Source organism: Equus caballus, chromosome 6 (genome assembly GCF_041296265.1).
Source record: "Equus caballus isolate H_3958 breed thoroughbred chromosome 6, TB-T2T, whole genome shotgun sequence".
Classification (NCBI taxonomy): domain Eukaryota; kingdom Metazoa; phylum Chordata; class Mammalia; order Perissodactyla; family Equidae; genus Equus; species Equus caballus.
Genome location: NC_091689.1, coordinates 38,403,946 through 38,476,034, shown reverse-complemented (window position 1 = coordinate 38,476,034; position 72,089 = coordinate 38,403,946). Strand labels below are relative to the sequence as shown.

The 72,089-nt window shown below is 36.2% G+C and overlaps 2 pseudogenes; both read right to left on the bottom strand.

The window, feature by feature from the left end:
* Positions 1-17,501: 17,501 nt before the first annotated feature.
* Positions 17,502-20,600, bottom strand: LOC138924610 (olfactory receptor 2T8-like; annotated as a pseudogene).
* A 20,186-nt stretch (positions 20,601-40,786) lies between these two features.
* LOC138924611 (olfactory receptor 2L5-like) lies at positions 40,787-44,278 on the bottom strand (annotated as a pseudogene).
* Between the last annotated feature and the right edge of the window lie 27,811 nt (positions 44,279-72,089).

Below are 72,089 nucleotides of genomic sequence, written 5' to 3'. Positions count from 1 at the left end.
AGTTTTAGTGGGATTTTCTTTGGTACAAAAATGAGGGTAAGTGTAAAGAGAACAATTATGTTTGCACTTTTGTAGATGTCATATTTCAGTCCTGTTAATTGTCCTTGAGGTTTTGTTGCGTACATGTGCACTGGACTTCCCTGGGCTAAGGTAGTGCCTTTGGTCACACTAATTGTTCACAGTAACCTCGTTCAAAAACATAATCTCACTCCACACAAAATAGTCACCATTAGATCAATGTCTATGGATATACAATCTTCAGCAGACCCTTTGTTGTCTTATGCTGGTACGACACAAGCTACTGTGACTCTCTAGTGTCCTATACTCAAGCGTATGATCAAGAGGTTAAAGAAGCTTTTCTGGATTCCAACTTAAAGGATCTTATGGTCACAGTCTAGAGCCTGTAGACTGGGTATTCTGGAAGCATCATCAGAGGAAGAAAGCTCTCAAGCCCCACTGGAAAGGACCTTACCAAGTCCTCCTAACCACTGACACTGATACAGAACTAGAAAGCATTCCAATTTGATGATGCATCTCACAGCTAAAGAAGGCTCCACCAAAAATATAGTCATCAGATGCTGGTGCAGATGCTAAACAAATTCCGGAGGACTCCAAATCTAATTGTACAGGAGGAGAAGCAACTGACATCTGAGACAGACAGCTCTTCCCAAATGGTTGGACCAGGACTGTACGCCTTTTACTCAATGTGTCTCTTACCTTATTTTTCTTTTTCTCTTTGTTAGAAAAATAATATTCTTCTCTGCATCTCCCAATCTATTCACAAAGGGGGAAATATTTCTGACTGTTGGGTTTGTCCTCAGGAGCCCCATTCTGTACATAAGTCTAGAGATTCTTTAGTACATTTAATTACCAATCTCTCTGCCATTCCTCTCCTAATTCTTTGTCCTAAGTGTCTAGAATTCTTTGCCTGACCAATCAAATCCTTGGTTTAGTCAATTTCATTATAATGACTCCATGATATGTACTCCCTTAGGGTCTAGTTTCTCTTTTTCTTGCAGAAAAGCCTGTGTAAATCACATTGTTTAAATTTCTACCAAACTAGAGGTCATTATGCAACTGGATTGTTGGTTATACTTTTTTCATTATGTGACCAATCAAAAACTCTGTATTGGGCATCAGCGTGGAGTTTACTTCACAGACTAAAATGTAAAATTAGTTACACACATAGTCAAGGGTGTTCAGTGCCTGTTGGTAGAAACCCAAGCACAGCTACCAGATTGAAAAAAACCTATTTCCTAGGATAGGCACTGTCATGGATAAATATATGATCATAAATTTCTCTAAATCCCTGACAGATATTGCTCTATCTGTCACTAAAGAAATAGCTGCCAAAGAAAAGTCTGTGGATCCTCTTGCACAACTTGTATTAGGTAATAGAATTGTTCGTGCTTATCTCCCAGCTGAACAGGATGGCTTTTTCCTGCAGTAAATGCCTCTATTCCTTGGTATCTCTTCCTTGGCAAACACCTGTATTGAAATAAAAACTGAACTAGACAAAATCTGAACACAAACCGAATTGTTAAATGTTGTGCTCACTGGCACTCCATGGTTTTCGATCACTTTAACTGGCTACCCTCAGGAATGGCCTGGTTTGGGTCTATTCTCCAGTTTCAACTTAGTGTTTTATTTATTATAATAGAAATTCTCACTGTTGTAAAACTGTCTCCTGTGCATAACTCAATATTATAAGAATACCACTTGGATAATAATCACTCAATGCATTTATATGACTGCTAACACTTATGAGCTTGCATCTGAGAAAATTCAAGGAAATATAGACAGTATTTGCCCTTAAAGAAATATGATGGTATCTGCTCTGGTGCTGTTTTTGCCCAAGTAGGCCTTAAAGCTCTTAAGGAAATTGTGTTTCTCCTTGTGTGGTACATGACATACTGGGAATGAGCCTTCCTTAAAATGAAGGACGGAGGATGCTTTGATGACTGATCAGCAATGTTTTTTAACAGTTGATCAGCAATGCTTTCCAATAGTCAAACAGCAATGCTTTCCAATAGTTGATCAGTGATTCTTTCAAAGAAAGATCTCAATCAAAAGGGGAAAATGTCAAAATCGACTATAATGGAGCCATTTTAATATGGAGTTGGAGCTGCCTTTCAAGAGAAACAGCCTTGCTGTCTTAAACATTAGACTGGGCCAAACTCTCAGACTGTGTCAAAATGGCAGTTGTTTTACAAGCAATTGTTTGAGAAGCCAGCAGGAGAACAGACATCCAGACCACAAAAACTGAAGACTGTGGGCTGACCCTGATCCAGTGACTGCTCCAGGCTCTTTGCTCCAAAAATTCAAACTTTTTTCATCTTGCAAAACTGAAACTCTGGGACATCAGCATCACGGCAGAGTGAGCTTGTCTGGTAATCTCGCCCCTCCTCCGCACAACGAAAAGACTTTCATACTACAACAGAAGGCATCCAAACACAACACAAAAGAACTTTGGGGGACACACACAGCCATACAATGGAGGGCAGAGAAGCTGGAACTCCCCTCAAAGGAGGTGGAACAGAGTAAGAGAAAACTTTTCTCCCTCTCCAAAAGACTAGGATTGGGAACCATGGGCAGCCTCCAAGAGGGAAGGAACTGGGGAGGGGACACTCATTTGCAGGAACACCAAAGATCCCCAGGGTCCTCATGGCCAAGGGGAAAGCCCCTACTGAGGTGAATGCTAAAGCAGGGATGACCTCATCAAGCCAACACCACAGGAGAGGAGACAGCAAGGGTAGAGGGAGAAACTCCTGAGAGCAAGTGGAAGAAACTGCCTCTCCCTCCACCCGCCCAGGCCTGACTCCAGTGCTTGGGATCTCAGCAAAATGCAGAGGACTCAGAATATGTGGCTCTTGACCCCCACCCAGTGGTGATAGGAGGTAACTGTGACCAAATAATACCATGATGCAGTAAAACAGAGCCACACTCTCTAGCAGTATCAAAAGTTATATTAATCTCCACAAAAGAGAGAAAATGACAAGTAGGCAGAAATCAGTCCTGAAGACAAAGAAATATGTAATCTAAATGAGAGAGAACTCAAAGTAGCTGTCACCAAAAAACTCTACAAGTTAAAAGAGAATGTAGAGAAATAATTCAGTGTGTGCAGGAGCTGCTTCACAAAAGAGATTGAAACTATCAAGAAGAATCAATAAGAAATAATGGAGATGAAAGACACAATGGAAGAGATAAAACAAAATATGGATTCCCTGAATGCTCCGGTGGACATCACAGAGGAACGAATCAGCATAATTGTGGATAGACATGTTGAAATGCTCCAAACAGAGGAGGAGAGAAAACTAAGACTTAAAAGAAATGAAGAAAGTCTCTGAGAAATGTCCATCTCAATTAGGAAATGCAACATAAGAATTACAGGTATTCAAGAGGGAGAAAAAAAAAGAGAATGGAGCAGAAAACTTGTTCAATGAAATAATAGCAGAGAACATCCCAAACCTAGGGAAGGAGATGGAAATCCATGTGAAAGAGGCTTCCAGATCTCCTAAATATGTCAATGTAAAAAGACCTACTGCAAGGCATATTGTAGTGAAACTGGCAAAAGAGAATGACAAAGAAAAAATGCTAAAGGCAGCAAGATAGAAAAAATAACCTACAAAGGAACTCCTATCAGGCTTTCAGTGGATTTCTCTGCAGAAACCTTACAGGTTAGGACAGCCTGGAATGACAATTTCAAATCTTTGGAGGACAAAAACTTTCAGCTAAGAATACTCTATCCAGCAAAAATATCCTTCAGATATCATGGAGAAATAAAAAACATTCACAGATAAACAGAAAGCTAACAGAGATCATAGCCATGAGACTCCCTCTACAAGTAATCCTCAAGAAGGTCCTCATATCTGAAAAAAAGGGAGAAAAGGCTTACAAAACACAGGGTAAGGAGATAAATAGGTAGACGAAATCAGAAAATTGTAGTTATACATCAGAACAGGATGGCAAACACTCAAGTATAAGATTAAAGATAAAGAGAAGGAAAACACCAAAAACAAAGATAATCTTGTCACTTTAATCACAAACTCACAACACAAGATGGAATAAGATGTGAGAAAAACAACTTAGGAGGGGAAAAGGAAAGGGATTGAATCAGTTTAGTCTAATGAAATAAGAGGCCATCAGAAAATGGAGTATCTTATCTATGAGGTTTTGAATACAAAATTCATGGTAACAATGAAACAAAAAAGCAGAATGTAGACACAAATAATAAATCAGAAGAAAACAAACAAACAAAAAAACCCACAACATAAAAAACTACACAACTCAATTGGTAGACCAAAATACACAGGACAAGAAACAAAGGAAATGCAGGAGATCTGATAAATGAGTGACAAAATGGCAGCATTAAGCCCTCATATATCGATAATCACCCTAAATGTAAACGGATTGAATTCTCCAATAAAAAGACAGAGTGGTGAGATGGATTAAAGAACATGACCCAACAATATGCTGCCTCCAGGAAACACATCTAAGCTCCAATGACAAACACAGGTTCAGACTGGAGGGATGGAACATGATATTCCAAGCTAATGGCAAGCAAAAGAAAGCAGGTGTTGCCATACTTAAATCAGACAAAGTAGACTTCAAGATAAGGCAGGTAAAGAGAGACAAAACAGGGCAGTATATAAGGACTAAAGTGACACTTCACCAAGGCGACATGACACATAAATATCTATGGCCCATAAATAGGTGCACCTAAGTACATAAAGCAACTATTAACAAACATAAAAGAAGGTATTAACAATAACACAATAATAGTAGAGGACCTCAACACTCCACTCATATCAACGGATAGATCACCCAGACAGAAAATCAACAAGGAAACAGTGGAATTAAAGGAAAAGCTATACCAGTTGGATTTAATAGACATATATAGAACACTCCATCCAAAAACAGCAGAATACATATTCTTCTCAACTGCGCATGGAACATGCTCAAGGAGAGACCATATGTTGGGAAACAAAGACAAGCCTCAATAAACTTAAGAAGATTGAAATAATAACAAGCATCTTTTCCGATCACAATGCTATAAAGCTAGAAATTAATTACAAGAAAAAGTCTGAGAAAGGGACAAAGATGTGGAGACTAAACAACAGGCTATTGAACAACCAATGTATCATTCAAGAAATTAAAGGAAAAATCAAAAAATATCTGGAGACAAATGTAAATGAAAACATACTATACCAACTCATATGGCATGCAGCAAAAGCCATATTAAAAGGGAAATTCATCACACTACAGGCTTGCTTTAACAAACAAGAAAAAATCTCAACTAAGTAATCTCAAAGTAATACTAACTGAATCAGAAAAAAGAAGAACTAACAAAGCCCAAAGTCAGCAGACAGAGAGAAATAGAGAAATAATAAAAATCAGAGCAGAAATAAATGCTATTGAAACAAAGAAGGCAGTAGAAAGGATCAATGAAACAAAGAACTGGTTCTTTGAGAAGATAAACAAAATTGACAAACCCCTAGCCAGACTTACAAAGAAAAAAAAGAGAGAAAGCTCAGATAAATAAAATTAGAAATGAAAGAGGAGAAATAACAACGGATATCACAGAAACACAACAGATTATAAGATAATAATATGAAAAGCTATATGCCAACAAAATGGAGAACATAGAGGAAATGGATAAATTCTTCGACTCTTACAACCTCCCAAAGCAGAACCAGGAAGAAATAGATAATCTGAATAGACGAATCACAAGGAAAGAGATTGAACCTGTAATCAAAAGCATCCCAAAGAATAAAAGCCCGGGATGAGAAGCTTCCCTGGGGAATTCTACGAAACATTCAGAGAGGATTTAATACCTATCCTTCTCAAGCTATTCCAAATAATTAGGGAGGATAGAACACTTCCTAATATATTCCACGAGGCCAACATCACTGTGATACCAAAGCCTGACAAGGACAACACAAAAAAGGAAAACTACAGGCCAATATCACTGATGAACATCGATGCAAAAATCCTCAACAAAATATTGGCAACCCGAATTCAGCGACACATCAAAAGGATCATACATCACAATCAAGTGGGATTCATACCAGGGACACAGGGATGGTCCAACATCCGCAAATCAATCAATGTGCTACACCATGTCAACACTGAGGAATAAAAACCACATGATCATTTCAATAGATGCAGAGAAAGCATTTGACAAGATCCAACAGCCACTTATGATAAAAATCTCTTAAGAAAATGGGGATAGAAGGAAATTACCTCAATAGAATAAAGGTCATTTATGACAAACACATAGCCAACATCATAGTCAATGGGCAAAAACTGGACACCATCCCCCTAAGAACAGGAAGAAGGCAAGGATGCCCACTATCACCACTCTTATTCACCATAGTACTGGAGGTTTTGGCCAGAGCAATTAGGCAAGAGAAAGGAATAAAAGGAATCCAAACAGGGAGTGAAGAATCGAAACTCTTGCTGTTTACAGGTGACATGATCTTATACATAGAAAACCCTAAAGGATCCATCGGGAAACTAATAGAAATAATTAACAACTACAGTAAAGTTGCGGGGTACAAAACTTACAAAACTTGTTTGCATTTCTATACTCTAATAACGAACTTACGGAAAGAGAAATCAAGAATATAATTCCATTTATAATTGCAACAAAAAGAATAAAGTATCTAGGAATAAATTAAACCAAGGAGGTGAAGGGCTTATGCAATGAAAACTATAAGACATTATTGAAGATATAGATGATGACATAAAGAGATGGAAAGAGATTCCATGCACATGAATTGGTGGAATAAACATAATGAAAATTCCATATTACCCAAAGCATTCTACAGATTCAATGAAACCCAATCAGAATCTCAATGACATTTTTCATAGAAACAGAACAAAGAATCCTAAAATTCATATGGGGCAAGCAAAGACCCTGAATTGCTAAAGTAAACCTGAGAACGAAATCAAAGCTGGAGGCATCATAATCCCTGATTCAAAATGTACTACAAAGCCATAGTGATCAAAACAACTTGGTATCGGTACAAAAACTGGCACACAGATTAAGGGAACAGAACTGAAAGCCCAGAAATAAAACTGCACATATATGGACAGCTAATCTTTGACAGAGTTGCCAAGAACATTCAATGGAGAAAAGATAGTTTCTTCAATAAATGGTGTTGGGAAAACTGGACAGCCACTTGCAAAAGAATGAAAGTAGACCATTACCTCATGCCATACACAAAAATAAACTCAAAATGAATCAAAGAGTTGAAGATAAGTCCTGAAACCGTAAAACTCCTGTAAGATAATATAGGCAGTACACTCTTTGACATCAAACTTAAAAGGATCTTTCAAATACTATGTCTTCTCAGACAAGGGAAATAAAAGAAAAAGTAAACAAGTGGGACTTCATCAGACTAAAGAGCTTCCTCAAGGCAAAAGAAACTAGGATCAAAACTAAAAGACAATCCATCAAGTAGGAGAAAACATTTGCAAATCATATATCCAACAAGGGGTTAATCTTTGTAATATATAAGGAACTCAGACAACTGAACAACAACAACAAAAAACAGTCTGATCAAAAAAGGGGCAGAGGATACGAACAGACATTTTTTCCAAAGAAAATATACAGATGGCAAATAAACACATGAAAAGACGTTCGATGGAAAAAGGACAGACTCTTCAATAAATGGTGTTGGGAAAACTGGACAGTTACATGCAAAAGAATAAAAGTAGACCATTACCTTACACTATGCACAAAAATCAACTCAAAATGGATTAAAGACTTGAATGCAAGACCGGAAACCATGAAACCATGATAATTCTAGAAGAAAACATAAGCAGTACCCTCTTTGACATCGGTCTTAGCAGTATATTTTCAAGAACCATGTCTGACCAGGCAAGGGAAACAAAAGAAAAAATGGACAAATTGACATCAAACTAAAAAGCTTCTGCACAGCAAAGGAAAGCATCAACAAAATGAAAAGACAACCTAACAATTGGGAAAAGATATTTTCAAACCATATATTAAATAAGGGGTTAATATCCAAAATATACAAATAACTCATACAGCTCAACAACAACGAAAAGCCAATAACCCAATTAAAAAATGGGCAAAGGATCTGAACAGAGATTTCTCCAAAGAAGATCTACGGATGGCCAACAGGCATATGAAAAGATGCTCAACATCATTAGCTACCAGGGAAATGCAAATCAAAACTACAATGAGGTATCACCTCACTCCAGTCAGAATGGCTATAGTTAACAAGACAGGAAACAACAAGTGTTGGAGAGGATGTGGAGAGAAGGGAACCCTCGCACACTGCTGGTGGGAGTGCCAACTGGTGCAGCCACTATGGAAAGCAATATATATCCTCAGAAAATTAAGAACAGATCTACCATATGATCCAGCTATCCCACTGCTGGGTATTTATCCAAAGAAGTTGAAAATGCAAAGGTATAAAGATACTTGCACCCCTATGTTCATTGCAGCATTATACACAATAGCCAAGACTTGGAAGCAACCTAGGTGCCCATCAAGGGACAAATGGATAAAGAAGATGTGGTATTTATACACAATGGAATACTACTCAGCCGTAAGACATGATGAAATCCAGCCATTTGTGACAACATGGATGGTCCTTGAGGGTATTCTGCTGATTGAAATTAGTCAGAGGGAGACAGTCAAATCAAAGTATGATCTCACTCGTAAGTAGAAGATAAAAACAATGACAAACAAACACATAGCAATGGCAATTGGATTGGTGGTTACCATAGGGGAAGGGAGGGGAGGGCAAAAGAGGTGATTAGGCTCACATGTGGGGGGGGTGAACTATAATTAGTTTTTCGATGGTGAACATGATGTAATCTACACAGAATTTGAAATGTATTACGTTGTACATCTGAAAGCTATATAATGTTATAATCCAATGTTACTGCAAGTAAAAAAATTAAAAATTTTTTTACAAAGATGTTTGACAACACTAATCATCAGGGAAATACAAATCAAAACTAAACTAAGATAACATCTTACACCTGTTAAAATAGCTATAATCACTAAGACTAAAAATAGCAAATGTTAGAGAAGGTGTGGAGAAATGGGAACCCTCACACACTGCTGGTGGGAATGCAACTGGTGCAGTCACTATGGAAAACAGTATGGAGAGTCCTCAAAATGCTAATAATAGAAATACCTTATGACCCGGCTGTCTCACCTCTGGTATCTACCCAAACAACTTGAAACCAACAATCCAAGGTAACGTATATATCCCTATGTTCATTGCAGCACTATTCACCATAGCCAAGACATGAAAACAATACAAGTGCCTATTGACTGATGATTGGATAAAGAAGATGTGGTATATATATACAATGGGATACTACTCAGCCATAAAAAAGACAAAATCATCGCAATTGCAACAGCATGGATGGACCTGGAGGGAATTATTCTAAGCCAAATAAGCCAGACTGAGAAAGACAAACAGCCTATGATTTCACACGTACGTGGAATATAAACAAACGCATGGACAAAGCAAATGATTCAGTGTTTACCAGGGGAAGGGGGTGGGCAGTGAGCACAGGGGTTGAAGGGGAGCACTTATGCTGTGGTAGACAAGAAATAATGTACAACTGAAATTTCACAATGATGCAAAGTATTATGAACTCAATTAAAAATAAATTTTAGAAAAACTGAGAATTGTGGACTCTTGGAAGATAGAATTAATAGTTAATGTTAAGCGCAGGCTAGCTCTCTGTCTCCAACTCCAATTAAAATTCTTTGTAATACAACTTCACTTCTTCGCCTTTAAATGCCCCAGGCTTTTACTCCTTAGAGGGTGTCAATCTACAAAAACAGAAACCAGTTTATGAGGTAAAGTGTTTATTTGGGAGCAAAGAATTGCAATTCGGGGAGCACTGATTCAGTGAGAAACCCAAGTAACGTTCTCATTACAGCAGAAGGACTCAGGGCTTTTATGGGAAAAAGGGAGGAAGATGAGGTGAGTTGTATCAAAGACGAGTTTATTGGTGCTAGATGAGGTAAGGCTCGGTTTGTTCTTTATAGATTGCTTTGAGATTTGATCATCAGGCAAAAGGCTAGATTGGAACTTCATTCATTGTTTATCAATGCAGTCATCAGGAAAGCCCAATTTTATCAGTCCTTACAAACAGGATCTTCTTGTTCTTACTGCCTTCTTGGAATGTTGGCAGTTTGATTTAGTTTGGAAGATAAAACAAGACATGCACAACAATTTCTTTAAAATGGCCATGCTGGCTCTATTCTAATGTGGCTCCACTCATGTCATCTTTCATATAGGGTATTATTTGGGTTTCTACCTGAATCTATGCTTCCAAAATTGTAATTATTTGATTCCAAGTAAACACTTTGTCTCTTAAACTAGTTTCTGTTTTTGCAGATTGACATTACTTTTTGATTACCTCAATATTTCAAAGTGTTTGAAACTCATTGTCAGTCTTTTTCTGTTTCTTTTCTCCTTTCTCTCTGATCCTATCCTGAGATAATTACATTCAACTTTCTATTTGGAGTTTTGCATTTTCTCCACCACACCCTTCCTCATAATGAACTCTATGCTGAAAATATTTTGCTATTAAGTAATTATTTATGTGTGTACAGCTATTCTGGGAGAAAGCGACATGTGAACTCTCGGGTACTTAGGGATAGCTCAAGAAAGATCTTTTGTTAGATCTTTCTAAATGGGTGGTTTCAGATTTTTTTAATCATTTGATTTAAAGAGCTAAATTGGAAAATCACTACATGAAGTGGTAAAGGAATATTTCTTTGGGTTATAAGTAAATTGTTCTGAGTCTTTTGTCTTGCTGAGAAGTCTTAGAAAATACAAATATTCAATGAGTTTGCAGAATTTGCAAAAAACTTTTAAAAAACATATCAAGCAGAATATAATTAGACAAACAACCTTAAATAAAAATAAATATAAAGCATGGTGTAACTGGAAACTTAAAATTCGCTCAAAATAAAAACTTAAAAGAAATCTGCCTGGCTGTTTATTAGACCAAAATAGCAGACAAAGGAAAAGCCAACTGCAAATATAACCAGGAATAATGTCACCTAAGTACAAGTTACAGTTATAAAGTGTCATGATGAGTCCCTTATTTGAGTGGCATTTTCTTACTGACTGAGATTCTTCTCTGAAATTTTAGATTTTCAAAGACTCCTTTTTTGTTTGAGGAAGATTAGTCCTGAGCTAACATCTGCTGCCAGTCCTCCTCTTTTTTGCTGAGGAAGACTGGCCCTGAGCTAACATCCGTGCCCATCTTCCTCTATTTTATGTGTGGGATGCTTATCATGGCTTGATGAGATCTGAACCTGTGAACCACAGGCAGCTGAAGCGGAAAGTGGGAAATTAACCAGTGTGCCACCTGGCTGGCCTCAAAAGACTGCTGTTTTTAATTATGTAGGTAAGAACGAGGTATGCCTCCCTTCCGGGAGCACCTAATTTACATGGACGTAGACATGCAGTCTCACTTTTCAACACAGATTCAGAAATTCAGATAAGAAGACTTTGGACACAAAATGTCTCATGTAATCTCACTTTGTAGTTCCAGGGAAAAGCACCCTCGTATCTAATGTACAGCCCAGATATAACGTTGACCATTTACACGGAGTCTTGCTTTCCATTGAGCCTCTAAAAACCCACCATTCTTTAAATTTTACCTAAACTCCACCCTTTCCTCAAATATAGAACACTCTTATTTTATTTAATGAGACACTCTGTCATTTCTGTCGCTTGTAGCCCTTGTTATTGCAGTAATTTGGTAAAGCTGACTTTACTGGAATAGATGTGTCCCTAGTGGTCTTTAGCTGAGTTAGGACAGAACTAAAAGAAGCGTTAAAACACATGCAGTTTTTTTCTCTTACACAGTGCATACTGAGTGGCAGCAGCTGGGAGTTTTCTGGTCCAAAATCCCAATGGTAACTGCTGGAAGATGCTCATGGGCTTTTGCAATAAGCTCCAGGCTACACGAGTATGGGTGGCAGTCACTTTCAAAATTATATTTGAGCGGGTGCCATAGGGCCCAAAGGCATTGAGGGAGCCATGATCTTTTATAATTCAGACATGGCCTACTTTTGTTCAATTCCTCACTCAAATATAGCTTTCTTTCTGGTAGTGTTACAGGTGGGAGCTAGTAATATTCCCAGATGTGCAATATGTGTTCTCCAAAATCTTAGCAGAAGGAAGAAAATGACACATATCATAGCATAAATAAATGAAATAGAGACCAAGAAATAAAGAAAAAAAGTCAATAGCACTAAAGTTGGTTTCTTGAGGAGATAAAATTGACAAACTTTTAGCTACTCTAAGAAAAAGTCTCACATTAGTAAAATCAGAAATTTAAGAGTAGTCATCACAACTGAAGAAACAAAAATACTTAGGATCATAAGACACTTCTATGAATAATTATTATGCCAAAAATTCAGATAACCTTAAAGAAATGGATGAATACCTAGACACACAAAACCTGCTAAGAATGAATTAGGAAGAAATAGGAAATCTGAACAGATCAATAAGTAGCAAGGTGGTTGAATCAGTAAACAAAAACCTCCCAGCACAGAAAAGTCCGGGATAGCTCGCTTCATTGGTGAACTCCACCAAACATTTAAAGAGTTAACATCAATCCTTCTCAAGCTCTTCCAAAAGCTTGAAGGAGAGGGGACACTCCCAACATCATTTAAAAAGGCCAGGTTTACCTTGATACCAAAGCCAGATAATGACACAATAGACCAGTATCTTTGATGAATATAGATGTAAAAAGTCTCAAGAAAGTATTAGCAAACTGAACTCAAGAACACATTGAAAGGATCAGTTACTGTGATCAACGGGGGTTTATCCCTGGGTTGCCAAGTCTCCAGAAACCTATCTTGAAATCATAGAACTTTACAATCTAAATGACAAAGAAATCCAAAACAGTTGGAAAATAACTAACAAGATGGTGATAGCGAACTCTTACTTATCAACATTACTTTAATGATAAATAGATTAAATTCTCCACTAAAAAAACATAAAATGTGGGGTCGCCCTGGTGGCATTAAGCTCCTGTGCTCTGCTTGGGTGGCCCGGAGTTTGCCATTTCGGATCCCAGGTGTGGACCTATGCACCACCTATCAAGCCATGCTGTGGCAGGAGTGCCACATATGAAGTAGAGGAAGATGGGGACAGATGTTAGCTCGTGGCTAATCTTCCTCAAAAAAACTCAAAACATAAAATGCCTGAATATATAAAGAAAACAAGATTTAACGATATGCTATGTACAAGAGACACAGTTTAACTTTAAGGATACACAGAGACTGAAAGGGTAGGGATGCAAAAAGATATTTCAAGTAAATGGTAAGCAAAATAGAACAAGTGTAGATATACTCACATCAGACCAATCAGATATTAAGCTAAACATTGCCAAAGAGATAAATAAGGTTATTGTATAATGATAAAGAAGTGAATTCATCAAGAAGATATGAGCATCTACATATAGAAATATATAAAGCAAACACTAACAAAACTAAATGGAGAAATAATCAGCAATATAATAATAGTAGAGGATTTTAATATCCCACTCTCATCAATGGAGAGACATGCTGATATAAAATCAATAAGCAAAGACTTGAACAACAGTCTAGAAAAATGTTCTAAAATATTTACACAGAACATTTCATCCAACTACAGCAGAATATACATTTTTCACATATGTACTCAGAAAATTCTCCAGAGTAAATCAAATACACCAAAAAACAAATCTCCTCAAAGTCAAGAAGATAGACATTATATTAAGTATCTTTTCCAACCACAATAGTACGAACCTAGAAATCAATAAAAGCAGGAAAATAAGAAAATTTACAAAAGTATGGAAATTAAACAACACATTCTTGAATAACTAAAAAAATCAAAGAAGAAGTGAAAATGGAAATCACAAAAAGTATCTTGGTGAAAAATGCAAACACAGCTCACCAAAATTTATGGATTGCAGCAAAAGCAATACCAAGAGGCAAGTTTAAAAATATAAACACAAACATAAGAAAAGATATCAAATGAACAACATAACATTACTACTCAAGGAACTAGAAAAAGAAGCAAAAACTAAGCCCAAAGTTAGCAGAAGGAAGGACGTATTAAAAAAATAGAGCAGAAGTTAATGAAATAGAAAATAGGAAAACAATTTAAAATATGAACAAAAGTAAGAGTTTTTTTTAAACGATTAGCAGAAGTGACAAAACTTTAGCAAAATTAACAAGAAAAAAACGGAGGACCCCAATAAATATAATTAGAAGAGAAGACATTACAAATGATGCCATTAAAATACAAAGATGAGGGGCTGGCCCCGTGGCCGAGTGGTTAAGTGTGCTGCAGGCGGCCCAGGGTTTCGTTGGTTCGAATCCTGGGTGTGGACATGGCACTGCTCATCAAACCACGCTGAGGCAGCGTCCCATATGCCACAACTAGAAGGACCCACAACGAAGAATATACAACTATGTACTGTGGGGCTTTGGGGAGAAAAAGGAAAAAATAAAATCTTTAAAAAAATACACAGATCAAAAGAAACTATTGTAAACAATTATACTCCAACAAATTGGACAGCATAGAAGAAATGGATAAAGTCCTAGAAATATATACCTACCAAGACAGAATCATAAAGAAACAGAAGATGTGAGCAGACTTATAACGACTAAGGAGGTAGAAGCTGTGATCAAACAGCCCAGCAAAGAAAAGGCCAAGATCAGATTGTGTCACTGGTGAATTCTACCTCACAAGTAAAGATGAATTAACATCAATCCCTCTAGAAACTTTCCAAAAATTTGTAAAAGAAAGAAAACTCTCGAATTTATTTTACTCAGCTAGCACTACTATGACACTAAAGCCAGATAAGTACACTAAAATGTAAGTTCAGGCCAATGACTTTGACAAAAATAGTTGCAAAAATTCTCAGCAAAATACTACCAAGCTGAACTCGGTAGCACACTTAAAGGATCACACATCACTACGAGGTGGCACTTGTCTCTGGGATACAAAAATGGCTCAACATACGCAAATCAATAAGTGTGATACACCGCATTTGTAAAATAAAGGGTAAAAATCTTATTCTTCTTTCAATGATGCAGAAAAATTACTTGAAAAAATTTAACCTTCTTTTATAATAAAAGCTCTCAACTAATTGTGTAAAGAAATAATGTACTTGAACATAATAAAGTTCATATATGTAAGGTCCGTGATTAACATCATCCCAATAATGAAAGTTTGAGAGCTTTTCATCTAAATCATGAACAAGTGAAAGATACACATCTTCATCACTCTAATTCAACACAGTATTGGAAGTCCTAGCCAGAGCAGTTCACTGAGAAAAAGAAATAAAGGCACCAAAATCAGAAAGTTAAAGTAAATTTTTTTTCTGTTTGGAGGTAACATAATTTTATGTATGAAAATCTTAAAGACTCAAACAAGAAATTCTTAGCATAAATTAATTCAGTAAAGCTGTTGGGTGCAAAATCAACAACTTAAATAAGTCAATTTTATTTCTTTGCACTAACACCAAAATATATGAAAAAGGTATTTAAAAAACCAATTTTATTTATAATACCATCAAGAAAATACTAGAATATAGTATACTAAATACTAAATTCAAGCAAAGTGGGGAGTCTATACACTATAAACTATAAGAAAAATTTGAAGACACAAACAAATGGAAACATATCCCATAATGATGGATCAGTGAGTCAATATTAAAATGTCAATACTTATCCAAAGCCATCTATATATTCAATGCAATCATTATGAAAATTCCAATAGCATTTTTCACAGAAATAGAAAAAATATCTCACAATTTGTATGGGGATCACAAAAGATGCTGAATATTCAAAGCAATCTTGAGAAAAAATAACATAGCTGGAAGCAACGGAAATCATTTTTTGATTTTACACAATCTTACAAATCCATGCTAATCAAAACTAGATGGTACTGATATAAAAATAAACATATACAACAATGGAACAGAATTGAGAGCCAAGATACAGACTCATGCATATATGGTCCAGTAATATTTGACAAAGGAGCCAAGAATGCTTGATGAGAAAAGGATTGTCTCTTCAAGAAACAGTATTTGAACTACTGGATATTCACACACAATTAAATAAAATTGGACACCTATCTTACACCACTCACAAAAATTAACTGGAAATGGATGAAATAATTTAATGGAACACCTGAAACCATAAAACTCTCAGACGACAAGGTCTTAGAAGACCTCAATGTAGGTTTTGACATTGATATTTTTGGACATGACACGAAAAGTACAAGCAAAAATAGCAAAAATCAACAAATAGGATGGCATTAAACTAAAAGCCTTCTTTACAATAAAATAATCAACAAAATGAAAAGGCAACATACTAAACATATAAAATATTTTCAAATATGTGATGAGAGGTTAATAGCAAAAATGCATACGGAACTCCTACAACTTAATAGTGAAAATACAAATAACCTGGTTGAAAAAATGGACAAAGGACCTGGATAGACATTATTCCAATAAAGACTTACAAATGACCAAAAAATACACGAGCAGATGCTTAATGTCACTAATCATCAGAGAAATGCATATCAAAACCACAATGGGGTCACCTCACATCAATCATGAAAAAGACCAGAGATAACAATGTTGCTGAGGGTGTGAATAAAAGGGAGACTTGCGCACTGTTGTTGGTAATGTAAATTGGTACAGCTACTATGGAAAACTGTATGGAGATTCCTCAAATAATTAAAAATAGAACTAGCATGAGATCCAACAACCCAACTTATGGGTATATATCCAAATAAAATGAAATCAGAATCTCAAAGAGATATCTGTACATCCATGTTTATTGTAGCATTATTCACAATAGCAAACACCTGCAAACAACTTGTTTCATATGTATATATGTATTAAGTATATGTGTGTGTGTACACACACACACACAATGGAATATTACTAAGCCACAATAAAGAAGGAAACCCAGGCATTTGTGACACACTGATTGACTTTGTAGGTACTATGCTAAATGGAAAATCAGAGTAAGAAAAATACCATATGATCTCGCTTACATGCGGAATCTCAAAAAGCAATATGGATGAATCTCCAAAATACAGTATTGAGTGCAAGAAGCATGGCGTAATTGATGATATGTTCAAATAATGATTAGCTTCTTGGAGTTTTTGATTAGGAAAAAGCAAAAGGAAGACTCCAAGAGTACTAGAAGTATGAAATATTCTAAATCTTGATCTTTGTTGTAGTTACATAAGCATATACATATGTAAAATTTGTAAGCTGTATGCTTGAGATTTGTATTAACTGCATTAACCAAAAACTGTATCAGCTGTAAGTGAATTATGCCTTGAAGATGGTATGTTCAAGGTAACTCCCCACTTCAGATTTTCTTACAGTTCCTGCTTTTGTACATGTGGCCTCCGCATGATGTTCCTCTGTTTTCAGACATCGATAAAAAACACATCAGTAGTGCCTTTTGAAAATTTTCTACAGAAACATTTATTTAAAAACTAAGGGTATAAACTCTGAAAAGCAATCAAAAAAATAAAGAGACAGACATAGAATTTCCAAAACTATTTTGAAATTTTCTTTTCAATTTTGATTTCATATTTAATTTCATTATGATCAGATAACAGGTCTATATTATTTCTCTGAATTGTATTGTTATTTTTACAGGCATCTGGTCAACTTTTATTAATGTCTGTGTTTGCTTGGAGATAATGCCATTCTGTTATTTTCTTTTGTTTGCTTGAGTCTCTTCCTATAGGTCAGGCTGAACAGTTGTCTTGTTGAAATATTTTATTCTTACCAAATTTTACGGGCTTATATGATTTTCAAATCCATATGTTTTAAAATCTATTTTTCTGATGGCAAATGAATCTGGCACAAATAATGACGTTTTCATGACTGCGTTTATTTGTGTCAATTTTGTTCATTGTAAGAAAACAAAAAATATTGATGGCATAATTGACAGAATATTAGCAATTATGTTCCTTTTTTTCATCCTAACACTGGGTGAGGAGAATGATAAACAAGGCAAGCAAACTCTTAGTCTTGAGCAGAGGGCTACTCTCTTCCGACATCTTCAATTCCTTCTCAAAGTGTAGAGTTTCCTGAATAATCTCTCTAGACATGGACCCAGGATCTACATGCATCTGTTAAGGTACCACCACAAATATGCACACGGTATTGGTACTTGCATCACAACACGAAGCTGGAAATTTCCTATGTCGCTCTAAAATTTTCATGTTGGAATTGAGGTGGACTTGAAATGCCATTTTAACTCTCAGAAACTCATATTGCAGATTTATTTTCCCTGGAAGTTCTTTCTGGATTCATTTTTCTATGTATGTTTAAAATTTCATTTATTTCTTAAATTTGTTACAAACATACAAAATTTAGCCTCCATAATAAAATTCTCTAAGCCAACTTATTATGCAGTTTCTGCTTGTAATTTGGCTCTGATGACCACATCTTTCTACCGTGTCTGTCTGTATCTTATCTGGCTTGCGTCTTCCTCCAACAGATAGAGAAATAGTCTTATTTATTCTCTTTTCAAAGCCCCCAACCCTGGAGGAGTGCCCATATTTTGCATGAGAAATAATTCTAGTTATCTGGACATTTGCAGATGTGAGGTGATCCATATAACTTATAAGAAACAGGCGGCTGACTTACTCAGGTTTGCTCACTCATTATCATCAAGTGTTCTATTAAGACTAAGCATGTTTATGTATGTGAATTCATATCCATGGACCCCATGTCCATCATAAATCAACATAACATTTAAGCATCATGGACAAAATTAATTCCAAGAAAGAATTTAGTCGTGGTGTACTTTAAAACAGATTGGCCACTGCAATTACAACTAGAGCCCGGGGAAAGATATACATTACTTAAACAAAAAGTTACATGAATTAAAATGGTTTGCCTTCAAGCTCCAGATAAAACAGATTGTGAAAGACTGCTTACGAAAACAGTGAAAATATAACATGTACAGAGCAAAAACATAGAACAGAGTGTTTAAAATAAATTCCTGGACAGAAATAAATATACCAGCTTAAAGGACAAGCTTGGGAGTCACATTTTAACATTTATTTGCTGTGTGATATTGAGAACAATATTAGTTTCCCATGCCTCCATTTTCTCACTTAGAAGATGGGTGTCAAAGTACTTATATAGCTGTTAATAGGATGAAAAATAATGTATAAAAATTGCTTGGTGTGGAGCATAGCAAATAGTAAGTGCTCAAGAAATAGCCTCTCTTAGTACGGTAGTCTCACGTAATTCTTAACTACTTCCTATTATACTGATCAAAGAATTTAACTTTCTCTTCAAGCATTATTAAAGGAGAGAGAATTGCCATATGTTTAAATGTTAACAACTTCAGGAAATTAGACTCTTTGAATAATTTGAAGAATGAGACTAAGTTTGCTGTCATTTTAAATTTACACATTTCCCCAGCCACCTTTCTCAGGGCCCCCTTGACCTCGCTGTTCCTCAGATTGTAGATGAGGGGGTTCAGCACAGGGGTGAAGATAGTGTAGAATGCTGACACGACCTTATCAAGGTCAGCTGACCTGTAGGATTTGGGTCTCATGTAGGTGAAAATGGCAGCTCCATTAAAGAGTCCCACCACAGCCAAATGTGAGGAGCAGGTGACAAAAGCATTCTTGCAGGCTTCTCTAGAACGCATCTGGAGAACAGCTGCGATGATAAAACTGTAGGAGGTCAGGATGAGGGAAAAGGGGACCAGAAGCATTAACACACAGCAGATGTACATTACATTTTCGAAGACTGATATGTCAGCACGAGCCAAGCTCAGCAGCATGGGGGCCTCACAGAAGAAATGATTGATCTCACATAAGCCACAAAATGGGAAGCTCAGGGTAGCAGCAGCCTGCATGAGCCCATCAGCTGCCCCCAGGAACCAAGACACCAAAGTCATTCTCAGGCATAATTGCTGGCTCATGAGGACAGGATATCTCAGTGGATGGCAAACAGCCATGTAGCGGTCATAGGACATGGCTCTAAAAGGAAACTCTCCCCACCACCCAGTGTGAGTGAAAAAAGATCCGCAGCCCACAACCAGCAGGGGAGATGGACTTCTTGCCAGTCAAGTAGTCAGCAGCCATTTTGGGCACGATGGTGGCAATCAGCATCACATCAATGAGGGAGAATTGGCTCAGTAGGAAGTACATGGGTGTGTGGAGCCAGGGGTCCCAGTAAATCAGGAGAAGCATGAATACATTGCCCATAAGAGAAGCAATGGCCATCGTCAGCACCACCATGAATAGAAAGAGGTGGGGTCTTGTATGTTTAAAGAGTCCTAGAAGAATGAAGTCTGATGTTGTGTTTCTCTTCTCCACGATTTCTTCTGGTGTGATTCTGCAAATGGAAAAATAGAGAAGGAAGGGACTTTCATCATCTACAAACCTTAGTTTGGCTTCATAACTTCTGCACATGTGCTGGATATGGAATCCAAGGTCCTGACTCAAAGCCCTACATCCCAGTTAAGATGGTTCTGCTTGACCTATTATTCCACTTCTCTGTAACTCAGCCTTTTAATGTTTTAAATAACGTTAGTCTATGTATTTCACACAATGATATATTGTTTGGTTGGTATAATAGATCAAAATGAATCAAAAGTAGAAAAAAACTGTCAAGATTATAAAATTGTAAATAATTTGGCTTTTATTATATTATTTAATAATTATTACTATTGTGCTTTCCTTATGTGTACTGAAACCAAAATTAACCATTTTAGAAAATAAACACTTATTTAAACATTTACTATTTATATTTCTTTGAGTCTTAGATGAATTCTTTTCAAATTTTGGAAATTTTAACATACTCAAATTAGTTACTTTTTTAATAAACAAAAAATTACAGCTGTTTCACTGCAGGTTACAAGGGCCACAGAAGGGAACAGATGAGTATAACAAAGGTTCCCCACTGAAGGAACATAATATCCCCAATAATTGATGAAAATGTTACTTCCTCTCGTTAAATAACTGTTTTTATTTACCTGATTTTAAAGCTTGGCTCTTCTAGTTCATCACTCTCTGCTCTGAAACCTTCAGTCTGTTTCCATCACACTTGTAATAAAATGCACATTTCTTTCCGCAGCTTCCTAGGACTTGGAGCCATGCCCTACGCATTGTTTCACGACACAATGTACCATCATGGAGACTTGCAATGATCAGGTGAGTATGAAAGGCAAGCATGAGAGGATCTTTGATGTCAGTAAATGCTTGGAGAGCATAGCAATAACTATAACAACGTACTCGTGATTAAAAAGGTTATTAAAAAGAAAAGGAAGCAGTTTTAAAACAACCTTATTACATGAGGCATAATTATCAGTCACAGGTGAAGTATAAATATATCTGAGAGGAAAAATATTTTTAAAATGCTTAAATTATATATTTGGCCTGTCTTCTGAGGACAGTTGCTTAATATTTAGCAAAACAGATCTATTTTCTTAGGAGACACAAACAAAATGACTGAGCCCACAGAAATGAGCACGGCCTTATGAGGAAGGGTTCACAGGTTGAGAGCTATTATGCACTGAACATAAGTAAGATTTTTTAGTGTTTGACATTTTTTAAGCTCCATATTAAGAACAAAACTTGTAAATTCATAAAGAGCAGAAGAGCATATAGGTGCATGGAGCCAATTCTCCTCTTTTCTTAGCAGAAAAATGCACAAATTTGCCACTTCTGTTTATGGACGGGTTTGCAGACCTCTTTATTTCTGACATGGACAGTCCAAAAATATTTCATCCGAAGCCTTAGAGACACAGTAATCTCTGAGCCTGTTTTCTGGAATTGTCTGGTAATTGATTGGTAATTGATTACTACAGAGACAGAGATAGTGATGATGCTTTATAACCCGAAGGGTTTGATTTTGTGAATACTCTAATGCTATAAAAATTAGGTGGCAGACAGAGCCCATGTCTTGCAGAGCCGTCTAACACATAGGCAGTCTCTTTAAGAGACCTGTGGAAAGTCAGTTCTAATGGCTCGTTAAATTGCTACCTCCACCACGTGAACATTTACGTTTGAATGGACACAACAACACAAAGGAACACCAGCACCTTTGCGATGGCTTGTTTAACCACTGATACCAGACACATAAGCAGTCTACCTAATCTAGGCCTTGCCAAGCCTTGGTGATTTGCACTACCTCCTATCTAGTTCATTCAGCTCCTTGTTTTATATATTATTTAAGATATCTTTCTCCTCTTATTGCCACAGACCCTGATTCCTTGCCTGCAGGCTCTCTCAACCTCCATTATAACTTTAAACCACCCTCAGACTGATCTTATTGATGTGGGGATGTATGGATAAAGAACTCTGGGCTCAAGATACAGAACTCCTGGTTTGAGAATCATTTCGTTTACTTTCTATATACGTGATGAGGAGTCAGTTACTTAACCTTGCTGCATTTATATGTTTTAAATTACAAAGCTTCTTAACAGATTACTAAAATAATTAAGATATTTTGTGCATGAATGAATTTTGAAGTAATTTCCCAAGTCATTTTGCACATTGAAAGAAAATTATTAATTTCAATTTTATTTGTTGGTCTATATCATTAGTTGCTATTTTTTCCCACATAAACAATAGCTAGAAAGCCATAGCACAAAATGTCAATTTGATCATTTCACTGAATGCTCTGGAAATGTGAGGATGAAATAGATAGATGATAGAGAGATACACACATGGTCACACACACACGTGTGTCTCTAATTAATAACAGTAAATTTGGAACCATGACTCTTTAAAATGAAAATGTAGTAAATAAATAAGTAACTCTGTGATATCTTCCTCTATTGTGAAAAATTGTGATGTATGGTATTTTAGTAAATTAGGCTTTTCAACATACTATAATAGATAATTTAATAGGAAGGTCAATATAAATATATTACTTAATTTCTTGTACATAACTAATGCAGCTTGATCTTTTTCACTAAATATCATACATAGAATTTTTAATAAAGAATTTATTGGCTTTATGGCTATATAAATGAATTCACTTGCTAAGTGAAACATTTAGCCTTTAACTAAAAGTCCATATTAACTCAGCAAATTATGAGAATATTATAAGTATTTCTTCTTTACATCAATTGTGGACCAAATTAACGTTAGGCTATTAAATAAGGTGACTGAAATTGAGTGAAGTCTTTTTTTTAAATGTACTTATATATTTTCGTGAAGTGAGAGAAATACTTCCCCTCCAGGAATAGGTTATGGATAGTTTTCCAGGTGTACACGATCACATCCTTCAGAGAAAGAAAAGGAAACTGTTCTTCATTATTCTTAAAGTAATAAAATAGTTTGCCGCCAGAATTTTTCTTATTTATTCTAGGCCCTTTATTTAGAGAATGTTTGAGGAATTCTGTGTCCATTAATCCCAAAATCACGCCCTTTCTGAAGCTCGTAGGGAAATTGATTACAGTCTCCTTCTCCACATTGCACTGACTTGTAAGCTCTAGTAGAGATCATCGTCATAAACTGTTGGAGTTTCCTTCCACAATCTCCTTTTCTCTTCCTTCTGCCATTCTGCCCTCAACAAAGAAAGTGCCTCTATGTCCAGAAGATATTGATATAACATGGTTAATTTCTTGAAACAGCCACACAGTTCATTGAAACAATCCACTATTTTATGAGCTCAGTAATTTGAATGAAATGATTGCTTATTCAAGAAGATCTATTAGCCTACTGGTTTTGGGTGGACCAGCCCACAATTTACGTCTTCAGAATATATGTGGACAATGGGGAGACTTTTATTTTGTATCATTTGTGAATAAAGTCTTACAACGGTTACTCTGCAACTCAAAATTCAGATGTGGAATACTAAACACTTGATAAATACGAATCACTTGAAATTACTAATATAAAGGAAAAATAATTCTCAAATTAGACTCACCACTATAGTAGAGTTGTAATCCGTGAGACATCCATATGGTGCTGGGTGTTTTTAATAGGTTCACTACAAATGCGCGTTTACATCAGTGTTGAGGGCACTGCTTTCTCCTCCTGGCCTCAGGCCGTACTTATTTCGAAGTCCTAAGTGACCACTTAAAGTTTCCTACACTTATAAAATACCTTCCCCGGGGCAAAGACACTTTCGAAGACAAGTCACCTTTGGTAGGGGAACACAGATTTAACGGTTTCTCAAGAGTAAGTGATGCAATGAACTAATTTAACACCCGGGTTTTCCTAAAGGCAAAATAACCCCGAATGGGAAGGTGAAGAGATGAGGCACTCTAAGGATAACAGCGAATGCAAGGCCTTTTCAAAGGCAAAACAGAAGTTCCACTCCTTGAACTGAACAAATGTGACTTAATTGCCTGAAATATAGATTGTTCATTTTACTGACTGATGATAATGATGGATTTTATTCATTAATCAAATATGCTCAGCATTTTACATATGTTTCAAACATTTTATTTAATCTTTAAAACAGCCGTTTGATCTATGAACTTCTGCATTCTACCAGAATGCAAACAATGTTAATATTTTTAAGCACCATACCTATATTTAATTGTCCTGAGGTAGCAGAATGGAGGAATTTTGTTTAAGTCACCTCAGTGTGTGGTTCTCAAACTTTAGGGAGCATTTGAATCACTCAGAGGGATGGTTAGTTACACGTTGAGAAATATGTCCTTAAATAAGTCATGTAAAGTTGAATTTTGACTCTATCCTTAACTGGTCTTCAGTGCTTTGATTGCCTCTAAACTCATTGATTTCCAATTTTTTAAACCCTTTTTCTATTCCTTATGTATTTCATGATCTTGGATTAGCATTATAAGTGAGCTTCCTCTTCCTCTTCTATAAAATATGCCTAATAACCTTGCTTACTTTGTAACATTATTAGAAGGATTAAATAAAATATTTGTAAATTATTTGGAAGCATATCTGGCTCTTGGTAAATCCGGTATAAACGTTCATTTTTATCATCACCATGATTGTTTCCAATGGGGGAAAAAGTGTCTTGAAAGCAGGGCTTATGTTGATTCTGGCCCAAGTGTTATGAAAAATTATCTAAAAAAGTAAATAAGCAAAGGGAGAGCAGTCTGTCCTTTCAGTGTTATACTTGGTCATTGTTTAACAGGACTGCTCAAAGATTATTTAGTTCTCTGGGTGAATGCAACTGTGTTTGGCTTACTATTTATTAATAATCAGGGCCAAGAATCTGTGAACTTGCATATTAGTGTATATATTTGGTTCCAGTACAGATGCAAATAATTTATGTCTGGTAATAAAGTAAGAAATCAACCAGTGCTACTTAGCCAAAAAACAAAAACTCAAGCAGTGAGAAGGTTTTTTCCTCCTGACACCAAATGTGTGGTGTCTTCCAATACCTCTTTTCCAACACTCTGACATCAACCACAGAGCCTACAATTTAATCAAATCTGACACTACCTGGAGTCAGTGCAGACTCCACAGGCTTGAGGGCTCAGTCCCATAGACTGCCTCCTTCAGGTGCTCGTCACAATTGTCAGGTTTTGATGCTTCTGTCCAACTTGGCTACAAAGAGCTCCTAGGACCCTCTCCTCAGGTTCTGTAATTTTCTAGAATGACTCACAACAGTCAGAACAATGATATTATAATGATTACAGCTTATTATAAAGGATAAAAATGGACAACCAGATAAAGGGGTTCATGGGTGAGCTTCGGAAGGCTCTTGAGTGCAGGAGCTTCTATCCTCGTGGAGTTGGGTTGCACCATCCTCCCAATCAGTGTTTGTGCACAGAAGCTCTCTGAACACTGTCATTTAGGAGTTTTATGGAGGTTTAATTACCTACTCATGATTGTAACCATTGGTGATTAACTAAATTTACAGTCTTTCTCTCTTCCCTGGAGGTTGGGGAATGGGACCAAAAGTTCCAAACTTCTAATCATGGCTTGGTCTTCTGGCAACCAGGTCCCATAGTCAAGCTATATAGGGGCCACCAAGAGTCTTCTCAGAACAAAAAGGAGCCCTATCACATTTACCACTCTGGAAGTTCCAAGGTTTTTAGGAGTTCTGTGCCAAGAACCTAGGACAAAGATCAATTATTCTTATGTTATAAAACAACAAGAAAAAGTGAAAATAACAAATAGCATTTTTTTTTTCAGTGTGGCCTTCTCAGAGGTCTATAAAAAGCCCTGTTCAACTCAAACACTTTTTGCACGAGCTGTAACACCCTCTTTGTCCCCTCATGGATAAGTTAAACTTTGAATAGACATTCATTTATTTCAAATTTTTGTGAGAGTTATATATTTAACTTTGGGAAAATTTAACTTTTGGAGAAGATTCATCTAACTATGTCTCAAAATGCATCAGCTTTAAAGTGAATCTGGTAAGAGAGTAAGTAACTAGTGCACAGGCCTTGTAGGCATACAACTCACTTTCCTGTATTCCTCATGTGGAACCATGGTACCATCTGACCCTATTTGACCTCAGGTATGAGGAGGAATGTTTGGAACATGAGATGCCACTGCATAGAACACAACAACCATCTGAGATGCACTGGGAATTGGGTTGGTAGGGTTAAAGGATGTGTTTTCATTGCTAAGGTTGCCAGACTCTGGAGGGGGTCAACACATGAAGACATTTTGACCTGTTCATTGTCTGAACCCAACTGGGAGAGCAACGTGAGGACTTGGTCTCACAAGGCCAAAATTGGTCTGAATGGAAGGAAAGGAAAGATGAGGCAAATGAAAAATACTCTTCTAAGATCTGTTGACAGACTGTAGGCAACCTACACGAGCTCTCTAAAACAGGATGACCCAGGACCCAATAAGCAGAAGTCAAAACACAGAAAGGAAAAAAGTTAAGTAATTAAGGGACCAATGACCCATGAAATAACTTGTATTTAGGTGTGAGTATACTCCTTTAAAGGTCCTCAAAAATGGATGAAGGACCCATGACTGCTTCAATGAATAAAAGTGGGAGGGAGACTTTAATGGCCCATGGTCTTCGCTGCTAAACAAAGCACACAGACAAGATGCTCCAACCTGCTCGAAATGTCAACAGAAAGCACTGTGAGTACTGCTGCTCACAACTACACCTGCAGGATTAGGAATCTCTAATTTTAGCATTTATCCATCACAAATTAACAAGTTATGTGAGGTGTATGAAATTATGTAGTATTCTACATTCTAACCAAAGCTTGAAATTGACAAACTTTCAGTTTTACCAATCTCTTGACAATGGAGAAAATCACGTTTTACACATAATTTGTATTCGCTGATTTTCTAATGAGGTTAAATATCATTTCACTCACTCAATTGCAATTCATGTTTTCTTTCCTGTAAAACTATTTATTCTTGCCATTTATCCATTTTTCTTCTGAGATTTAAGGCTATTTATTTGTGAGTGTTCTTTGATTGGAGAATTTAATCCAGTTACATTTAAAGTGGTGATTGTTATGTGGGGACTTAATGCTGACATTTTAATTCTGTTTTCTGGCTGTTCTCTGTTTCCATCATTTCTCTTCCTTTGTATTTCTGACTGCCATTTCATTTTGGTTGTTTTCTGAGGTAGATTTCTCAGTTTTCTCTTTTTTTGTGAATTGTGGCTGTACTCTGATTTTTTGTTTAGTGGTTATCGTGAGGATTGTATGAAAGATATTCTCTTTTAAGTTGTAATTGAGCCTTTGCCTCCCTGATCTGGTGGAGAGCCACAGGTTTCTGATCGTGTCTGTCTATTTATCTCCTGCTCAGAGCTGTGTAGACCTTTGCATTTTTGTTTCTGGTGTGACGGCATCTTTAATTATTTCTTGTCAAGGAGGTCTAGTGGTGATGAACTCCCTCAGCTTTTGCTTATCTGGGAAAGCTGTTACTTCTCCATTGTATCTTAAAGAAAGTTCATTGGATAGAGTATTCTTGGCTGAAAGTTTTTGTCTTTCATTATTTTGAATATATCATTCCATACTCTCTTAGCCTGTAGGGTTTGTCCTGAGAAATCTGCTGAAAGCCTGGTAGGGTTTCATTGGTAGGTTATTTTCTTCTGCCTCGCTGCTCCTAGTATTTTGTCTTTATCATTAAATTTGGCCGTTTTTACTATTATATGCCTTGGAGAAGGTCTTTTAGCATTGATGAAGTTGGGCATTCAATTAGCTTCATTTATCTGTAAATCTGAAACCATCCCCAGCTTTAGGAAGTTCCCAGCAATTATTTCTTTGAACGAGTTCTCGGCTCCTTTCTCCCTCTCTTCTCCCACTGCAATACCTATAATCCTTACGTTGCTTTTCTTAATTGAGTGATATATTTCTTGCAGAATTCCTTCCTATTTAAAAATTTAGCTCTGTCTCCTCCTCCACTTGTAGCATTTCTACATTTTTCTCCTCTAGAAGACTATTTACTCCATAACATCAGTTCTATTTCTTAATGATTCTAGATTATTTTTTATTTCATTAATTGTGTTTTTCACATCCAGAATTTCTGCTTGATTTTTTAAAGTTTCAATCTCTTTGGCGAAGAGATTCATTTTATTGCTGGTTTCCTTGAATTGTCTTTCTGTGTTTTCTAGTAAGTCATTGAGTTTCTTATGATGGCTATTTTGAATTCTCTATCATTTAGGTTCTGTATTTCTCTGTCTTCAGTGTTGGTTTCTGGAGAATTGTCATTTTCCTTCTGGTCTGAATTGTTGCAGCCGTTTTCTCATGGTGTTTGATGAGCTAATCTTTTGTCAGGACATTTGTGGTATTCTTAGGATGCAGATTCCCCCTGTTACCACTAGGGGGAAGCAGGAGCAGCGTTTCTGGCCCCACTCCATCTGCTGGAAGCTGTGGACCTATTACAGGTGCTTGCCCCAGCCTGGGGTGAATTCAGACACTTGTGTGGACTGTCGTTGGCAGGCCCGGCTTCCTTGCTGGGATGGACCACGCTTTGGTGCTTCAGGGGCACTCTGAGCTCCCCATCTCTACCAGAAAGTGATCGCCAGTGGGCTCAAAGCTGCTGCTGCCTCTTCCCACAGCTGCCCAGGACATGTTCTCTATTTGGGGGCTCAGCAGCACTGTGAGCCCTCATCTGCATGTCTGGGAAGCATTTGCCCCAACACGTAGATCTGCTGCTGTCTCTGTTTACAGTCCATTGGACTGTTGTGCTTGGTGGATGGGGCTTCCTCGCTGGGACCTGAGCTATTGCTGCCCCTTGGTGGCACAGGGGCATGGTGGGCTCCCTCTCCCCACCAGGAGAGTGAAAACAAGCACAGGCTAAGAGTTACAGCTGGCTCCTCCTATGGTCACCCTGGTGTGTGCTCCCACTGTCAGGTGCTTGCCCCAGGTAGGAAAGTGTTTGTGTGCATGCACAGGGCTACCAGGGGAGAGCAGGGTGTGCTCACCCATCTCACTTCCCCAGTGGCCAATCCACCCACCCTCAGATGTACAGCTGCGTGTGTCTCTCAGGCATCCTGTTGTGCTTTGTGGGTTTCTTCCATTGGTCAGTGAATGTCTATTTAGTTGTAGTTCAAAAGGGAGAATGATGAAGGGAACAGCTCACTCTGCCATATTGCTGACTTCATCCTCCTGTATGTTTCTTAGCAGCATTCCAAATAGTTGATGACACTATCTAGAGCTTGGTTTGAAAAACACAAAAAACTCTTGATTTTCCTTTTATTTCACTTGTTGATTGTTATTTATTACTGCAAATCAAACCACCCCAAAATCCAGTGGCATAGAGTAACTACAATATTGCTGTTGCAATTCATGAGTCTGAAATTTTGACAGGGCTTTTCAGGAGGAGCTAATCTCGGCTCCATGTTCTGGCTGTAAGTTCCACATGCAAAGCTGCATTTGCCAGGTGTTTGGCTCTGGCAGGATGACCTCATTCACAATGCTGGAGGCTGGAATGACTGGGTTTTGGTGAGACCTATCTCTCTCTATGTCATCTGTCATCATTCGACATTGTGGTCTGAAATTCTTTACGTGAAGCCTAGAGCCCAAGAGAACAAAAATAGTAGCTTCAAGGCCTCCGATGACCTGGGCCCAGAATTGGTACCGTATGACAATTGCCACACTCTGTTGGCCAAAGCAAGTCACATGGCCAGAGCATATTGAAGGGCTTGTTTCTGGATGGAAGAAGCAGCATATATACATAGAATGGGAGAAACTGTTAACAGTCATCTTTGCAAACAATTTCCACACTGCCCATTCTAAAATGTTTTGCTCGTCTCTTCCTCTGCCTGATTTCTAAATATTAGTTAATTTTTTGTTGTTGAGGAAGATTGGCCACCAGCTAATCTGTGCAAACTTCCTCCACTTTATGTAGGATGCTGCCACAGCATGGCTTGATGAACAGTGCTAGGTTTGAGCCCATTTTGAGTAACTATCTAATTGCTCAAATTACGAACCTAGGAATTATTCTTGATTTTAATCTTTTCTCATCCCACAAGTTCCATTAGAAAATACTCTTGGCTTGATCTCTAAAACCTGCCCTGACTTACAAATGTTCCCTTTCACTGATAATTCTTTAATGCAAACCGTCATTTACTACCATAGGCTCTTTTGCTTCCACCTTTGTCCCATAATATCCATTCTCTGAACAGCAGATGAAGTGGACATGTAAGACTGTACATCACATTATCTAACAAACGTTTTTTTATGCTTGCATTTGGAGTTTCTACTCTTTAACATGGCTTTACAATACCATCCTTACTCAGGACTTTTTTCCCTCTCTGATGGCAGCTCCAATTCTTTTCTCCCTAGAACTTCACTTTAGTAACAATGGCTGTATTTATGATCTCCAAGCACGCCAAGCTCACTGCCATTTGAGGAAGTTTGAACATGGCATCCCTTCTCCTGGAGTGATTTGTGCAGGTTTTTCTTTAAATCATTAAGGAGCAAGTAAAATATTATTTTATCAGAGACTTTTCTAGAACATCCTATCTAATGCTTTCCCAACTCCATGGTTACTTTCCATAATATTAGTATATTTTATTTTATTTACAGCATCTATCACTAACTGATAGCTTTATTCTTTGTCGTTCATTGTCACCAGCACACACATTACACAAACTTCACAAATTTACAAACCCTGTCAATCTTGATCAGAAGTTTACCCCAGCACCCAGAAAATTATCAGGAACAGAAAAGCTATTCAATAATTGTTAAGTGAACGAATAGATAGGAAGAAATAGTAGCCACATTTTGCTAAGAGAATGTTTTTTGTTACTTTTGGCTTTGTTGTAGGATGGTGAAAGTGGGATATAAATTTTTGCTCATGTTAATATTTGTAAAATATTTGTAAATGTGAGTTTGTAAAAGTGAATAATAAAAATGAAATAATCATTGTGATCCATGTAATGGGTAAACATTTCAGAAAGTCTGAATGAGAGAAATTCCATCTCTATATCCTTCTTTTTCTTTCCTGCCTGACTAGAAAGCATGGCATTGCTGACTGTCCCAAGCTTTTTAGAACAGTATGAGAACCATCCAGACACACGTGCATCAACAATGATCAATAGACTATCTTGGAAGTATTTCTTTTTAATTTGAAGTGTACATCATTATATTTTGACTTCTTTAGAGACCACATCATTTTCACCACCAAAAGTCTAGTTTCCATCTATCACCAACAAATGTGCTGTTTCACATCTTCTTTATTCATTCATAGGCACCTATGTTGTTCTCAAGTCTAGGCTGTCACCTTACTCAATATGCCATGTAACCAGGAGATTCTGTCTATTGGAAAAGACACCTGCGGAAAGACTCTCTTCAACCTCACTAGAAAAGCCTCTCATTGAAATGGTGTGGTTAGCTGACCCTTGTGCCATGAAACTCCAGGGAATAGACTCTTGGGTTGTGACACACCTACAGAAACACCAAATGCTAACTGGACCTGCACGTCATCTGGTGACCTGAAAGTAAAGATTTCTGGAATTGAAGTAGATGACATCTGATGAGACAGCTTTCCCAAGATGTCCAGACCAAGCCTTTGGAAGCTTGTCTGCAAACCTTTGGTGACAACATAGCACTTCAGATGATCTCCAATGCCTATGATCTTGACAGATGTATTTTAGAAAAAAGGGCCTGAAGGTTCTCCTTCCTATCCCATATTTGTTACTCAAATGTGGCCACAAGAGGTTTCCAATCAGTGCACTTTCCCTCCAATGTGGGAGATGACACTCAGAAAACTCCTTCCTGGCATCAGTGGACAAATGCTTGATGAAAATGGAAAACTCTGACTCTTGAGCAGTGGTGCTTTCAGAGAAAGATCCTGATCAATATGGGAAAATATGAAAATTAATCAACAGGAGGCCGAAGAGGGAACTGTCACATCCTACATTGATAGTGGAGCCCAACAGGACTTCATCTTCTTGACTGACAAGAAGCTGAGCCAATGAGACACTGCGACAAGTCAGCCAATGAAAAGCCACCATACATCAACCCCTCAATTCCTCCAATAGACACTTTATTTATAAAAGTCCTCCCAACTTCTCCTTCCCCTCTATAAAAGAATTTCTCCTCACCTTTGCTGCTAGGAGGTTCCACACTGATCACTGTAGTTATACACCTTGAGGCAAATAAACCCATTTTGCTGAGGAATGAACTGGCTGTCTATTTCTTAAGATCAGCGATTGCTACCCCAGCTTTCTTTTTGTTTCCGTTTGCATGAAACATATTTTTCCATTCCTTCACTTTCAGCCTGTGTGTATCTCTAGATCTGAAGTGAGCCTTGTAATTGGCTACATGGGTCCTGTATTTAACCCAGTCAGCCACCCTATGTCTTTTGATTTGATCATTTAATCCATTTACAGTAAAATAATTATTGATGGATATGTACTTATTGTCATTTTGTTAATTTTTCTGGATGTTTTTTTAGTTATTCATGATTCCTTTAGGGTTCCTTTATATTTCTGACAGACGAGTGGCGTAGGTCTGCACTTAAGAACCAAACGTGTGCCCCCAAAGTGGAGCATGCCAAAGTTAACCACTGGCCCAAAATTGCTCATAATTTTAACTAGAAAAAATATACTTTGGTTTTAGAATGAATTTTCTCTATGTCCCATTTTAGTTTCAGTTTATATCTTCTTTTATATTTTTTAAAAGTAATTTCTCTAAGGTTAATTCTTCTTCATACCCTCTGTATTTTCCTTTCAAGTTTCATTGTTTTCTTTATTTTGGCCTGTATTTCATGAAAGGTGATTTCCTCATATATCTGATGATTCTTCTCTGTCCATATGTATGAGTTAGCCACTCAATGGAAGTTCTGAGGAGAGGGAAGATTTTTTGAAATATAGCCAATATATGTTTCAAGTGGGGACACTATTTGATTGTGAAAAATTTGAAACATTAGGGCCTGTGGATCTCTTTTCTTGTGCTGACCAGCTTCTATGAAGAGAAAATTTCAATATCTCCTCTAAGGGTTATTAGCATGGCTGCCAGTATCACCAAGCAAATGGGAATGAATTGGACCTCCAGTTCAAGATGTGGATGATTACACACACTTCTCTTGTCAAATTGGTCATCTGTCTGCATCTGTCACTGGTACCCACTCTGGTTCAAAACCTAAGTTTCGCGTTTCCATAAGAAACTACCAGTCATCTAAATCTGAAACTCTTCACGCATTCTCCAAAATTGAAATACTGAAAATAAAAGCAATAAAATCACCCAAATTTTATGTCAACATATACATAAACATCTTAAATTAACAAAGCCGATTTTAGGGACACACTGGAACTGTAGGTCAGTAATGAACATTACAGAAAAGAGAAGAATGCTGTATGTTACAGAGTTTCTGATTCAATGTAGTTATCAGAATTCAAAGATAGACCATAATGACCCATGTCCTAGCATAATCTCCTTCTTTTAGTTTGATTATGACTGGTTAGCACGTCATGATTTGGTTCTGTCAAAACGGAAGGGATTTTGCAGGTGTAATTCAAGTTGATCTAATTCAACTATAATTCTACTTTTCAGTCCATTTTGAATTATATGAATAATTGTTTAGGTGTATCTTATAAATAAAAATTTTTCTAATTGTAATAGTAGCTGCCTAGGAGATACTATGTTTGAATGTCATGCACTAACAAACTGGTTAGAACCAGATCGAATAGATAAAGTAGAATAAGCTGCCGGCAACCTAGTAAGCCGTCCTCACTGCAGTTAGACACTTGATCACTTGATTTAACAAACTACGTACAGACTTGACACATGTCCCAGGATGCTAGTTTTCAAAACTTACTTGGCCTAACCACAGTCTTTCTCTGTAAAGTTGATAACATATAAAAGTAAACAGTTCTGCCATAACATGATATATATATGTATTCAAAAAACTTTTTTATGGTAAAACTGCATATTGGGAAGACATCAATTCTAGGAAAAATAGGGCTAGACCATTTAAAACTTAAAACTTATGAGATATTAATCAGAGCATAAACTCCAAATATTTAAAAATTAGTAGCATAGTTAAATTTCTACTTGCATTTTAAATAAGCATCAAACAGTTTTGTCTGTGAGAAAGTAAGCACTTCCTACTCTTCAGAGCTTAATGATTTCTTCTGCAAACTATAGGTCCTTGAATTTATTTACTTTCAATGAAGATTATTTAGTCAATATTTGACATCTGATTTTTGGTTGCTATTTTCATGAGTTAAGTTTTAACACCAGGGAAGTATCATTGCAGTTTTGTAATTGTCATTTCTAACTTCACTAGATAGCTAAAAGTTGTGAAATTCATAATGTGTATTGAAAGAAAATCAGCCGCTACTTGTTGCAGTGACAAAACTTCTGTGAAATTTTGTTTCTTAACATAGTCATATATTGCTTAGGTTTTCTCTCAGGGGTCAAAGAGAAGAATTGGATTTTATTCTAGAGTCCTGGAAATCTGGTGTGGGGGAAGGAAGGGTTCACACGTCTACTCTGGAAGCAAGGGTTGAAATTGGTCTTCCTGACTAATCAACTTTTCCAATAACAGTTCTCATCTCTATAAATAGGATTGTTAATTGCTGGTAAATCAAAGTGGTCTTTGCCACAGTGTGTGACACTGAGCCATTCTGGTACCAATTATCCGTATGAAAACTTCTTCTTACCAATCAAATTACATTCATCTACCCACTAAGAAAGACACCCCAAAGTTCCACCAAACCACGACACCTGAGAAAAGCACATGATCTCTGGGTAGTTTCTTGTCCTCTCCTTCAGGCTTAGATGTGATTTCTTGCTCTGGTTTTGGATGTTGGTCTTTGGGACAAATCCCTTGACCCAACATTGTCCGTGGTCCCTGATTGCACCCTCCGGGAGATCTTTCCTTGTCTGTTACCACTCATGATACATCTAAAGTGGCCGCTGGGGTCTCTGCCTCATTGGCTCTCAGCAGTTCCTATTGCCTGCTTTTCAAAGAGCGCACAGCTTTACCATCACACGCCTTACATATTGGATTAGTGGCTTATGTATTATTACATTCACATCTTTTCTATTTTAATTTTTTAAAATTTTTTTATTGTAGTAGCAGGGATTTATAACATTATATAAATTTCAGGTGTACATGGTTATATATTTTGAATTCTCTGCAGATTACATCATGTTCACCATCCAAAGACTAATTACAGTCCATCACCATACACTTGTGCCTAAACACCCCTTTCATACTCCTCCCTTCCCCCTTCCCCTCTGGTAACCACCAATCCAATCTCTGTTTCTATGTGTTTGTTTGTCATTGTTTTTACCTTCTACTTGTGAGTGAGATCATATGATATTTACCTTTCTCCTTCTGACGTATTTCACTTAGCATAATGCCCTCAAGTTCCATCCATGTTGTCACAAATGGCCAGATTTCATCATTTCTTATGCCTGAGTAGTATTCCACTGTGTATATATATCACGTCTTCTTTACCCATTAATCTCTTGATGTGTACCTATGTTGCTGCCTAGTATTGGCTATTGTGAATAATGCTGCAATGTACATAGAGGTGCATTTATCTTTATCCATTCATGTTATCATGTTCTTCGGATAAATACCCAGCAGTGGAATAGCTGAATCATATGATAGATCTATTTTTACCTTTTTGAGGAATCACCATACTTTCACCATTGTTATTTAACATAGTGTTGGAAGTCTTAGCCAGAGCTATCAGTCCAGAAAAAGAAATAAAATGGATCCAAATTGGAAAGGAAGCAGTGAAACTGTCACTATTTGCAGATTACATGATTTTATCTATAGAAAATGCTAAAGAATCCACTAAAAACTTTTAAAAATAATAAATAAATATGCTCAAGTTGCAGGATAGAAAATCAACATACAAAAATAAGTTGCATTTCTATATACTAACAATGAAGTGGCAGAAAGAGAAATTAAGAATACAATCCCATTTACAATTGCAACAAAAAAGAATAAAATATCTAGGAATAAACTTAACCAAAGAGGTGAATGATCTGTACACTGAAAATTATAAAACATTGTTGAAAGAAATTGAAGAAGAAACAAAGAAGGGGAAAGATATCCTGTGCTCTTGGATTGGAAGAATTAACATAGTTAAAATGTCCATACTTCCTAAAGCAATGTACAGATTCAATGAAATCCCTATCAAAGTTCCAATGATGTTTTTCACAGAAATAGAACAAAGAATCATAAAATGTATATATAAAAACCAAACAGCCAAAGGAATTCTGAAAAAAAAACACAAAGCTGGAGGTATCACACTCCCTGATTTCAAAATACACTACAAAGACATGGTAACCAAAACGGCATGGTACTGGCACAAAAACAGACACATAGATCAATGGAACAGAATCGAGAGCCTGGAAATAAACCCACACATCTATGGACAGCTAATTTTTGACAAGGGAGTCAAGAACATACAACGGAGAAAGGAAAAATCTCTTCAATAAATGGTATTGGGAAAACCAGACAGACACACGCAAAAGAATGAAACTAGACCACTATCTTACACGATGCACAAAAATCAACTCAAAATGGATCACAGACCTGAACGTAAATCTGAAACCATTAAACTTCTAGAAGAAAAACTTAGGCAGTATGCTGTTCGACATCAATCTTAGCAGCATATTTTCAAGTATGTCTGACCTGGCAACGGAAACAATAGAAAAAATAAACAAATTGGACTACAGCAAACTAAAATGCTTCTGCACAGCAAATGAAACCATCAACAAAATGAAAAGACAACCTAACAACTGGGGGAAGATATTTGCAAACCATGCATCAGACATGGGGTTAATATCCAAAATAGATAAAGAACTGATACATCTCATCAACAAAAAAATCTAACAACCCAATTAAAAAAAGGGCAAAAGATCTGAACAGAAATTTCTCCAAAGAAGATACACAGATGGCCAATAGGCACATGCATGAAAAGATGTTCAACATCACTAATTATCAGGGAAATGCAAGTCAAAACTTCAATGAGATATCACCTTACATCCATCAGAATGGCTATAATTAACAAGACAGGAAACAGTGTTGCAGAGGATTTGGAGAGAAGGGAACTCTCATACACTGGTGGTGGGAGTGCAAACTGTTGCAGCCGCTACGGAAAACACTCTCATCTTTTCCAATGTTTTTCCCTCTGGCCAGTTCTGAGCCATCAGTCACATGCCTTGTTCTTTCCAGGACCTAATTCTCAAGCCTGTCTCCTCGCAAGGCCTCCTTTAAACCATGCATATGGGTTTAAGGTCACTTAATCTGCTAATCCTCAGTGGGGGGATGATACCCTTTATTCACACTTTGTCTCAGGAGTGTCTTTACAGAATTCATTTTCAGACACTTACTGGGTTTCGTGTACAGTGTGCATGCACCAAGTCTAATTATTCTGTGTTTCTGAAGATTCTGGAAGCCACTGAATCTTTTTTAATATATTTCTTTTTTTGTTTCAATTGGGACACATTTTTTCCTTTTGCTTTCAATTTAGAACCCTGGCTGATAGAATCAGACTCCAAATGCCAGTTTCAGCTTAAACAGAAAACATGATGGAAAGTAAGGGCAATGATTACAAGGATTGAGGAGGAAAAATGTATTTAAAAATATTTAGGAGACAGAATTAAGAGGATTTCATAATTGTTCGTCTTGTGGAAATGAGATAAAAGTGTTGAGAATAAGGCTCAAATGTCAAATTGGCTCCCCATTTGTGTGACACATCCACCTTTGTTTTTTCTACAATGTAGTAAGTACTCAGTAAGTATTTAATGACTAATAAGTTGTGGTACAAGCAGCAGCTGTCTTTTTTCCTCCAGATTTTACATGCAACAAAGTGAGTAGTGGGGTTGAACTAATTTTTACAAGAAAGGAATCATTATTTTATTCCATATTATCACACGATTGACCTACACTCCATTGTGTGGGAAAGATACTCATCTCTCAAAATAAGAATGGAAAAAAATATTCATTTCCCTTTCTGTAAATCAAACTTTGATAATTTACTACATAATAAAACACTAACGGAACACAGTGTGCATTATAAAAGCATCCAAATAGAGACCATGTGCTTTAAAAATTTCATCTTCTTGCCATGAACCAATTAAAGAATGAATGAGAAGTGCAAGATAATAATTACTAGTTACTAACTGGATGATAATAAGAATTGCTGAAAGGAGATGTAACGAAAAGGGAGCAGTGACCCTGTGAGAGGAGGAAAACTAGGGTAATTGTAAGCCTCAGAGTCATCATTGTCCAATTTTGAAAATTATCTGAAGTAGAGTCTCATAAAAAATGCAGAAAATGGTAGAATATTTGAGAAATTTGTCTTATTTCTGTTTTGCTCTTCCTAATGTTAAGAGCTTTTCTGGAGAAGGAATGGCCTGTGGGTGCAGACACAATATCGGTGGAAATTAACTTCCTGCTTTCCTGAGTCGTGAGACTACTGGAATAAAAGATTTCAAGAAGGTCATTTCTGGTAGCATGGACTGCTCAGTATTTGCTGGTGATCTCTTTCTCTCCATTTTCAGAGCTGTTGGCATGAAAAATTTAATTATTCTTGCTTTTGTAGGAATGTCATTAAAAGTGACTTCAATGATGCCATTAAAGAGGAGCAAAATTTGCCACCCTAAAATATGCCTCTTTGGCATAAAGATTATTTTATGCTGGTTATTTTTAGGTGTTAAAGGACATAGGACGAGTTCTGAAAACTGGATTAGAAGTTACCCTTGTGTAAAAGACATTTACATTTATCAGGGAAATTTTCATTTGTAAGGGTGTCTCCCTCTCTGTACCAGGAAGTGGAGAATGACCAAATTTCTAGAAACTCTTATCCATGGGGAAGGCAGCAACTTAAACCTGTATTACAACCATGTCCTAGTTTACTGTGCCTTTCCTGGTAACCTCCAATAACGGTCTTCCCATTCCCCCCAACCTCTTTGTCTTTAGCTGAAGATGACATTTAAGGTGAAGACTTGGGCCATTTCAGGAAGCTGGTTTTCTTGGGTCTCTCCCGTGTAGATAGGAGTATATATGTTGTGAAACTTTGGTGGTTTTTTTTTTTCCCTGTTGATCTGTCTTTTATTACAGGAGATGTCTTTACCAAAAATCTAGAAGGGTAGAGGACAAGTTATTTTTCCTCTCCTACACTATTTACTGACACTATAGGGTAAAATGCCTCCATCTTGCTTTTCAGCAAACTAAATCCAAAGATATGGCGTGGTTTCCCCTAGATCCTGGTGTGCCAGGGCCAAAAATAGATACAGATCTCTTGATTATCTCCATTATTTACTACCTGAAATGGGTAAGAAGTCTGAAGTTGGTGTCTCTGCTCAATTCTACACCCCCTAAGATTATTTCTAATGATAACAATGAAAACAGCAGACATTTTCATCACTTTCCTGATTGGCATGACACCATTCCCTTCCTACTCACTCATTCTACTCTTCGTGGGGCTGGCCTTGTAGGTATGTGGCCTGTGTGCTCACACAGGATCTCACACTCAGAAAGGATCCTTGCTTTGTTTAATACTCTGTTGTTGAAATCTTACAATTCTTAATAATTTTATCACTGAGAAAGCAAGGGACTGGAGGAGCTATGCTGGGCAGCAGCATTAGCATGCGGCTTTGGTCCAGCAACAATACTTGCACAAGTGGGCTCAGGCAGCACGCACAAGGAACAACGGGCCTGGCCTCCCCATGCGCACACACACAACTGTTCAAAGCACCACAGGACCCAGGGGGAGTGGCTGGGTTGGGACCTGGAACTAAACTGGTGGCAGTGATGCCAGCAGCAGCTGCAGGTGCAGCAACAGTGCTGGAGGTGGCTACTGCCCTCTAGAGAGGAGGATCTCTGCCTGGCAGGAGCAATGGCCCATGATGGGGGCAGGGGTTGACTTAGCCTTCAGTCCAGAGTCCATCCCTGTGTCATCTAAAACATTATTAACTGTCTCACTTGAGTGTCAGGACAGGAAAGCCTAGGAGCTTAGGAAGTAAACTTGGTCAGTAAATTATTTTAAATGAAAGTGTACACATGGTCATCGCACTAAAGCATATAAGGGGGTTATCAGAAATCATCAGAATCCAGAATCTATGGTTTTCAAAGCTGCTGCAACGTTGCAAAACAAATATCCACAGGATCAGAAATAGAAATAAAATTTAAAGATAATTTGAAGATTTAAAATTTAATATGAAAGATTATTCATGGAATAGAAAGTTCTTTTCCTATGAAGTTTCAGAAACCAATTATTAACAAAAAGGATAAAAATAGCATCGATGTAGTCTGTAATTGAAAATATAAGGAGAAAATGAATAAATAAGCATTTGAAACATGAAGCCACTTTTGTTTTCTTATACAAAGTCCACAAGTTACCAGAAATTTGAAATTCTTAAAATGCCATTTATTAGATTTATATTTAAAATTAAATTCAGATTTACATGAAATTGACTTATATGGATAGGTTGAAATTTATTCATAAGAGAAATTTTTTAATGAAAAGTTCTCCTTGAGCATCATTAGCTCTATCTTTACTGTAATTTATATTTTTCTATAAGGTATCAGAAATTCAGTTCAAATTTGTACAACCCACAAACACTCCTAATATCTCTGATATCTTAAGCAGATCCTTCTCAAAATTAAAAATCACCAAAACTTAATTGCAACTTAGCATTTGCCACCAGTGACTGACAATATTTTCAATTATATTGACAACAAACAAAGTTCCTAAAACTATAAATTTTGATGAAAATAAATTTGGAGAAAAGAGTTCCAGAAAAATCTTATGACCAATATTGATATTACATAGTAAAGTATATCTATTGATTATATATAAAATTATAATACAGAAATATTGTTTGCAATTTGTATTTCATTTTATAGCTGATAAATTAATTTTGAAGGAAGAAACTTTATATTTTAGCACCAATAGTGGTAGTCTTTCCTGCTTTTTGAACAAGAAGCTTCATATTTTCATTTTGTGCTGTGCCCTTCAAATTCTGTGGAGTATGACCCTTCCCCTCCTGCCATACTTGAGAGGGTAAAGAGCATGTCTGCACTCATCACTGATGGGCATTTCACCCAGGGAGTTTCCTTGAGCTGATGGATTTTTATGGGATGTAATGGTGGGATCTGTTTGTGATAGTGACTGAGCCATAATATCAATGAGTAAAATTGATCCATAGATGTTGGCTAGTCTCAACATATTTCAGTAGAACTATGAGATGCAGTAATGGGGAATAAAATCTCATCTGAGAGACATTATCTAATGCTACAAGTAGCAGTGGCTACTGTTAAAAAAGAGACAACAGGTTCAGAATGGAGTCGTTTGCGCTAAGCCCAAATCACAAAACTGAGACTTGATACCAAACAATTACAATTTCAACCTTCCCCAGGGTTGGAGTCTCAAACCAGTCAATATGGCATTACTCCATCAGCACCAGTGAGGTAATCTACCTAATGGACCCCTGCCATCCCCCAAGGGAGGGTGATGTTGCCTGAAACAATCAGCTCTTTGCAAGAGTAACTTTCTTGCCCTGCCTCCTTCTGCCTATAAGAGTGTTTCATTGTGTTAAGCTCTTCAGAGCTCATTTCTGTTTACTAGATGGGATGCTGCCTGATTCATTCAATAAAACCAATACAACCGTTAAAACTTACTCAGTTGAATTTGTTTCTTAACATTACTTAGGATGCAAACAGTATATGTAGAAAACCAGGGATAGGTGTGGGAATGTCCTTGACTAATTAATCCCCACTAATTTGACTAAAACTTTGACCCACTCATCTTATAATTAATTGCACAATTTCCTTCACCTCTGTTAGCACCTCCACGTTTTTATTGTTGATCCTGAGGTATGCCTGAAATTAAATCATTTCCTTAGGATTCATCACCCTATTAGAGACATAAACCTGTCATATTCCACTCAGAGTAGTATAAGGAATTCTGAACCCCTGATGAATTCTTGAAGTCTCAGCTAAATACCTGTAATGATAAGTTTCTTTAAATTAAAAGAAAGACTAACTGGTATGGTAAATTACAGGTTTGCTATGAGAATAACAAGAAGTCTTCTGACTTTCAATTAGATCTTGACATTCAGGAAAAATTTATGTTTGTTTTAGATATTTTTGAAAATAGTAGCACTGGTATGCTGAAATACAACTTCAGTTAGTTTCTACTTTCGTTGCTGCATGACAAACAATAATTATCATCAACATCATATCAGGAAAAAATTAATTAATTTGGAAATTAATTTGAAATTGATGGGAAAAAGCATCATGAAGAAAAAAGATAAGGCTTAGAATTTTATATATACTCACATGCACGTATATTTACAAGACAATTTTGTCCAGACCTAAGTGATAATCTTCTTATCTAGATTAATTGTGGTCCTTGCACCCTAAGCATAAAATAATATATTTAATTCTGTACACTGATGAATGAACTTATATCCAAGTCCTGGCTACACATGCAAAAAGCTCTGTCTCCATTTTCACAGTGCAGATTCTCTGAATCACTCTTCTGAGGGCCCCCATAACCTCTCTGTTTCTCAGGCTGTAGATGATGGGGTTGAGCATTGGGGTCAAGATGGTGTAGAAGACAGCCAGAACCTTGTCCTTTGTTGGAGATCTTAGGGATCTTGGGTGTAGATAAGTGTAAACAAGTGGAGCATAATAAAAAGTCACCACAGTCAAGTGGGTGCTGCAGGTGGAATAGGGCTTCTTCCTCCCTTCTGCTGAGTGCATGCAGTGGACAGCAAGGAGAACTCGGCCATAAGAATATGCGATGCCAATGAAAGGAAACACAAGGAAGAGGGTGGTGCTCACAAACACTGTGTACTCATAAACCCAGGTATCCATGCAGGCCAGGGTCAACATGGCCAGGACATCACAGAAGATATGGTTGATGGCCCTGGATTGACAGTAAGGGATAGGGAAGGCGTGTATGTGGTGTGGGCACAAGAGTTGACAGAGCCCATTATCCAAGATCCTATTATCATCAGCACACACATTCTTTTGCTCATACGAATGGGATAGTGGAGAGGAAAGCAAATAGCTATATAACGATCATACGCCATTGATGTCAAGAGCAGCACTTCCACACCTGCTAACGTCAAGAAAAAGAAGCTCTGAACCCCACATCCAATGAAGGAGATAGATTTGTTTCCAAAGAGAAAATTAGAAATCATTTTGGGGACAATCATGGAGATGTAATTCAAGTCAATGATGGAGAACTGAGTAAGTAAAAAATACATGGGTGTGTGGAGCTGGGTGTCCAGAAATATGAGGAGAATCATGCACAGATTGCCAAACAGAGCTGTTAGGAAAATGAGAACAATGAGAATGAAGAAGAACAGGCCAATTTTTGACAGTGGAAACAACCCCAATAAAATAAAATCAGTTGATGTTAGGTTATAATTTTCCATGGAGCATTAATATGATTTTTCCTAGAGACAGACACAAGAGTAAGTGATTTGAGTATAAAACTATAAGCTCTTTTTAACTTAATATTTTAGACTGTGTATTATTTAAAATTTTATAGCTCTTAAATGAAGAACTGAACTTATCTATTTTGGGAGAAACAAACTTTCTTTTCTGATCCAGAGATTAAAACGTGAAAATGCGAACATTTGTGGCCAAAGTGTTTTCTAAGAAACTATTAAAATATTTTAAAAACAAGATTTCTATTTTGACCTCCTTAGGATAAATATGTTTTACTGCCCTACACAAACTCAGATATCATTAAAATCAGTTGTTGCATTCAAAATTCATAAGTGTAAAATTTATGAAAACCCATATATTATAGAGTTCTAGTAGCAATAAATGTTTATGACCCTTAAGGGATGATTTTTCTTTCATATTTTTCCCTAAAACTTGCCTCTAAAATTGAAGTAGTCTATCAGCTCATGTTTGAGGAGATTTATGTCTTTCTTACATCTTCTTTTCACAATAATGTCAAGTCAAGTTTTCCTGAAGACAGGTATTATCATTTGGTTCATCTGTTCTGAAATATAACATAAATCGTTATTGTCAAGTTCCACTTATGCAAAGTCATTCTCTTCTGCCTCCTCTCTCAGGTTCTGAATGCTTCAGTTAAAGAAGACCCTTTACTCAAACATCTATACACATGCTCATTGTGGCTGTCATGACTCTGCTCAAGATCTCCCCAAGAGCATGTTTTCCATCTCTCTGCTTCTCTAACATGTATATAACATTATACATTGATTTATGACACTTTGTCTTATTCATTTTTCCTTTTTTTTGTATTTAAAATTATCTGCAGTTCTAGATAAGTGTGTGAATTTAAGCATATATACTTACCATTTCTCTCTTTTAAAACCCAATTATTATGATGATAAACAACTGGATGTGTTATAAATTAAAAGACAGCAGGTGAGCAAAAGGCACAATGAGAAATGAAACAGTTCAGGATTCTTTGAAAGAAGGAATTTGGATAGAGAAATGTTCAGTTACTGAAATGGAGAAAAAGGACTTGGCACCTTGACAGTCTTCACGGAGGCAGGAGGAGGATTCTCCTCCAGAGACGTCAGAATTGAACAAGATCCACACAGTGTGTGATGTTTTAGTCTTAAATATTATTTTAGAGCCCAATGTTCCCAGACTTTAAAGGAAGTTTCCAACATGAAAGAGGAAGATACACAAATGTGCACACATACACACACAAACACACATGTGTATTCACACACACCCCACTCAAATATAAAGTGAGTTACACGTGATTGGGAACATGCAGAAAGACAACACATTTTTAAAAATCAGGATTCATATCTTTAAAGAAGTATGAAACATTATTATTCCACGATATATTATTAGATTAATTTAAAAAGTGTCAGATAATAAGAAAGGGTTTGCAAATTAAGAAATACATAATAATTGATCAAATGATTAAGTGAAAGTTTCAAAGACAAAGTGAAAAAATCTACCAGAATTAAAAGAATACAGCAACAGCAAAATTAAAAGATTGCCATTTTGAAAAGTTAGGATAATTAGAGAGTTAATACAGGGAAACCAGTGTATGCTTGTTATTCCTAGAAATGCAATTAGCAAAATAGTAATGGAGTTCATATTATCAAAAAAACATTTTTCAGAATTGATATATATGATCCACCATATTCAAACATCATGAACAGAACACAGAAAAGTAAATGAGAAATATTTTATTGAAAGATATTTTCTTGAAAAAGCTAAATGTCTTCTTGAAAATACTTTCTGAAAATTGTCAACATTGCTGATAAATTTATGACCTGAAAAGTGCCTTGACGGAGTAAATAGTCATAATAATGAAAAGAACTATACAAAGAAATAGTAACTAAATTATCATTAGATTTTATTGTAGTTTATATTTTCATATTTTAGCAATATATGCTGGAAGATGAAACAACGCTGTCAACTTTGCCCCCCAGACCCAAAGCGGTATGTAACTATGTTGAAAGGATGGGAAATGGAAAAAGAGGTGGAAGTGGGTGGCATGCAGAGCAGGAAGGTTTCCATTCTAAACTGTCCACAAATAAAAATCTGTTAGAACTAATAAGTTCAGCAAAGTTGCAAGATACAAATTCAGTTGTATTTCCATACACTAGTAGCATACAATCCTAAGAAGAATATAAGAAAACAATTACATTTATAATATCATCAAAAAGAATAAAATACTTAGAAATAAACTTCACAATGAAAGCAAAAAATATGTGCACTGAAAATCATAAAAGATCCTAAAAGAAACTGAAGAAGAGACAAATAAACAGAAATGCATCCTGCCTTCATGGAATGGAAAACTTAATATTATTAGGATGTGGATACTACCATAAGTAACTTCAGATTCAATGAAATGCCTGTCATAATCCCAGTGAGATTATTTACAGAAGTGGAAAAATGTATCCTAAAATGCATATGAAATCTCAAGGTGCTCTGAATAGCCAAAATAACCATAAAAAGAATTGAAGAACTCATTATTTTCTCATTGAAAACTTACTAAAAAGCTATTATAATAAAAATAGTGTAGTATTGGCATAAAGACAAGCATAAACCAATAAAATAGAGATACCAGAAAAAAATCCTCACATGTGCGGTCAAATGTCAAATTTTTGACAAGGATCTCAAAACCATTCAATGGAGACATCTTTTCAACAAATAGTGGTGAGAAAACTGGATATCTAGATGCAAATAACGAAATTGTACCATTACTTTACACTATCCACAAAAATTAAAGGAACAGAAGAGCTAAATATAGAGCTAAAAGTATAAACTCTTAGAAGAAAACAGAGGAAACATTTCATGATATTGGATTTACCTGTGCTTTATTGACTATGATGCCAAAGCATGTAAAACAGTAGAAATATAGATAAACTGGACTTCATCAAAATAGAAAATTTCTGTGCATCTAAGAATTTTATCAGCAGAGTGAATCAGCAACCCACAGATGGAAAAATATTTGCAAAATATACATCTGATAAGGGATTGTTACAGGGAATATGTAAAGAACTCCTACAACTCAACAACAGAAAATTAATTTAAAAATTAAAATTTAAAAAGAGTGGAGAGTAAAAGAGCAAGTAGGAAGCAACATTAAGATTACCCTGGGTGCCATGTAACCACTCTTCTTTCATGGGAAAAAATATAATAAAAGAGCAGGAACTAGAAAAGGCTATCCATTGCAATCTTTATTGAGGATGTGGACCATTAAGTGTTAGGTTTATTCTTCAAGTTTCACTTGAGCACATCCAAAGCACACTGCAATGTGAGTAGTCCCTACCTCTTCTCATGACCCTCACCTCACTTTGCATCTAGAGAGCACATTTATGGATCAGCTCCGAAACCACTTTCTGTTGTCAATTTCATACTCTACAATTCCTTCTGAACAGCATCGAAAACGTGCAGCCACTCGCTCAACCTCAAACTGCATTTCAGATCTTTTGCTTCTTAACTTAAAACTCTTACATGGATTACATCACTCATTTCTAAACTGCCACCTTAAATTCTAAGTGATTTCAATACAAATGGTAACCAACACTGCCAAAGTGGCTAACATTGAAATCGATACTTTTGTGATCACATAATGTCCTTGAATGACAGCACTTCTACATCTGAAGAATGTAATTCATGTTCCCTACACTGCTGTCAAGCAGTTTTGACTTGGCTTCAGTCTTCCCTATTTCCAGAGGATACATCACAGACTGTGGACACAATGCATCCTCTCTTCTTCAGTGAATATTCTTTATCCTGCAAATTCATGTTTTCTATAAATGTCTCGGGCCAATTATGGCCAAATAAACTCTTCTCACATTTGAAGTATCACTTAAATTCATATAAACTTTTATTGTATATTGTATCATAGAGTATCATAAGTATTTTCAATTATATTTCAGAATATGGTATTGTCGCATCTAGGCCCATGTATTATTCACCATAGTTCCAGAACGGTAGTTCATAGACAATATCATCATCTGCCTTTCTGTCAATTTTACCATATTTTATTGTCATTTCATGATCAATTGTTCACAAATAGATCAGTTCTGAGAAGTGTATAATGCCACATTTTAGGTTTACAAAGAACTCATATCTGAAAAAAATGTGAACAAGTGTTCAAGCAGCCCATCCATTTCTTATTTTTAAGGATGAAATATTTATATATCTTATTCAAACCCACTATATTCAAATGGAATTTTCTTTTTGGAGTTCCCTGGTTAATGAGATGCCTGAATGTATCCATGGCTTATTATAAACAGAAGTACTTAATTCTGAATAAATCTCTCTTAAGCACTTGCTGAAGAGTTCCTCTTAAGTGGCTAATAAAGATAAACACACAATTAAGATTAATACCTTTATCTCCATACTTTCACAAACTCACTGGCTTGGTTAGCTGGCAGCAGTCCAACTGTCATAAAATGAACAAAGTCATTTTCTGTAAATTTCCTTGACTATTTTCCAAACAAACATACATATTAGACTTTCATCTCTATACTTGAAATTTTAGGTACCCCCAATGAAACTCAGCAGCAACAATGATTGTCGGGCTTCTTTACCTGGAGATTTAGTCTAATGCTCATTATTTTTTTTTTTTTTTTTTTGGTATTCACTTGGGTATGTTCTCTGACGCTTGGAAAATGTAAGCTAAGTCACTAATTGCCCAGGATGGCTGTAAGCCATGTTTGGAGGAGTTCTGATAACTTCTTTAGATGTTTCCACAGGTGTGTTAAGGGTAAATTCAGTGGGGAAAAAAACAAATATATTTATTCACATTCTTCCAATATTATTACATCTCTAAAGTTTTATGGATCATATATTTCATACATTGTTGTTCAGTAAGTGCACAGTAAAGATGTGTCTGCATATATTATTTCCCAGTTTTGATTATATTGGCCTACAAATGTATTAAATTAAATGAAATTTAGTTTAATAAAAATGTATACATAAAACTTCTTAATGTATCACACATATGTGAGTTATATTTAATTTATTTTAGTTACTACATATTTTCCAATTATTTCCATTCTGTTGGAAAAACCCATTAAACTATAAACAGTTCAACTTAATAATGAAAATAATGATAATACTCATTGGTATATTTATATTTGCAAACTATTTAATAAAACAATGCTATTGAAGAAAATAGCCTAATTGTTCTTATATTTCTCATGATTTCTAGTAACCAAGTTAATTACATCTTTTACTTGGGAAGGAATAATATTGGCCTGGTTAAAATTGTTTTTAAAATATTCGAAGTTTTGATTATACAGTGTCTCAGTGAAGACTTCTGTATATTCATTCTGTTTTGAGTTCTTTGGCCTTCCATGGATCTGGATGTTCTTTTCCCTCAGTTTTAGAAAGTTTTTTTGTCATTATTTCTTTAAATAAGCTTTCTGCCCCTTTCTCTTCATCTTCTCCTTCTCGGATTCCCACAATGCATATATTGGTGTACTTGTGGAATCCTGTAAGTTCTGTAACCCTTTTTCACTCTTTTTTATTTTTGTTCTGCTGACTGGGTAATTTCAGATGACCTGTCTTGAGCTCACTGACTCTGTCTTTTGTTTGATTAAGTCTAGTGTTCACACTCTCCAGTGATTTTTTCAGTTCAGTCATTGTGTTCTTCAGTTCTAGAATTTCTGTTTGGTACATTTCTCTCTCTAGTTTTTTTTTTACCATGGCATCTGGTTTATCTTAAGAGAAGAAAGAAGAGTGTGAAACATAAATAAACTCCTCAGCTCTTTTTTTTAATTTCTGTATTCAGCCGAGTTAAATTGTTCATAAAATCACACAGCTCTTAAATGAATAATCACATTTATATATTTTGAAAAAGAAGCCCCTTTCTGAAAAATGCAAGATTCAGATGACAAATATTTTCATAAAATTGTTTGAAAATATCTACAAAATCATAAAAGAAAAAATTTCTATACTAATTTAATAGAATATGGATGTTTCAAGCCTTTATAAATTGACATATATATGTTGAGATTTTTTTTAATAAATCGAGTAATCTTGGAAAAGATTTTTTCTTTCCACAAATTATCATCCAAATGGTATGCAATCTCATTCAAAATCCCAATTTTTTGGTGGAAATTTATAAAATAATTCTAGTAATTATGTGGAAATACATTGGGCTAAGAATAACTGAGACATGCTTTGATGTGCAAATATTTTGAAGGTAGAACAAATACTCAGTAAGCAAGGTCTGGGCGTATGGAAAAGAAAAAAGCAAGCCATTCACGGTTAACAGTTAATGGCTCATATATATCAAATCATGTGGCTCACCATAAATATATACAATTTCTATTTGCCAATTGTACTTTAATAAAGCTGATGAAAAAAGGTGAACATAAGCATGTCCAATGACTGAGAACTTCCACTCCTAGGTCTTTTCCAACAGAATTTTTTAATAAAGTCTCCAAAGGACACGTACAAAATATTCATAGCAGCAACATTTGTAATAGTTAAATCCTACAATATTCACATATGTCTGTTAACAAAACTGAGTAAGTAAATAGAAGATAGTTACCAAATGGAGTATTCAGTAGCAATGTGAATTAATGATCTACAGATGTACAAATGACTGGAATGAATTTAACAGACATAATGTGAAGGAAAAGAAGACAGAAACAAAAAGGCACATGATATATGAATAAAACATTTACACGACAAAATTAATCTATGCAATCAGAAGTTGTAAAATGGACTACTCTTTGAGTGATAGATAATGAAAGAGAGCAAGGGGTAGCTGGTGAGGTTCTGGGACATGTCTGCTCACCAGTCAGGATGCCTGTTTCAGTGATTCCCTATTTGTGAAAATCTACCAAGTGTTTGTAAATCATATTTTAAGAATGCCTTTAAAGAAGAAAAATAACAGTTAATGGTCCATGGAAAGATAGTGAAAAAGATGATTCCAATATGATGATGGCATGTTTTATTTGTAGGATATTGGGATCTATGCAAGCAGAGAGGAAGGATACAGCTTCCTTGTGTAAATGACTCTTGATCTGAAACTTGAGATCAGTGAGAAATAAGAATTATCCAGTCAAAGAACTTTTTGTGAGGATAGTGGATAATATATTGAAGATAGAGGCCATTGTATACCTGATGCAATTCTGACTTGTCAAAACATTTCAGAGAACTCCATTCAATTTAGCATGAAGACAAGATAAAGTTTTAGGTAGGACATTGTACTGTATGTTGCTGCAAATGAGGGGGTTTACAAGCTAAAGGAGATAATTACTTACCATACTAAGGAGATTAACATGATCAATATATATTGTAGCTAAGAAATTCTAGGAGAAATTCAAGCCAGTCAGGATTGAAAGGGAGATAGAAGAAAAACAGGCTTGTGCTGGGAGACTGCAGTCATAATAACACAATCATCTCTAGATTCTCTTAGCTTATGAGAATGGCTATTGGGATCCTCCCCAAGAAGACACCATTCTGAAAAATATGAAAGACGCAGGAGCTTTGAGATACCAAAGGAAGTAAGAGAACTTCCTGTATTGTTGCCACCGTATTACATTCACTACTGAAATGTAGATATGGCCTTTCTACACAGCTCTGAGTCGCATTAGATCACCAGTCTTTAGAGGCACCAATAGTCACACATGAATTTCACAAACTTCATGATAGGTACTATCTCTCTGTGACCATTCACTGTGTCTACCCAAATAGAGTCATAGGAAGTGTTTGAGAATTAATCAGGAAGTAGAGATTGAATCCTTTCTATTTTTCCAATCTCTCATATTTATTTCCCCAGACATTGTAACTAAGACAAACTCCTCACATATCCCTATATCTCACTTGTCACGGCTCATGTAAATAGATAAACGAAGAGCCACAGGAATTCTGGTTAAGCAGAAAGTCTAGAAATCATTTATCATCATTTTTTATCTGAGCTCGTTTGAGATGTCTTACAAAGCAAACACTTCAATATCTATGATAGAACCTAAATGCTTGCTTCCTTACTTGATGTACAGCTATGGCCAAGGCATATTTCTACACTATGCATTAGATTCTTTTTCTGCAGGATTTGACTTGGGAATGGGTCATTCAAAGAACCAGGGCAGGTGCACAGCCTCTAAGAGAATATGGATGCAACAGAAATAAACTCATGAAGTTTCTAGAGGAGCTCGTCACATGTTTCTGAGGCTGTCAATGGCACCCAGATGGGGCAACAGAGGTATCATCACAGGGCTCATCCTCAGGCTCATATTGGACGTTCTTCATGGTTGCAGTCTTTAGACAAGATGCACCTCTATTTCTGAAGATTCCATAAGTCTTTCAATCATTTTTAGTGTTATAATATTAGTTTATGTTGGACTGAATTTATTTCTCTTTTTCCGCTTAAGAACCCTAGCTAATAGTATTCGATTCCAAACTCCATTTTAATTCAGTTAGAAAATCTTGCTAGGAAATAGTCTAGTAAAGAGAGAAGGAGTACCTAGAGTAAGGCAGTGATAACAGGAATTGAAGAAGAGAGATCTTAAAAATGTTCAAGTAGAAAACATTTAGAAAATTTTATGACTGATTGGTTTATTGTAATGCAAGAACAAAAGGCTTATGCTAACTTGCATTTGTCATTGGCTCACCATTTAGTCTGAAATATGACTTAATGTCCCTCACAATGTGTGAAGTGCTTAGTAAGTGTTTGGTCACTGGTCTTAAGCAACAATTGTCTTTTTAATATTTTCGTATATTTTAAAATATTTTTCAAATTTCCCCAAATTCTAGAAGCATGTAGTTAAGTTGGATGAAGTAAATCTTTCAACAACAAGCAACAATCTCGTTTTTTCACATTATTATGACATTTTCACCCTGTTCCTTGTGAAGAAATAATTCCACTTAATTTAAATTTGGAGAGAAGCAAGTTATAGCCAATTACTATTCTACAAGTCAAACTTCTAATAATTTAGTGTTCTAGTAAATGCTTAATTGACATGCATATAAAATGTCAAAAGTTATATCATCTATTCAAATCTCTCCCACTGTTGATGGAATGCAAATTGACATAGTCATTATGAAAATCAGTTAAGGTTCCTCAAAAAATTTAAAATAGACCCACCATATGGCCCAGAAATTTCACTTTTGTGTGTATATCCAAAGGTAATGAAGTCATTGGCTTGAAGAGGTATCTGCATGCCCATGTTCATTGTACCATTATTCATAAAAACCAACACATGGAAACAATCTGAGTGGTTATGGATGGATGAATGGATAAAGAAAATGTGGTAAATATAAATACAGTGAAATGTTATTCTGCCTTAGAAAAGAAGGAAATCTTGTCACTCACTGTGACAACATGGACGAACCTGAAGGATGTTATGCTAAGTGATATAAGGAAGACACAGGAAGAAAAATACTGCATGTTCTCACTTATATGTGAAATATAAAAAAGTCAAACTCTTAGAAGCAGAGGGTGAAATGATGTTTACCAGAGGATGGACTATGGCGGAAATGGGGAAATTTAGTTAAAGGATATGTAACTTCAGATATGCAGGATAAAAAGTTCTGGAGCTCTAATGCAGAATAGGGTGACTATAGTTAATGGTGCTGAATTATATAGCTGAAATTTGCTAAGCAACTAGGTCTTAGCTGTTCTCAACAACAAAAATTAACTATGTAAGGTTGTGGATATGTCAGTTAGCTTCACTGTGGTGATGGTTTCACAATGGATATGTATATCGAATCATCCTACTGCACAACTTAAAACAGTACAATTTTATTAGTCAATTACATTCAATAAGGGTAAAAAAATGTAAATTATTATACAAATAAGTAAAACATTTGGTTCCAATTAGATCGGGTCCATCCTAAGTCATTTATTGTTCTTTGGTCTTAATTTACTAATTTTGAGAGATAAAGAATTGTAGAACTGGTATGCTGAATGGCATCATGTTTATGCATTTTCCATTTTCATTTATACATGTTAGTTAAGCCCCTTTGCCCACGAGTTAGTGGAAAATCCATTCCTTTAGTATTGCTGAAAAGAGAGGTTCACAAAGATAAACAAAAATGATGCCTTAGAATATACAATTATTATGTGAAACTTTAATTTTTTTAATTTTCTAGATTAATTTTAGTTCCTTCACTCTAGACATGGAATATCAGTTTTCTTCATGACAAGTATCCAGAAATCAGTCCTAAGGACAAAGAAATATGTAATCTAAATGACAGAGAATTCAAAATAACTGTCATCAAAAAACTTAACAAGTTAAAAGAGAACGTAGAGAAATATTTCAGTGTGTTCAGGAGCTACTTCACAAAAGAGATTGAAACTATGAAGGAGAATCAATAAGAAATAATAGAGATGAAAGACACAATGGAAGAGATAAAACAAAATATGGATTCCCTGAATGCTCCGGTGGACATCATAGAGGAACGAATCAGCATAATTGTGGATAGACATGTTGAAATGCTCCAAACAGAGGAGGAGAGAAAACTAAGACTTAAAAGAAACGAAGAAAGTCTCTGAGAAATGTCCATCTCAATTAGGAAATGCAACATAAGAATTACAGGTATTCAAGAGAGAGAAGAGAAAGTGAATGGAGCAGAAATCTTGTTCAAAGAAATAATAGCAGAGAACATCCCAAACCTAGGGAAGGAGATGGAAATCCATGTGAAAGAGGCTACCGGATCTCCTAAATATGTCAATGTAAAAAGATCTACTGCAAGGCATATAGTAGTAAAACTAGCAAAAGAGAATGACAAAGAAAAAATACTAAAGGCAGCAAGGTAGAAAAAATAACCTAAAAAGGAACTCCTACCAGGCTTTCAGTGGATTTCTCTGAAGAAACCTTATAGGCTAGGACAGCCTGGAATGAGGATTTCAAATCTTTGGAGGACAAAAACTTTCAGCCAAGAATACTCTTTCCAGCAAAAATATCCTTCAGATATCATGGAGAAATAAAAAACATTCCCAGATAAAAAAAAAAAGCTAACAGAGTTTATACCCATGAGATTCCCTCTAAAAGACATCCTCAGGAAGGTCCATTCCTCAAAAAAAAAGGGAGAAAAGGGTTACAAAGCACAGAGTAAGGAGATAAACAGGTAGACAAAATCAGAAAATTGTAGCTATACATCAGAACAGGATGGCAAATACTCAAGTATAACATTAAAGATGAAGAGAGAGAAAACACCAAAACCAAAGATAATCTTGTCATTTTAATCACAAACTCACAACACAAGATGGAATAAGTTGTGAGAAAAACAATTTAGGAGGGGAAGATGAAATGGACTGAATCCATTTAGTCTAATGAAATAAGAGGCCATGAGAAAATGGAGTATCTTATCTATGAGGTTTTGAATACAAAATTCATGGTAACAATGAAACAAAAAAGCAGAATGGAGACACAAATAATAAATCAGAAGAAAACAAAAAAACACAACATAAAAAACTACATAACTCAATTGGTAGGCCAAAATACACAGGACAAGAAACGAAGGAAATGCAGGAGATCTGATAAATGAGTGATAAAATGGCAGCATTAAGCCCTCATATATCAATAATCACCCTAAATGTAAATGGATTGAATTCTCCAATAAAAAGACAGAGTGGTGAGATGGATTAAAGAACGTGACCCAACAATATGCTGCCTCCAGGAAACAGATCTCAGCTCAAATGACAAACACAGGTTCAGACTGGAGGGATGGAACATGATATTCCAAGCTAATGGCAAGCAAAAGAAAGCAGGTGTTACCATACTTAAATCAGACAAAGAAGACTTCAAGATAAGGCAGGTAAAGAGAGACAAAAGAGGGCAGTATATAATGACTAAAGTGACACTTCACCAAGGCGATATGACACTTATAAATATCTATGGCCCATAGAGAGGTGCCACCAAAGTAGATAAAGCAACTATTAACAAACATAAAAGAAGATATTAATAATAACACAATAATAGTAGGGGACCTCAACACTACACTCATATAAATCAATAGATCACCCAGACAGAAAATCAACAAGGAAACCGTGGAATTAAAGGAAAAGCTAGACCAGTTGGATTTAATATTCATATATGGAACACTCCATCCAAAAGCAGTAGAATACATACTCTTCTCAACTGCGCATGGAACATGCTCAAGGAGAGACCATATGCTGGGAAACAAAGATGAGCCTCAATAAATTAAGAAAATTGAAATAATAACAAGCATCTTTTCTGATCACAATGCTATAAAGCTAGAAATTAATTACAAGAAAAAGTCTGAGAAAGGGACAAAGATGTGGAGACTAAACAACAGGCTATTGAACAACCAATGTATCATCGAAGAAATTACGGGAAAAATAAAAAAACATCTGGAGGCAAATGGAAATGAAAACATACCATACCAACTCATATGGCATGCAGCAAAAGCCATATTAAGAGGGAAATTCATCACACTACAGGCTTGCTTTAACAAACAAGAAAAATCTCAACTAAGTAATCTCAAAGTAATCCTAAGTCAATCAGAAAAAAGAAGAACTGACAAAGCCCAAAGTCATCAGAAGGAGAGAAATAATAAAAATCAGAGCAGAAATAAATGCTATTGAAACAAAGAAGGCAGTAGAAAGGATCAATGAAACAAAGAACTGGTTCTTTGAGAAGATAAACAAAATTGACAAACCCCTAGCCAGACTTACAATGAAAAAAAAGAGAGAAAGCTCAGATAAATAAAATTAGAAATGAAAGAGGAGAAATAATAACAGATACCATGGAAACCAAACGGATTATAAGATAATAATATGAAAAGCTATATACCAACAAAATGGACAACATAGAGGGAATGGATAAATTCTTCATCTCTTACAACCTCCCAAAGCTGAATTAGGAAGAAATTGATAATCTGAATAGACCAATCACAAGGAAAGTGATTGAAACTGTAATCAAAAGCATCCCAAAGAATAAAAGCCCGGGATGAGAAGCTTCCCTGGGGAATTCTACCAAACATTCAGAGAGGATTTAATACCTATCCTTCTCAAGCTATTCCAAATAATAAGGAGGATGGAACTCTTCCTAACATATTCCATGAGGCCAACATCACTCTGATACCAAAGCCTGACAAGGACAGCACAAAAAAGGAAAACTACAGGCCAATATCATTGAAGAACATAAATGCAAAAATCCTCAACAAAATATTGGCAACCGAATTCAGCAATACATCAAAAGGATCATACATCATGATCAAGTGGGATTCATATCAGGGACACAGGGATGGTTCAACATCCACAATCAATTAATGTGATACACCACGTCAACACTGAGGAATAAAAACCACATGATCATTTCAATAGATGCAGAGAAAGCATTTGACAAGACCCAACAGTCACTTATGATAAAAACTCTTAAGAAAATGGGGATAGAAGGAAATTACCTCAACATAATAAAGGTCATTTATGACAAACACATAGCCAACATCATACTCAATGGCCAAAAACTGAACACCATCCCCCTGAGAACAGGAAGAAGGCAAGGATGTCTACTATCACCAATCTTATTCAACATAGTACTGGAGGTTTTGGCCAGAGCAATTAGGCAAGAGAAAGGAATGAAAGGAATCCAAACAGGGAGTGAGGAATTGAACCTCTTGCTGTTTCCAGGTGACATGATCTTATATATAGAAAACCCTAAAGGACCCGTCGGGAAACTAATAGAAATAATTAGCAACTACAGTAGAGTTGCGGGATACAAAACTTACAAAACTTGTTTGCATTTCTATACTCTAATAACGAACTTATGGAAAGAGAAATCAAGAATATAATTCCATTTATAAATGCAACAAAAAGAATAAAGTATCTAGGAATAAATTAAACCAAGGAGGTGAAGGGCTTATGCAATGAAAACTATAAGACATTATTGAAAGATATAGATGATGACATAAAGAGATGGAAAGAGATTCCATGCACATGGATTGCAGGAATAAGCATAGTTAAAATGTCCATACTACCCAAAACAATCTACAGATTCAATGCAATCCCAATCAGAATCCCAATGACATTCTTCATGGAAATAGAACAAAGACTCTTAAAATTCTTATGAGGCCAACTAAAGACTCCGAATTGCTACAGAAATCCTGAAGAAAAAAAGAGCAAAGCTAGAGGCATCATAATCCCTGACTTCAAGATGTACTAAAAAGCCATAGTGATCAAAACAGCATGGTACTGGTCCAAAAACAGGCACACAGATCAATGGAACAGAACTGAAATTGCAGAAAGAAAACCGCATATCTATGTACAGCTAATCTTTGACAAAGGATCCAAGAACATACAAGGGAGAAAAGATAATCTCCTCTACAAATGTGTTGGGAAATCTGGACTACCACTTGCCAATGAATGAAAGTAGACCATTATCTCACAGCATACACAAAAATAAACTCAAAATGAATCAAAGACTTGCGGATAAGTCCTGAAACCATAAAACTCCTGGACGATCATATAGGTTGTACACCCTTTGACATAGAATTTAAAAAGAGCATTTCAAATACCATGTCTTCTCAGACAAGGGAAACAAAATAAAAAATAAACAAGTGAGACCTCATCAGGCTAAAGAGCTTCTCCAAGGCAAAAGAAACTAGGATCAAAACCAAAAGACAACCCACCAATTGGCAGAACATTTTTGCAAATCACATATCCCACAAGGGGTTAGTCTCCATAATATAACAAACTCATACAACTGGGCAACAAAAAAACAAACAGCCTGATCAAATAATTGGCAGAGGATATGAACAGACATTTTTCCAAAGAAGATATATAGATGGCCAACAAACACATGAAAAGATGTTCAGCATCATTAATCATCAGGGAAATGCAAATCAAAACTACACTAATATACCACCTTACCCCTGTTAAAATGGCTATAATCACTAAGAGTAAAAATAAGAATTGTTGGAGAGGGTGTAGAGAAAAGGGAACCCTCATACACTGCTGGTGGGAATACAACCTCGTGCAGCCACTATGGAAAACAGTATGGAGATTTCTCAAAATACTAAAAGTAGAAATACCATATGACCCAGCTATCCCACTAATGGGTGTTTAGCCAAAGAAATTGAAATCAACAATCCAAAGTAACATATGTACTCATATGTTCTTTGCAGCACTATTCACAATAGCCAAGACAAGGAAGCAACTTAACCACCCATTGACAGATGATTGGATAAAGAAGATGTGGTATATATATGCAATGGAATACTACTCAGCCATAACAAAAAAAAGGTGAAATTGTCCCATTCACAGCCAAATGGATAGACCATGAGGGCATCATGTTAAGTGAAATAAGCCAGATAGAGAAAGACAAACACCAGATGATTTCACTCATATGTGGAATATAAACAAGCTATGGACAAAGAAAACAGTTCAGTGGTTACCAGGGGAAGGGAGGTGGGGGCTGGGCACAGGGGGTGAAGGGGGACACTTATATGGTGATGGGCAAGAAATAATGTACAACTGAAATTTCATAATGATGCAAATTATTATGAACTCAATAAAAAACAATTAATAGCTATTGTCAATAGCTATTAGTCAAATATAGTCAAATAACAGCTATTGCTCTTACTTTCTTAAAAACGTCTCCCTTTCCCCAAAAATACCTGTTCTAACAAAACCAAATAAAAGAAATCTATTTATAAACATTTATTCAGCAAATGTTTCCTGAATACCAACCATGTGCTAGGCACCACTTCCCACGCCAAGAACAAGAAAAGAAATGACAGGCACCACTTTCTATTCTAAACCATGAAGACCTCAGGAAGGAGCTAGAGCGTGACTACAAAGCCCATTCATTTAGTAGAAGAAATACTTTTTTCCTCTTCTTTGGCTTATTGGACCTTCATTCCTTGAAAAGAAAAGCAGTGGAGATTTACAGAAATATGATCGTCAGATAAAGTGGTAGGATGCTATACTGAAAGTGCCTCCAAGTCTCTATCTTTAAAGCGTACCTATCAGCCCCTTATTAAGTTTCTCCACTAAATAGGTGATCATTTGAAAAGTACCAACAATGACGTTATATTAATACCTTCTCCCCTCGTCCCCTGAAGGGCCAACAGCTTGCTACTTGGAGTCTAATACTTTTTCTACCACTTTCCCAAGATTCACTTCAATTAGAGAAAAAATGCAATCGACCATGTGCAAGGCGCTGTGTCGTGTGCTTTGGCAGCTGAGTAAGAAGTCTCTGCCCTCCCACAGCTCACCACACCGAATGGCAATGTGCACATGCACCCCCCTCTACGCTGCTTCCTGCTTCAAAAGGAGCTGCAGTTCGTGATACCACCAGGATGCATGGGAAATTACCATGCATTTTTCATAGTATATATTTTATGTAATTTATCTGAGCCCACTTAGTAACTGGAGAATAAAACTTTAGAAAGTTAAGAAAACCAGAACAAGAAATATATTCAACAAACCAAATGAGACATATTTGTTGATTACTTTCTTTTTCCCCAATTAGGTTTGAGGGGACTTTAGATGAAAACACGTTTCTGCATTTTAAGGAATGTACATAAAAGAAAACAGAGGACAAAAAACAATTAACGCATTTTAACCTTATGCCCTAATCTACTTTTTAACTAAGAGAGTGACTCCTAAGAACATCTGACTGTGTGCCCTCCTGTCAGTTTGCTGTGAAGTGTTTACGGGCAGCAGGGTTTCTCTTCTAACTTTGACCATCCATCTCCTCCTAGGACTGCCCTAAATGAAACTAACACATGGTGTGCTATGCGTCACGCAACTTAGTGTCACATTAGCTGGCCATGCATTCCTTGCTCAGAGCATCATACGCTGGGGTGGAAGTAGTTTCTCTGTCCACCTACATGTCCTATCAGGCATATTAGAGCTACCCTCTATCATGGAGTTCTACAGATGAGATTAGTAGATACAAAAACCGCATCACCCAGGATGTGAGACACAGGCGTACTCTCAAACTGCGAATATTCTTTGACTCAGCAGGTCCACTTTTAGGAATTTATCCCACAAGATTACCTATGAACAAGGTTATGCACTGCAGCATTGTTTCTAGCAGAAAAAGATAGTAAAGACTCCATTTCTCAACCTCCCTTGCCTTCAGATGCCGCCGTGACACTAAGTTCTAGATAACAAAATGACTGTAAGTGTTGGGAAGCAGCAGCTTCTAGAAATCTTCCTGTAAAAAGGCTGGTGTGTAACTTTTGCCCCTTCTTGCATCCTACAGCTTGGAATGGGCTGCAGTAGCTGGAGATCCAGCTAGGTCAGAGGGCGAGGGCAACACAGGGTGCAGCAGTAATAGGACAGACAGAGCCAGGCAGTCAGAACAAAGCAGGGAGGAGCGAAGCTGGGCTAGAAGGCGCTGTCTCTTGACAGCAGCGTTTTTATACACGTACAATTGGCAAGACTCCTCCAACGGTCCGCTTAATATTTGTACGTTTTATTATACTCATTATGCCTCAAAACAGAGAGAGAGAAACACCACAAGTGCTATCCCAGCCCTAGATCACCTATCTGAACTTTTATAGAAGGAAAAACTGTGGTTTAAGCCAATGTTCATTTAGGTTTTCTATCACTAATACACGCTTCATATACAGACATCTAAGGAAAAAGCAAGTAAAAAAGGCAAGATGACAGTATGGAGAATATGCTACTATATATTTTTTTTAATGTAGGAAGAATAGAACTGGTTGCCTCAAATGACTGGAAAATTGTGCCCGAGGGACAGAAGACAGAAGAAAACACCATTTTTTACACCTTTTGCATTTTGAACCATGTGAACATGTTAGCTACTCAAAAGATAAATGTTCTTTAACCCTATTAAATATTTCATTTAATTTTTCTTTAAATTTTGGCATATGAAGATTTTAATGCTTTGAAGACCTATATATCGGCTTTAGTTTCAAGACGATCCCACACTGAGCTGATTATAAGAACCACGAGAAACAAATAGTGACAAAAGAATAAAGAAGCACTGGAAGGGAGAAAAGAGTAAGGAGAGTGCTCAGAATTCTTCCTTCGAGGGAAAAAGGCAAGAAAACATTTTAACCAAAAAGAGAAGAACTGGGATCATTCTACTGCTAGACATATGTACTATATTTCTTTTAATTTCTCATTATCTTCTTTTAATGGAGAACAAACAAAAAGAGCTAGATAAATCAAAAGGCCAACAAAGCTTTTCTCTGATTAGCTGAAGCAATCATACAAAAGGATCTTTCTTGCTGGAAGAGTTACAAATGGAAACATGAAAGTCTGTGAATCAGATTATAAGTTGAAATAAAATGAGAATTTCTGAGAAATTTATAAAATTGACCTTAGATAGTTTTCTTTTCTCGACACTATTTTAAAATTTGCATTTTTAAACTCTATTATCTTTTTCATGGTATAAACAATGTAACCAAAAGTTACTGGAAATCTATCTACTTTTAAACAGGCCATTTAATTTTGTGTCAGCTGCCCAAGACTTGGCCTACAGATACATGTATTTTTGTGTATTATTAGTGTATATGTTTTATATTCAATTTTCACACACTTATTTCTATGTAATGATAAGTAAATCGAAGAAAATTAAAAAATTCATTTTAGAAATATCCATAAAACTTTGTATTTTCACTTTTAAAATGTAATTTGGTGAGAAAGCCTTACTTCCCACTCCAATGCTGGAGGACGTCTCTGTGCATCGTGGGCTAGAGGCCGCCAGCCATCTACTGACCCGCCTCAATCACAGCCAAGGTCTGAAGTGAGAATACAAATGTTTAAACCCAGAAAGGAGACATCACCTACATCCTCTGGCTGATAACAGTACAAACATCAAATTGTTTCTAATAGGGTTGGGGGGTTACAAACAAAACCACCAATCCTTTCGAAATTCCTGGTAACTAGTGTGGAAATTTCATTTGGGGCCTCTGGAACACAGTAGGCATGGACAATAACCATGAACCCCTTCAAAGTAAATGCTCCTGAGGGTAAAGACTGCATTTCTCAATACAGTTCTTTGCATTATCCTACAAAGTGGAATTTTTGCAATACGTACCAAATGAACACTCAAAAGCAGAAGGCTCAAAGAAGGCAGAGTTAACATCTGGTGAATACACTGAACACTAACAGTTTAGAAACAAACACAATGCACAAGGAAATAAAATTAACGAAGCTTTGTTTCTCTGAAAAGATGTCTATTCTATAAGCACACAATACAAATGGCATATTTCTTAAAGAAAACTGAATAATTACACTGAGGTTCACTAATGAAAGCTTGACATGATTTTCTTCTAAAGGGGAAAAAATACTAGGTTTGTACCTGCCGAGAACATTACATTGAATTCACATTGAATCTTCAAGAATAGTGGTGTTGTTACTTTAATAAACCAATAAAGATAACATCCTTTGCAAGTAGAAAGGTGGGAAATTAGGCTCATTATTTTTTGAAAGAAAAGATAAAGATTAATTTTCTCCTAACTTCTAAATTATGAATTTGGAAGGGAAAAAAGGGACTAATCAAACAAATTTCCTATAGTATTCTCCAAGAGTACTAAATAAACAGCATAAACACAAGACAAGGGTTACTAAAATTTGATTCTAACACATTTTTACTGGATTCTACAGGAAACAAAGACTAGTAACTGTCAGACTAGTCCTTAAAGGACTTACTCAAGAAGTCAAAATCTCAAGACTTTTAACAAGAATTCCCACTGGATTACATGACTGTGGTCAAGAAGTAACATGTGTTTAAATCAGAGCCACTAAACAAGAGAAAGATTCATTAAATGTTTAGTGAAGGATGTTCTTCCAAACCCTGGAGACACATGAAAAGACATCTAATAAAATGAAACTGTAATATTTAAGTTCAACAAATGAGTTGGTAAGCAGAGTTTAATCTCCAAGACTAATGATATCTTTAAATAGACATGCTCCCCTTCTTTTATGAGGCTTAAAAGCAGGGGAAATCCATGAGACATTCATAAAGGAACAATTCATAAAAGAAGTTTTACAACTCCTCATTCTCTACTAAAATAGGATAATTAAAATTCAAGTAGGATATAAAAAGTAGATTCACAAAAAAAACAAGATAACATCTGCAGTAAAAATCAAGTAGTGTTTTGGTAATATACTGTAGAGGAGGAAGACGTTTGCTCTACCCATTCTGGGTCCTTCTGGTTGGACAACGAATTAAAGTCACATGAGACAGAATAAGAGGAGAAAATTAAACAAAGCTTTATAGCATGTATACATGGCTGAGGCAAACTGAGCAACTCGCCAAAATGGCAGACACTCTCACCTTAAATACCACCCTCAGCTAAAGACAAAGGAGGATGCTGGGGGTGGGGAGAATCAGTTATGGGAGATTGCCAGACAAATCCAGTAAACAAGAGTCAGTTTATTATGCAGATCTAAGTCCTTACCTTCCACATTGATGAGAGTTTCTAGAGATAAGGTCACCCCTCTTCTTCCTGGTACACAGAGGGAGACACTTTTACAGATGGAGATTTCCTTTACAAATGTAAATGTCTCTTACAAAGGGTTGAATTCTGCTTTTCAGAGTTTCTCTCATGTCTGCAGCTTTTAAAAGTAGCCATCCCAAAATAATCCTCATGCCAAAGAGAGGTATCTTGGAGTGGCCAATTCCAGTCCTCCACAATACCCAAGAATACTTCTAGGTAATTGAGAACATTTGTAATACAGAGGCTAAGCCCCTAGGTCAAATAAAGAGAGAGAATAAAGTAACTCGTTTTTAGATTCAGAAATAAAACTATAACTGATATGGCTAAAGTTTACACTCAAATTTCAAGATCATCAATTTTTTTTAAAAAAGCAGTAGTTCTAAAATGTTTTATACTGTATTTTTAAGTGTAAAAATATTTTATACAATAGTCTTAAAAATATATGCAACTAGAACATAAACTTATGTTTTAATTTGAGGAAAAGTTACAACCTCCTGATAATAAAACAAAAATGTGAACTTTCCAGAGAAGTCAGTATGTATTTGGACTTTAATAACCAATGTTATTAATGATATTTGCCAAAAAGGGAGGAAAAATCCACAAGGTGTTAAATGATAATAAGACAAAGGAATAAATTCTTAATTAGACTGCTACTTGCCAAAGAATATATAAGAGCTGTAAAATAGTGCTAAAAGAAAAAGTGACAGAAGTTAACTAATGCACTTACCATAATATCTGACATATAAAGCATACTGCATTTTTTAAATTAAATGAATAATAATTAAACAGGCTTCAAAACTTCACAAGTTAAAAACGTTGGTGTATAGCTATTTCATCAAGTTAACCACATAACATGTTAAATAAAACACAGGCAAAGGAAATGCCGAATGAAAGCATTCTTGAAGCATAAAGCTATGTGCCTTCTTTGGACTTACTTTCAGGATCCCTTTTCATAGTCCTCTTAGCCATATCCCAAGGGCGCTGAAATCCCGTCAGGACGGTGGAGCCCTGCATCCAGCAGACTGCCTGAACCAGAGAACCTCCCCCAGGGCTAGAGTGCAGGGCGTGGAGAGGGTACGGAAGCCCTCAGACGGTAACCCCGACGCTGAACGTGAAGTAAAATCGCTCACCCTACTTTGGAAACCAGTTTGCCTCTCCTGGTCCCTGGGCAGTAAAGCAAATGTGTCCTCAGAGACTTCCTTCTCAAACTCAGCTTTCATCTTCAGAAACTCCAGCTAGTCAATAATTCCCTATAGTAGTTCCAAGAGTCATTTTAGCTTCAACTAGACTACAAACAAAATTAAAGGTCTTAATTTTCAAGCAAATGAACACTTTATTGCACAAATTCATACAACTCAATCTGCTAAAAGGTGTCTAAGTTAACCAGCAGAGTAGAAAACAAAACAGAATTTCAAAAAATTTAAAGCTGCAAATCTAAATAGCCCGAGTATGTCCCTAAAGATAAGGGGAAAAGGCTAAGCCTTTAATTATGTGTCTACAATTTGGGGACATAGACATAAGGCTTAGAATTTAGTAGGGGAGATAAAACCAACACGCAAGAAACTGTTAGACAGCAATAAACAACGGTCTGCACTGAAGCGCTGGAGCGGTAAGTGGCTGAGGACTCAACATACTCGGTGTTTGGGAAATGGAAAGAATGCAGAGAGACTGGAGAGTCCACGGAGAGTTTGTGGGCACAGGCTTCTTAAAATGGACGATTCTATTTGGAGAAATGCAAAGGGGAGGACTGAGGAAACTGCCTGATTGAGCACCAGTTTGCTGCAGGCAGACCCAGAGACACACGAGAGGGAGGGATCGGATAGCCCGCCTTACAGAAAGTCTGAAAAGCTCCTTTTAAACGTGATGCCACAGAAACCTAGTGCAGGAGAGCAGCATCGCAGTGGAACTTTTGTCCCAGTAACCTGGAAAATGTACAGAAAGATGGAAGGGAGCCGGTAATGGATTTATGAAAACTATCACCAAGACAGTGATAGAAATCTAAACTCAGAATGATCGTTGGTCTAGATCCATGCTAATACAAAAGCCACTAGCCACATGCAGCTTTGGAGCACCTGAAATACCACCTCTGAACTGAAATGAGATTTAACTGTAAAATGCACATCAAATTTAAAAGGTTTTACATTAAAAAAAAAGAATATAAACTATCTGAATAACTTTTTATATTGATTACATACTGAAATCGTGTGTGGGATATATTGTGTTAAATAACATATTAAAATTATTTTCAGCTGTTTCTTTTTACTTTTTTTGATGTGACTAACTAGAAAATTTTAAATTACATGTAACTCGCATTATATTTGTATTGAACAGCATTGCTCTACGGCTCTCTCAATTTTTCTGACTCTTCCAGTCACCATAACTTAACACAATTTCAACATGTACCCATAAATATGGAAATATTTATGTTTTACATATATACATGTACCACTGCAGTAATATATTTTATGTACAGAATAAAACACATGCAAAAATAAATACCAAAAGGATGAGAAAAATAAACAACTTATTCCAATATTTTTCTTCTTGCAGTCCAATGAACCATGCTACACACTCCACATTGGAGGCCTAGGATGTTAGCAGAGAGACTGATCAGGAAAAGACAAATCCAAATGAAAGATTCACTAAAATCTGATGATCAGTTGACTCTGAGAGCAAAGGAGAGGGGTGGACACGGGACGACATGATGAACATCTGCTGCTTGCTGCTCAGCATCCAGGAGCCCCTGAACGTCCGTTGGGCATCCACTCCTCTCCATCGTGCTCTTTGGGTAGCAATGACCCCAGCTCCACCAGTAGGCCCAGCTGGCTAACCAATTAGCATATTCTTATTTGGCTTAGTGGTTGGTTCAGAAATGTCAATATAACCCAAAGTCAATGAGATAAAGATGACATTTGCTGGGCCTTCTGGGAAGAGAAATTCTCTTCCAGCAATTGTTCTTAAGCTGAGACTCAACAGATCCCCCCACGGAGTTTAGATATAAAATTTGGAGTGTCGGTAAACTCAGGTGAGGAGGAAAAAGTTATCTACTTACTTTCACTACCCTGTGACTGAAATTTAGTGTTTTCTTCTATTGTGAATTCAGTCAACAGAATACAATAATATTAGCAATATCTGTCACTTTTTCACCAGTAGAAATCACAGGCATTTTTCTATCACATGGCCATTGATTGCAGACAACACCTCCAAGTAGTGATAATGTTCATTACTACTTGGAAATTATTAGACCCACACTAAATATTATTACTTAATAAATACGCACATATTATTATTTTATAATTTTTAAAAATATTTGATACCTGTATTTTAATATGACTGGTTTTCTCTGTAGTGTTATGTATTTTATTTAAAATATTACTCAGAAAAGGGGTCCTATAGGCTTCAGACTCTGAAGGGGTCTACAAAGCAGCAATGGTCAAGAGCCCTGCTTTCAGCTTCTGCAGAAGCACACTCCTTCCCCTCCTCTGGACTTGAGAGCATGAGGATGTGGGGCTTGAGCTGCTGAAAAACATGCTGTGATCAAAAAGGGACCAACGCCACAGAAGCAGAGATCGTGAAACAGAGGAAAGAAAAGAAACTGGAGGTTCTGATCATATAAGTACAAGTGGATCAAGCTTCGCCTTTGGACCTTTCAGTATTGCAAGCCAGTAAATCTGAGTTGGTTTTCTGTTATATACACAACATAAAAAACTAAATGGTACAGTTGCTTTCAGTAGTTTCTAAGGAAACCAGAATAATACCCATGTCTTTGCATAGAAACATCAACGTTAGAAAAGGTTTAATTAACTTTGTCACATGGATAGAACTTGGGGATATGTGTTTAGTTTTTCACAAACTGAGTGTACTGAAGACTCATCAATACTCACTCCAGTCTATTCTCACATGGACTTCCTGTTTTATAGAGGCTGGACAATTAAAAATTACACTTTCCAGATGACCCTGAAGCTAAGGTTTCAATATGACCTAAGTGTGGCCAAGTGCACACTACCTGCATAAGATATGGAGGGCAGAGAAGGTTTTGTAAACTACAGATGTCTTTCCACATGCTTTGCGTGAAGACTTGTCTTCTTCACATTGTCATTAAAAAATCCAGGTCTGGCCAAAAGGGTTTAAAGACTTTGCCATCTTCTAAAAATCGTGAAATATTGAAAATCAAAATGACTGTCCTTATGCAGGATTGAAACTTTTCTAAAGAAGTTGGGTTCTCTTGAAAGGAAATTTCACACATAATTTGGAGACAGGCACACCTCCAGGCAAAGATTCTTCATTTAGGGTCATTTAGATGGTGAAAGAAAGTAAGCCCCACCCCCAGAGATAGTGTAATAAACCATTGTTAGATCTTATACTGTTATTAAAAAATATGTTTTACAGAAAGGATTGAACACGTAACGTAAGGACATACCTCTGATTGTTCCAGAAGTAAACATGTCATCAGTTTATGTCAAAAGCTCTTCCTGACTGACCACGCCTGCTGTGTTGCCTGTTCATTCTGTAATTATTGTTTATTTCTACAGGCAGGCTCTGCAGATGTCACATCTGGTTATGCGACAGGTTTGGAGTTTTAGTTTATTTTTGGCTGGGATGGCATGACAAAGTTTAATGCCTTGGATAAGCTTAACACTACAAATTTTTTTCAAATTTTTTATTGTGGTCTAAACAATTTATAACATTGTGAAATTTCACTTGTGCATTAACATTTGTCAAACATCATATAAATGTGCCCCTGCACCCCTTGTGCCCACTCTCCCCACCTTCCCCCTGGTAACCACTAAATTTTTCTCATGGCCTGGAAGTTTGTTTATATTCTACATAGGAGTGAAATCATATGGTGTTTGTCTTTCTGTGTCTTGCTTATTTCACTTAACATGATATCCTCAAGGTCCATGCATGTGGTTGCAAATGGGACAATTATGTTTTTTTTTTCTGGCTGAGTAGTATTCCACTGTGTATATATATATATATATATATATATATATACCACACCACCACACCTTCTTTATCCAATCATCAGTCAGTGGGCACTTGGGTTGCTTCCACATCTTGGCTAGGGGAATCATGCTGCAATGAACATAGGGGTACATAAGCCTCTTTGTATTGTTGATTTCAAGTTCTTTGGATAAACACCCAGTAGTGAGATAGCTGGGTCATACTGTAATTCTATTTTTAATTTTTTGAGAAATCTCCATACTGTTTTCTAAAGTGGCTGCGCCAGTTTGCGTTCCCAGCAGGAGTGGATGAGGGTTCCCTTTTCTCCACAACCTCTCCAACTTTTATTACTTTTTGTCTTGGTAATTATAGCCATTCTAATGGGTGTAAGATTATATCTAAGTGTAGTTTTGATTTTCATCTCCCTGATGATTAGTTACGTTGAGCATCTTTTCTTGTGCCTATTGCCCATCTGTATATCTTCTTGAGAAAAATGTTCATGTCCTCTGCCCACTTGTTGATTGGGTTGTTTCATTTTTAGTAGCTCGGCTGTGTTAGTTCTTTATATATTATGGTGATTAACCCCATATCAGATATATGAGTATCAAATATTTTCTCCCAGTTGGTGGGTTGCTTTTTCATTTTGATCTTGGTTTCTTTTGCCTTCCAGAAGCTCTTTAGTCTGATGAAGTCCCACTTTATTTTTTCTTTTGTTTCCCTTGTCTGAGTGGACACTGTGTTTGTAAAGATCCTTTTAAGGCTGATGTTAAAGAGCATACTGCCCATATATTCTTCCAGAAGTTTTATGGTTTCTGGTCTTACCTTCAAGTCTTTGATCCATTTTGGGTCTATTTTTGTGTGTGGAGAAAGATAACGGTCTACTTTTATTCCTTTGCATGTGGCTGTCCAGTTTTCCCAGCACCATTTATTGAAGAAGCTTTCCTTTCTCCATTGCATGTTTTTGGCACCTTTATCAAAGAATAGCTGTCTGTAGATGTGCGGTTTTATTTCTGGGTTTTCTGTTCTGTGCCGTTGATCTGTGTGTCTGTTTTTGTGCCAGTACCATGCTGGTTTGATCACTATGGCTTTGTAGTACATTTTGAAGTCAGGGATTGTGATGCCTCCAGCTTTGTTCTTTTTTCTCAGGATTACTTTAGCAATAAAGGGTCTTTGGTTGCCCCATATGAATTTTAAGAGTGTTCTATTTCCATGAAGAATGTCGTTGGGATTCTGATTGGGATTTCATTGAATCTTTAGATTGATTTGACTCGTACGGACATTTTAACTATGTTTATTCTTCCAATCCATGTGCATGGAATCTTTTTCCATCTTTTTGTGTCATTATTTATTTCTTTCAATAATGTCCTATAGTTTTCATTGTATAAATCCTTCACCTCCTTGGTTAAATTTATTCCTAGATATTTTGTCCTTTTTTTGCTATTGTAAATGGAATTGTATTCTTGAGTTCTCTTTCTCTAAGTTCATTATTAGAGTACAGAAATACAACTGATCTTTGTAAGTTGATTTTGTACCCCACAACTTTACTGTAGTTGTTATTTATTTCTAATAGTTTTCTGATGGATTCTGTAGGGTTTTCTATATATAGGATCATGTCACCTGTAAACAGTGGGGGTTTGCAGCTCTTTTGTTTCCTGTTGCTACCTACAAGGTAGCTGCCTGTGTAAATTTTTGGACATGCCCAATACAAGTCTGTGTGATGTTGGGTTTTGGACTTTCATTTGCCACCGCATGGTGAGTCTTCACACTGCTACTTGGTTCCTTTAGAGAATGGCTCAAGCAATTAGATTTCCAAACTGAAAAGTAATAATACAGATTCTGATGTGGCTAATAAAGTAGATGAACTAATGTTTCTATTAAAAAAGAAAAAATTCATCTTCCAAAAGGAGGATTTAAGATCAGGCACATAATAACATCACATTGTTTCTTAGTAAATTGATACATGATTAAAAACAGAAAGGAAAAAGAAAAGTTTTCTGTCTCTTCAGATGACATGAATTTATGTGTAGAAAACCCTAAAGAATCCTCAAAAAATCTATTAGAACTAATAACTGTTCCAAAGAATATAAATGAGGGCCAAGAGGCATGTGTAAAGATGCTCTATGTCACTAATCACTAGGAAAATGCAATACTGTCAGAATATAAAGTTACACATGAAACAGTTGGTTTTCTGTACACTAACAAAAAAAAAAACTAGAAAAAAAATTAAGTAAACAATTCCACTTAGAATAGCATAGAAAGAACAAATTACCTAGATATAAACTTAATGAACATAATGAAAGACTTGTACAGTGAAATTTTTTAAAAATATTGTTGAAAGAAATTAAAGAAGACAAATCAATGTAAATACATTCCCTTTTAATAGATTGGAAAACTTAATAATATTAGGATGTCAATACTATTAAAAAGAAAAAATACATATATAAATTCAAAGCAAATCATATCAAAGTAGCAACGACTTTTTTTGCAGAAATGGAAAATTCCATTCTGAAGTTCATATGGAATCTCAATTATCTCCAAATTGTGAAAGCAACCCTGATTTCAAAACTTACAAGAAATCTACAGTAATCAAAATACACGTCATAAATCAGGCAAGTAGAGCAACAGAATAGACTAGAGAATCCAGAAATCACCTTCACGTATATGATCAAATAAATTTTGACAAAAGTGTCAACCATCAAATGGGGAAAAAACAGTTTTTCAACCAATGTTGCTGGGAAAACTGGATGTCCACATGCAAAAGCATAAAAGTGGACACTTATCTTACACTATACACAACAATTTACCAAATATGAATCAAATACTCTAAGAGCTAAAATTATAAAACTTTTAGAAGAAAACATAGGGGAAATCTTCAGTGAATGAGATTTGGTGATGATTTCTTGGATATGACAC